Below are 60,948 nucleotides of genomic sequence, written 5' to 3'. Positions count from 1 at the left end.
CTCCTAATAATCGCATAATGGTAGCTGACGTAAACAAGCATGTCCTTTTGCCAGTTTACTTGAAATGCTATCAAAATTTGTGATACAGTTGGATGGAAACCCAGCGGTTGATGAAATACAGTGTTAAACTTCTGCTAACAGAATGGAAACTACTTTAAAAGCTGGCTTTGGCTCTGCGATGCAACACGTTCTCTGGAGTTGTCAAAAGCAATTCTGGGAAACGTAACAGTGACGAAGGCAGGTTGTCAGGAAAAGTGAGTGAAGTAAATATAAAACATATGACTGAATAAATTCTGAAACACCTTAAACATTACAAATTTAGGTATTCACGGTGGAATTTTCTTTTATGAGCAAGGGAAAACAAGAGAGAAAGCGGATGGCATTCTGCAGAGGTTATAAATAGGACGCACAATGTTGCAAGTATATATGTTACTTCATGTGCTCTTCACCCTCTGATCCACTTCAAAGCCCTTCATGAATCATATAATTTATGTTTCCCTGGACTGTGCGGGCTGTTCTCTGAGTCTTCAAAGCAGCATGTGAATCGTGTGTTTTTCTTTTCGATCTGTGTTTCTCACTCCCAGCAGATGATGAGCTGCTGTGAGTATAAGATCTCCGCGCTGCCCCTCTCTGTGGGTTTTCTCTGCATTAAATCCCATTAGCTTTACCCCTGGAGCCACCTTAACCAGGTAACAGACACTCATCCACAGCTCAACAATGAAACGAGGTTCATTAGTCCTAATTGTTTGTGTTTACTCTCTTAACAAGGCCAATCACTCACAGCCCCACACATAACACGCCTGTCACGACAAACACACTTCAAAATGGTGTTTCTGTGTCCCAGCGCTCTGCTGTAACTTTTCACACCCACGCACCCTCTACTCCCCAGATCCAGATTAAAATGCCATTGTTATCCAGCTGTGCTTTTCTCCCTCGAACTGGATTGCAGCTTTTAAGATGGAAAAGAGAGGCTGATTATTAGGAGATGAGCAAACGCTGGCTGCAGAGAGAGCAGCAACTCAACTGAGATGGGGGGGGGGGGGGGGGGGGGGCTATACTCTGAATGCTAATGCAAGGCTGGAGAAAGGGCAAACAGGCCTATTGAAATGCAGAGTTCACATGTTTTCTTAGGGTAATATTGGGGCAATGTTGAAACAGCACGCATTATGAGAGTGAAAGGTCAACCTGATGTTAGTCAGCAGGAACAGGGAGAATAGCTGACTATCAAGAATTGTTGCATTTTCTGCCCAAGTGATTGACTCCCTATGAATATGTATTTCTGCACTATTTCATGGTCACTCTAGGATACGTTGGCTTGGGTACCTTTATGAGCCAGAGGGGTCATCAAACAGTGCGTATGAATTAAAATAACAATATAATTCAGGTGCTTGAGTACGTATGGGCTCCCCAGTCCAGTCCAATTTTTACCAAGCTGGATGTCGGAATTCCTCTGCCAGAGAGAAAAGCCTGAGACATGTCACGTTGCTCAAAGCTCATTCATGTCTAATTACCATGGCACTGGACCATTTTCTTACCTTTTGTTGGCCTATTGAGAGGAGCACCGGGCCCACGCTCTCCCCTGCACACAGCTCCAGCATCCTCCTCCTGCTCCTCAGCAACCCCTGTCTTCCCCTGCAGCAGCCACAGTCACACAGAATGAATGGAGCCGCCTGAGGAATGCGGACACAAAAGGAGGAATGTCATTTTGCTGAGTGCTACCCCCCAAACCAATGGACGTGCGCACACACACACAACACACACACAGAAGCACCCCACAAGTCCAGGCATGTTTAAACGCAGGGGGGTAAAAAGTCTTATTACGACTTCTTTTTTAATGAAGGGATTTGCGTACATGAACGGCTGCAACACTTGAAAGAATTCTGTATCCCATGTTTGAGTCTTTGTTGGGAAAAAAATGTCTCAGTGTTTGTATTTTCTGATTTAGTTTGATATGTGTGTGACTGTGGTTGAGGGGAGGTGAGAGAGAGAGGTGAGTTTAAAGGCTGTCATTAACTCTTTACATTTCATTGATCTAACTGATTGTCTTATCTGTGGAAAATAAAGTTTAATAGTTTTTTTCCACTGTTACCAGACAAAACTAGTTGTGAGGAGGGCAAAGGTCAGAGGCAGAAAGCAGCATGACAGCAGATATAACAAACTGCTCCTGAGAATAGACAAAAGAAAACACTGGTGCAAGTAGAGGAAGGATGAAGATATGGTTTCATAATTTTAAATTTCTGGTGACCAGATGACATTTTGAAAAGTTCATATTAAGTATTACCAAATGGAGGAACAAAATACACCCATATTTCTGGACACACACACACACACACACACACACACACACACACACACACACACACACACACACACACACACACACACACACACACACACACACTCACTCGATCATTTCAGAAACTCTGAGGATGAAATTATTCAGCCTGAAAGTTAGCTTGTTCAGCAGAGGCTTTGAGTGATTTTTGTGTTATTCCAAATGCACATAACAGCTGCAAGATACTCACATCAAAATCAAATGTATTTCCCTTCATGTCCCAGTGATCTTCCTGTTCAGCGGGATTAACTGTGTTATTTTCAAACTACTATAAAACTGGCTTCACAAATCTCCTGGGAACTTTTGTCCTCTCCGTCCACTTGTTCAGCTCCATCATGCTTCCTGCAGACTGTTTACTGTAGTTTACTACACTGGCTGCACTATATGACAGGCAGCTGCATATTACAAACACAACTGCCCTGCTGCTAACAGCTCACAGCCTGACCTGTGTTTGTATAAGGAAAAGGCCTGCAATTTTGACTCCATGGTTACTGTAACACTACGCAGGTTTTAATCTGAGGGTTTTAAACAAACTAAGATATATTGGATTATAAAGACTGAGCTGTAAAAATATATTTGGAGAAAATATGTCTTGGATGTCATGTGCTTTCTTGTTATGTAAATGGATGCCATGCAGTACAAAAGCATTTGGAAAGCAAGGAATGTCGAATGACTCGTCATTTATTTATATATTTCTCATCATGGAAAACCTTCAATGAGTATTTTTAGCATCAAGATTTAGGGCCCCCAAAGGTCCTCGGGGTGTATTGAAAGGGTCCACAGGAAAACAAGAGAAACCACTTTCTCATTGCTAATTATTTCACTTATTTTACATTAGGACAGTGAGAGAAGCAGCAGAAGGTCTGTTTAGTTCAAAGGGTTTTTATCTGAGCCGTTATCCCCGCCCGGACAGTAAAAGCAGATAAGAGGGCCCTCTCAAACGCAGGTCAAACAGGGGTCTGCAATGAAAGAGATTTGTGATTTTGAGGACTTTTGGTTATCTTGTGGTTTTTTTCCCCTCTCTGTCATGTGGACCACTGATAAACCTTCATGTTATACCACAGTGCTGCTCCACCCTCAGCTCCAGTCCTGATTTTCAGGACTGGTTACCACCCGTCTAGACATCACAGACAGAGAGGGCCCAGGGTTTGAAGTCCCTGCTCCACGCTCCACCCCTGGTGTTCCTGTTTTCCAGGTCTTTGTCCCCGGAACTTGCGCTCACTCCTGGGTGTCCACTAGGGTTTTCTGGCCGCATCTGGATCCCAGTCCGACTAGCATACAGTCCAGTGTCCTGTCCCTCAGAAGCCACGGCCTCCTCAAGTTTGGAGAGAAAGCAAGAAAAGAAAGGAAGAAAGAAGAAAAACACCTTCCCGGCAACTTCCTACCGTCTCCTCACCTCCACTGGTTTATCCTGCCGTCGAAGCCGTGAAGCTGTAGTGTGATTCTGAGATTCTTGTCCGCAGTTAGGAAAAAAAAAGTTTTTACGTGTTTTAAAACTGTTTTTTTGTCGCTTCTTCGTGTTTTTTCGATTGAGTCTGGAACTCGGCACTTCTCACACACAGCCGAGCTCTTAAACGGAGGACGTTTGGCCCGTGTTTAAGGCTATTTTCGGCGTTTATTCCTCCCTCAGAGTCGGTGGAGAGGTGGCCTCAGAGCGGCTGTGAATGAAGTATCTGTCGAGCTGAAGAAATCAGCGCGTCTCCATGAGGAAACTCAGCGTGGGAGTCGATCAAACTTTGTCCTAGCTTACACACACCTGAGCGATTATAGATAGTCTTTGTTTGACTTTTTTGTGGCGGTACCGGTAGTTTTTTTTTGTTTTTCACTGACACAAAATGAAGACGCTGTTGGTGCTGGGTGTAGTTTGCACGCTGGTTGTGTTGTCTGTGTCTGGGACTGCGGAGCAAAAGTTGAAAAACTGCAACGAAGTTCGTGCTGCTTACAGCTCCAAAGGCTTCAACGTGAACGATGTCCCCAACAAAGGAGTCAACGGTGAGTGCTTATACTTCGGCTTTTATGCCTGTTTTGACCTCAAACACTGTAGTCCAGAATAGTGGTGACCAAAGTGGGGGACAGGGACCCCCTCCGTGGGTCCTGGAGGGGTGTCCCGGTGGTCCGAAGTAATGCTAATGAGAACTTTTTAAGCTAGCAACGTTAGCATTATGTGGCAGTGGGTAAAGGTCAGTGGGCTAAAATCTGCTCTCAGGTTTTTTTGCTGTCCCATTGTTAGCTTCTCCTATACAACTGAGACAGCCAGCTATTTTAAGTCATAACTCACTTTAAAGCCTTTTCCAGATGGTTTTCCTCAGGACAAAATCTCCTCAAATGCAGTAAAGTTTAGGAGCCGTTGACACGAAAAAGTATAGAGGGTCCTACAACAAACAGTAAAGCTGTCACGTTTGCAAATGGACATTTTGTGCCTCTGTCAAAGTCTATCTGGAAACATGCCTCATCATACAGACATTCTGCTTTTTCCATGTTAAAAGTTACAGGACATTTTTAAGTGTTGGGGAAAAAATCTGAAACTTTTGGGGATGAATGCTTCAGGCAAATATGTGGCTGCAAACCCTCCACTGCTGCAGTGGGTAAATATAGTCCTCATTTAGGAAATACTTGTAGGTAATTCATAACAATAAAGAGCTATAATCAACACACAAGCTCTGCTCCCCACTGAAAGAAGCCAGGCCTGTGTTTATTTCCAGGCTTCCTTAGTGGAGACTCCTATGGCTGTGAAGTGCAGGCAGCCTGCAGTGATTTAGTAAACACCCCTGTGCATTGTGAAGGAGACTTTTGGGTGCCCCCTCCCTCTTGGTTAGTCTGATTTTTGCGGTTTTAACATTTCTGTGCATGTTGTACCTCTACGTGTGCCTCTCGTCTAGTCAGCAGGGCAGGATGTCGTGCACCAGCGCAGACTGCTTGGCAATAAATGGGAGCTGCTGTGTTAATAGACAGAGGTGAAAAGGCAAATCAATTTAGCTAATCATGAGTTAAACCCAAGTGATGGAAACTTACGTGTGTTGGGGTGGGGGGCTTTTACAGTGAAGGCTTGGAGCGGGGGAAGGGGGTTGGGTTTTGAAATTCCACTGTGCCCTGCATAGTTTAAATCCCTCCCTTCTCTCATTTCCTTTTCATTTTATGGTGGTTAAAATGAATATGCACACGTATATTCAAACCCCTAAATTCAGCCGGGGTTGGTTGCCAGTTTTGCAGTGGCTCCAGCATGACGTTCTTGTTTAAAATTACAGAAGTGGGGCATCCACGCTTGGCCGCTGTCATGTTGGTGTCTTTTTTCCTCCCTTTGCAGTCATTTCAGTCGACTTAATGATTAGCTTCTCTGTTTCTGCAGGTATTATTTCACCTGAAACATTTCAGAGCCCGTTGGCTATGTGCTCACGGCATTATTTCATCTGACAAGGATGACTAATTTCTATGTGTCCTCTTTCTTGTTCTGATGTCATTTATGAGTTAACTTTACATTGTGAGAGGGTGTTCAGACTCCTGTTTTTTCCTGCTGAGGACACAGCGGCTCATTAGAATTTGAGTTGGACCTGACTGTCAAAGAGCCTGAGAACTTATTATTTTCCTGCGTTTCACACAAGACTATAGGTCCTTTTGTTTTCTGTCTGTATGTCTTTGTGATGCTAAATGTCATTGAGAGTACCCCAACATGTCTGCATTGGTTGGATTTAATTGTCTTGCATCTCTGGGTTTTGAAAGAGGAACCTGAATGGAGGCAGTTTTATTGTGCAGGTTTGTGTGCTATACACACGTGCCTTTTCCTTACAATAGATTGCTGGTGTATGTCTGGGCATTAGGCAGGGCCAACCTCAATGAGCACTTCTTTGTCATTGAAAGAGACTGAGATAATTGATCCATAGAAAGCAACAAGGTCTACTGTCATTAAAGAGAGTTGGGGGTCTCCAGAAAGCAAAAAGCAGATACAGAAGCCCTGCGCTCTTGAAATGCTTCACGTTGCTGGGGAGATATGGCTCCAGATGTTCAGTCTGAGCTTCAGTCATGTTTGTCAGAGCTTCACTTTTACAGTTTGTAATGGGTCAAGCTCAAAACATTAATTCTGTCCTGATCGTGACAGCCTGTGTTTAACTTCAGCTGGGCGTGAGGTTGCTGAAGGGTTAGACCATTAATTACCTGCATGTGTACATATATCATAAATATTGATTTTAGCATTAAATAATCAAATGAGCAGTTCATTGGAAAAGGTCTGTGCATGTACAGGGGTTGAGTCAGAAGCTTGAGTCAAATTATTTTGTTCCACACAAGACTCGTGGTTGTGATCAGAACATTTCTCCAAAAATAAGGGGCTTTTTTGACTTTAACCATAACTCCGCAGACTTATGTTGCAGAGAAAGACATACTTTGCAAATTACACAGTGTCTTTGCCAGTTGTCACAGAAGTAGTTTTTGAAATGTTTACCTCCTTTGATACATGCATCGTAAATCAGATTTGTGGAATATGAGTCTTATTGGAGACACAGGATTCAAAACTTGCCTTTTATAACCACAAACATCTTGTGTTGTTGTTGGCGGCGCTGAGATAAGAATGTTTGTTACCATTCAAATTACAGACAGGCTCAGCTGAAGCCAGACTTGAGATTCAATAAAGACGTTTAATGTAAAACTGAAATGGAAACCCTGATTGCTTCAGCATAGACAGAATTAAGCGATAGAGAGGAACAGAAACCTCAGTTGGTAAATTCCTTGTTGATCCCACAGTATAAGTCTTTTACTGCTCACGTGGAAGCTGTTCAAGACCTCGTTTCCAAGTTTGTCGGCTAGATAATGATTTATTTGGGGCCTGTGGTTGAAGTACCTGACTTAAATTGGGCAATAAATGATGCTCACAGAACTAATGATGACAGATAAATCATAAAGAAAGTAAATGGTGGTTTAACTGTCACAACCTATCTGATAATAGTAGGTAGTGTTTACTTTCCTTAACAGTTATATTTGATACTGTGATAAAAGTTAGGCTACTTGCTAAGTGCTGTTGCACAGCTGCAACATGGGCCGTCTCTTCAAGCTCCGCCTGAAGGCAGAGCAGTTAACACTGACCAGATTGGCATCTGCCATGTCAAAGGCTACTCATTGCTGGGCAGGACACTGTGCTTCCCCTTTTTGCTGCTCTTCAAGCAAAATCTGTTTTGGTTTACTCTGGCAGTCAGGCTTGATGTCATGCTTCAGGTATGGGACAATGGCAGAGATCAAAGGGAAGAGGGTCCTTTTCCCTCCCTTCAGCACGAAGAACATCCCTTGCTCATAATCAGTTCAGTGCATTATGACTGAAACTCAAAGCGTGCATGAGCTCAGCGCGTTGGCCTCTCGGTAAGCTCGAGACATTCTGCAGTCTCACATTGTGAGGGCTCTTTCCCCCTTAGCTGGTGGCTGCATGCCCTGCATCATTAAGGTTCGGGAAATAACAGGTCTTGTTATTGCTGTGACATTCTGCAGATAAGATAAGAGCAGGGAACTGGGACACAAACAGTCTGCAGCAGCTTTTAAAGCTCAAAGACTAATATTTGAGTGGCTGTGCTCTTCAGAACTGTGCCCTGGGACTTCAACACCTGTAATAATTAACTAATAAACTACCCGCCAAGTGTCTCACAAGGTCAATCCCATAAAACTCAAACGGCTGTTTCTGTTTTATGTGAAACACTTTTCATGTCTTATCACTAGGGATCGTTTGAGTGCGTTTCTTTGCGATGATGTCCCATTTCCTGTAATTTCTTGTTGTAAGTTGGTTGTTGAAAATCACACAATGACTGTCTCTGCAATAGCTGTTGCATTGCAAAATAGAAACTTCTCATACAAAGATCCGACTCAGATGGCAGAAACCAAACTGTTAGGTTTATAATTTTTTACACACACCTTGCTCCCTCATGTTCTTACAGTCTGGGAGGTCAAGAGTCCAAAAGCAACCGCTAACATACAGATAAAATGTAGTTTATGTTGTAGCTGATACTGAATCTCAGATTTACAGTCAATTTTAAAGTAATGAACTCACTGGAAAACCCACAGTGGCTTTTAAGATATTGCTCATGAGAGAAGAAATGCAATAAAACCATGAAAAAACACACATTTCTTTGACTTCCCAAAATCCCCAAATCGTAACTCTGGGCTACATCTTTCAAAAGAGGCAACCCTGTTAAATGCTTCTTTTGTTCGTTCCTGATTTGTACATGAAAGAAGAACACTTTTTTGAGCCCAAACTGGTTTTTCACCAGGTACAGAGGGATTAAACGGATTCAGGTGTGTCATTTAAGGAACTGTCGTAGTCCCACCCATAGGTGTGGTTTCACACAACTGTAAATTCACTCATGCGAGCCTGACTCATGATAGTAATAAGGAATTACTCGCAGTGCATCAAAACTACACTTAAGATTAGACATTCAATCCATGAAAAATCATTTAAAAACATTACAGTCATAGCGATGCATCAGCATCATGCATCAGTATTGAATCAGCTGTATAAAGATGAGCTATCCCAGTATTACGAAGCACTTTCACTAGCCGAAAATGCTGCCGCAGGTTAAACTCAGTAATAATGAAATCTTGACTTCAAGTTTCTGAAAAGAGATCAAGATTTGCTGCCTGGTTGCTTTGAGTCTAAATAAAAAAAGTTCTTCATCGTACAACATAATTTTGTCCCAAGAGGAATAAGTTGCACAAACATTAATATCAATGATTGATTTGAAGTGAAAATTGAGAAAATGTGTGTGGGTTGAGATTAAGTAAACACCCCGCATTAAAGCCAAAGCATGAACAGTAATCTCTGATAACATTCCTGAGCGATGGGATAGACTATTGCAGCTTCTTGGTTTCAAACTGCTCAAGCACTTCTTTTCTCTTGCCTTATTTGCCTTTTGTGGAAACAGGTGTTAAAATTAAAATGAACGTTTCTCTGTGTTTTGACATGCCAGTACTGTTAGCAGAATGGGAAAACACAATCATCTCAGCCTTCACTGTTGACCTCCGCTTTTGTTTCTCCAACATCAGGTTACATGAGGATGACAGGGTTCGCTCCTGGACAGTGATCCACTGAAGATTTAACAGTTTAAAGGCACTGTATTATGACTGAGGTTAAACTCAATATTGCCAAGTTCTCGACTCTCTGGTGGTATCCTTGGATCAGTCAGAATCGGTGAAAATGTGACAGTGCTGTTGCTCTCTGTCCTGTATATGTGACATTGCCTTCCTAACTGTTTTGCAAGCCTTCAGCATAATTGAGTTTAGGTATCATGAGGTTGAGGTCTTGTGAACCCAGGGGGAGCCTGACTGCAACTTGTAGCATCCAGATGGGGCCAGAGGAGGGAGGGGAGGGGCAGCTGCACGTGCCTGCCAGCTCTGCAGTATCTCACCGCTCTTATCAGCTTCCTGCGTTTGCAGCGTGGCATCTCTGAGATCAGGAGCTCTCGTGGTGTCCCGTTCTGCTCTGCCAGCAACAGCGGCCTTATCATCGCTCCAAAACAATTCATCTTATCACAGCGTACAAAAAAATGTGGGCTGCCCGTGGAAGAAGTTCAAGAACGACTGTCTGGTTTTCTTGTTGCACGGTCCAAGCTGGTGGATGAAATGATTTTGCCATTGTAGACCAGATTTGGTGTTCGGGTAGCTTTCAACATTTTGGACTGTGGAATCTGAAGTTTCCCTCTTACGCTTGTTTAGTATGCTCCAAGTGTAGCGTGAGTTCAATAGCAGTGTGTGCGTGTGTCGACTGAGTGTCCGTAATTCCATCTCTCTGCATCCTTTGCTTTGTCCCCCCCAAATGGCCAAGTGAGCGACAGAGCAGTGGGGGGTGGATGCTGTGTGTGTGGGAACAATTGAGCACCCCCTTTTAGGCCAGCCTGCCTCCCCCCTCCTCACCACATTCCACACCGGACCACCAAGACCTGCACATAGGGAGCCCCGGAGCTGGGAACACACGGCAACAAAGAGAGCGCTGGAGGAACTGACTGAGGCATAATCAACACACAAGCTCACACAAGCACAAGAGAGGGGGGATTTGACTGACAGGAAAGAGTTTTGTACTGGGGCGAGTCCAACTGAATATCCAGCAGAAACGGTGGGCCAGGCAGGAGCCAGTGAGAGAATGTGTGACTGTGTGTGTATGTGTGTGTGTGTGTGTGTGTGTGTGTGTGTGTGTGTGTGTGTGTGTGTGTGACACAGGCTTAGGGAAGGTGGAGAGGTAACTGGAAGCATGCCTTCCATGACTCATCGTTGCTCAGTCATACAGGCATGTACCTACGGCCTTCTCCTCCTGTAACCCCTGTGAGCAGCAAGCACGTCGCTCCAACACAAAACAAGGTTTAACAAAGGGGCCCCACAGAGTGTTTTTACCATGAGTGGACACAAACTTGACTATCATTCGGTGGATCTGTGAGGATGCTTGACTGATGCAACCTGTGAGAAACCCTGATCTGCTTTTGTGGTTTTCTGTATTTTGAGTTGAGCGGAGCGACCCCCTGAAACTCCTTGTTAACGCGTCCTGTTTGCACGCCGTTAAAGTCTCTTTTCCCCCTCCCTCTTTTCCGACTGACACATCGGTTCATTTTCTTCTCCCCTTGCTTGCTCTTTAGCAGCTCCTCTGGGAGGTTTTGTTTCAGTCCTAATCTTTCCTTTCTTCCTCATCCCTGGGTGATTTCCTCTTTTTTCACTGTCGACAGTGGTTTACTGGTATTTTACTACCCTGCTCCATTTAGCCCATCTGCCTCTCCTGTGTACTGTCTGCTTTTTGGGTAGTTGTTTTCTCTTTGCAAAAAAAAGCTTTTAAATGATGCTTATAAAGGAATTCTGATTCTGATTCTGCCAAAACTAGACCACATGTCTTATTAACACATGTCTCCTCACGGTTTTATCAGTTCTAAATGTGAAAGAGGAACCAATAACACTCTTTCACCCCTGATGGAGTGTTTGAGCAAAACAGTTTTGCAAGTTTGCATAAGATGAAATGATCCATACAACATGAAAATATGCTGTTTTTTAGACTTAACTTATTGCCCTGAATCAGATATGTAGTTGTTGTCTCAGTGTCTAGTGAAGCGTTTTAGACTAGACCAGGATGGGCCCAATATCAGATCAGTGCATCCATGTGCAGTATGTGAGTGAGTTGTTTTATCACAGCCACTCCTACACTTCCTGTGCCATGGATAACCATCACCGATATATTCACTATCTCCCACCATCACCCCTTCTCCATCTCTGGCTGCTGAAGTCCTTTTGTGCAGTTGCTGCTTGGTGGTGTAATTTTTTGTTCCTCTGATATTTGAGCCTCCGTGCGTCTCCTTTGTGTTGATCACCTCAGCGCTGGTGTCACTCAGCCAGCTGTGAGGAGTGTGGCAAAGGGCAGCGGGCTCTGATCCCAAACTACAGGGGTGGAGTGTGATCACCCTCTTCTCGCTCGCTGAAGTCATCGCATCCCTGCCGGTGGGGGAGTGTGGTTATGATGTAGGTGTAACTCAACCAAGGTTAATTGATTTCCTATGAAGCCGCAATGGGCTTGATGTCTCTGTTGATAGCCATGATCTTCATTAGGATTTGTGTGACTCGCCAGAGGGCCGTGTGGTTAGGGCGAGCGGTGAGGGAGTGAAGCCAGGGACTTGCCTGGGTGTTTGGGCTGAAACCCCATTGCTGGGTGCAGGCCAGATGAGCTGTAATCCCTGCTAATTACTCCCAAGGCCTACATCAAGACTCCCACTGACGAGGCAGTCACTCACACTTAGCTCACTTTTCCAAACTGCAGTTAACTTAAGAGGTTTCCTAATATTTACCTAATCCCTCTGTGTGCTGCTCACTCTCAGATTTATTTTCATATAAATTATATTGTTTGAGATCAAAACCCCTGGTTTTTCTTCTGCGCCTTTTCAAAAGTCCTTTCTTCTGTCAAAGAAAAAAGCATTCGGCAGGTCTTTGGCCGCCTCACATAGCTCTGTGAATTTGACTGACGAGTCGATGCCATGTGTTAAAAGCAGGTCATCAAAGCTCAAATTTAAAACATGAAGAAAACAACGGCAGACGTCCTGCTGGCCGAGGGCCGATAAGCGAGGGAGGAAAAAATTGCACACATGAAAGGATCAAATTCTTTGTTAAACGATGGCTCCAAAGCTGCAAATCATTTGGTCAGTGTGTTGTGAGGGTGGTTTTTGCTGGCAGAAAAATTAGCCGCTATGTGGGAATATGAGTCAACTTGCCAGGGGTTGAAATATTGTACATCATTGGAATGGCAAGAAGCTTTGAGTTATTGACACACTCGGTACATTTCAGGAACGGGCTGAACCATCCATGACTGAGGCCATTAAAGCATTGTACCGTTAGGTTTAGGCTTTCTCGTCCCTTTGACAGTCGCCGATGAGTGGTTCTCTTCCCACCGCCTCCGCTGGTGTCCAGTTTCGTAAGGCCCAACAGGTATATCAGAATCTTTGTTGCCCTTTTGTCGCTTTGAGCTTCCAGAAACCTGATCTTGTACCTGACCTCATTCTGCCTGGGGGGGCTTCGCAGGGCCCCGTCCTCCCTCAACATCTGGTGGACTTCAGCTGCTTTTGGATGTCTGTTATAAACATTGTCAAAGAGCTCCCTGTCCTTAGGAGGGGTGTGCTGGCTTTTACTGGCAACGATGAAATGTATTGTTTGTGTGTCAAGTCTTTTAAAGGCTCTCATATGTTTCAACAGAGTTGGATTTTTTGAATTCTTTTTATGTGGAGATGGAGGGAGGGATGTCGTGATTTCTTGTGTGAAACATGCAACGGCGAATGCATCTGACCAGGCGACAGAGTTTTTCTAAGTGTAAAGCCTCCTTCGATAGTCTAGTGCGTGGCTCTCGAGCAGCATGTGAAGTACATCTTAAAGAGGACCTATTTGTAAGCTCAACAGTAGTCCATTTCTCTGACAGCACAACAGTGTTTGCGCAGGGTCCCATGGTAAAGCACTTGGCCTTAAGTAAAGAGTGTTTTTCATCTTCTCCTTTAAAGTCTGTTTTCATTTGTGTGCCGTGAGTCAGTGGAAAGACGGAGGGCTAGTGTAGAGGGACAAGCCAGGAAGGTCTTTTGTGCCTCCTTTTTTTTTTCCTCCTCCTCTTCTATTCCCTTGTGATAATCACGCTGTGCTGTAACTTGTCCTCTCCGTTTGTCTGCAAAACCTCTGCCTGTCTCTGCAAATCTTAAACATAACACAGTCTCGCTCTCTTTCACTCACACACGGACCAGGCTAAAGCATCAAGGTGGAATCTGTAGTAAAAGCACCAGATCAAACGCTGCAACTGTGCGGCTCATCAAAAGGCTCATAACCTGAAAGAAAGATGTGGAAAAGGTGAAAGATTAGACCAGCTGTTAACGTGAATCATTGCCTTCAACTCCCTCTCAGGAAAGGATTCCCAGCAGTGATGGGAGGACGCGAAGTTCCTAATTTATGTGTCAGTGTTATGCGTTGTTTTTCCTCTTTTTGTGTAAGTCTGTAGAACATGCATGATTTGACGTAGGCAGTCATGTTAAAACCACCGAGCTGAATGGTGAGGCTTTCACATGCCTGAGTGGCAGTCAAGCCAATCACCAGTGGTTGCTCTATTTACCAGAAGGAAGTCAAACAAGTTGCAGAAAGTTTGTGTGGCGCACGCTATGAAAATGGCACAAATTCAACCTCGTCCCAAAACAAACCACGTCTGTTTGAAGTATGAATTCCCCATAACTGTGTTAACTTGAATCATAGCCTCCAGCTTTCTCACAGTAAGAGACAGAACTTACTCAAGTGTTGAGGTTTGACCGTTGCTTTTTATGATCTCATTTCACTTCACTGTTTGTGTATTTCTTGACCTCTTGCAGACCTCAGTGCTCGTTTGAGCCAAATGTTTATTGTCAGGTAAGACAATCATATCGTACCGTGGTTGATTGGCCCGTGCCCACTGTAGTGCGTGGCATTTTTGGACTAATTAACACAGACAGCACATCAGCTTGTTGAGATGAATGACCTACACATCCTTGTGACCTTTCTGCTTCACCCCCTTTGGTCCCATGTAATGTCCTGCTTTCACACACTCTGTAGCTCTGTTATGTTATCGTAGAATACTCTCTGCAGATAAGTGTTTTTTTCCCTTCATTTTTAGATAGCGAGATGTAGTTTTTCAGCTTTTTTGGCTAACAGCCTCTGTCACCCTCCCAAATTTCCACCCTACTATCATGAGAATTTATGGAAATAATTTCTTTCCACATGCACAATCTGTAATCAGAAGCTATATTTACCTGACACGGTTTTGCATGCAGAGGTCAAAGAGTCAAAAGTAGTCCTCCACTACTTTTTTTTTTTTTTTTAAAACCACCAGAGGTTTGATTTAAATTGTGCAGCAGGTTTTGAGAACAGCCCCAGTGCTTGGAATTTGGTTTCTGACTTGTTAAATGTACTCAGGGAAGTGAAAGAGCAAGCTGAAACCCTGAAAAAGCAGTGACCTGGGAAGTGGTGCAGGCAGGGAGCTTTTGTGCAGGGGGACAAAGCCGGAGATGCAGGGCCGGGACGGGAGAGGGAAACAGACAGAGCGAGAGGCCAGGGCAATGTTGTGGAATCTCCCCAGGGGCTTCTGGGTAAATGTTCATGGATGACAGCGTTTTGGAATGTTCACAAATGGAGAGTTTTAATTGGCCAGAGGCCCCGACTGGTTTAGTAATCAGAAATGGACTCTGGTGGCAGAGGGCTCAAATTTATGGACCCTGGTGTGTGCTTTATTCGTGAGATGGTGTGTCTCTTAGAAAATAATTCACGAAATGTGGACAATTTATCACAGACAAACATTTAATGTGACTGTTTCCCAGTCTGAATGAGAGCTGGCCTGAAGTTTAGAGTTTGTCTGTGGCAGTGAAGCATCTTCTGTGTAAAACGCAGTGATGGGACGTGCAGACTGTAATGAGCTCTGCTCTGCCTCGTGCTGTGCTGCAGCAGACATGCCTTTCTCTCTCATCATAGTCATGCCATGTGACAAGCAAATTTTGGCAGTTTGGTGTTTTGACAGCTGTGCTGTGGAAGAGTTTTTAATTCCTGATTTATTTAAGGAAACATCATTTTACACAGACATTTATCCAAAGCCTTGTGGCTGGCTGCGTAGCTGAAAATATTCACTCCGCTAAACCAAAACTTCCTGCCTCATAAATGGATGGTGAGCATTGTTCTAAGTGGAGTAAATCTCTCATGTCACACGCGGTGCAAGTGTTTCCTGAGTTTACCACTACTGAGAGGCTTCCTCCCAGTACAAGATCCTATTATTTATGGAAGTTACTGATGCGCTACGTGATTGTTCTTTCATATTAACCTCTAACAGCTCTGGCTTATGCTGAATTGTGGGTCAAATCAACATTAGTGTTGTGACTCATCATGTGAGGGATGGCTGCTTTCTGGTCAGCTGACTACATGCCAAGAGATAAACTACTGTATCAGAGTCACATGATAAATGCTACATGCTACGTTTGAGGCAAAGTCAGATGCATTCAAGTGTCACTTTCTTACTTTATATTTAGGTTAGATTAGTGTATATATTAAATCACACACCTATTTCACTGATCAGCTGTTGGCCTTTATTTTGTGCTGATACACGTGATTTATCCATTTAACTACAATACCATCACTTCCATTCACTCTTCTTGTCTTTAATGTAAATCTGCATTAGATGAATGTGGCGATCTCAATGGAAACTGTCGTTGCAGCCACAAAGAAAAAAAATACGGCCTGCAAAATGCAACAATTTCAAATACCGCACATATGAACGATGAATCCAAAGAGCAGCACCAGAACAAACTGGGACTCTTATTTTTTTATTGACGCAAACATGCAGATGTTCACGCTGCAATTTCAGACAGTTCCTGTAAAAGATTTTACTGCTTAATTTTGAACGTTTAAAGTTGTTGCCTACTTCAGTTACATCCTTTACAGGCTATAGGCTAGTTATGAGAGGAGTGTAATGTCTGAGTCATGGGTCAGCTGGAGCATCATGCTATAATCTGCTTTCCACCCCCAGCGAGGGGCTGTAGACACTGTAGACACAGCAAGCTAGTTATCTCTCTCAAAGATGCTGAAAAGTAATGTAATTTACCTCAGATATCTTCTGTAGGTGTCCGGGTTTTGAACATCCCCCACGACGTCCGTCGATAAAACCCCTTCATACGTTCATTACAACAGCCTCTGTGCTGTCTGTCCTTCAGCTTCTAAGTTCAGTTGTGTTTGGAGACGCTGAACAGCAGTCAAGTGAAACACAACAGAGCAAAGAAATGGACATGGTTTGGTATTGCTGCCCGCCATTTCATTAAAACACTTCAGTCAGATTCAGAAGTCCCCTGCCAGCACACTTCACTCTCCTTTTGACTTTCCTACTGAACTGAAAGCTGAAAAGCATTATTGGTTTGGCCAAAACTGCTTTAAACGTGTCATAACTCTATTTTTGTAAGAGGCAAAAGTGTAGAAGCGGAGTAGGTGGAAGTTTCACCCTGCCCTGATTATCTCCATATGAACAGGCGAGTCTTTAATAACGGTTTCCGCTTACAGCGTAATGTTGTTGAACATTTTCTCCCTTTGCGGTGATCCCACCATAGCTCAGGGTACACCCATGTATGCAAAGCATTAGTGTGCAAGATAAATGTGAGACATAGGCATGTGTTACATTTATCCTGGCTTTTATAATTCAGTTTGAATAGTTTCCTGTGTTTGAATATAACACTGCTTTCAGTCTCCTTAACACAGTTTGGAAATGTGAGAGCTCAACAGAGACGTAGCTCTTTCTCGCTTTCTGTTGTTACCAGCCAGTATCGCGTGTAATGCTTTTTTTGTCCCAGCATATGATTTTTATTTATTTTCTCCTGGAGAATTCTGAAAAATTCACCATTTCTGTGCACTGATGACAGTAAAGCAAGTGCCAGGTTGTCTCAGACGTCACAGGGTTGACTGCTGAAAAAAGAGCTTGGAAAATCTGGATGGGCACCTTGAACAAGATACGCTTTTCCTCCTTCAACTACCACTGGCATGATGCCCTCGAGCGAGAGTCTGCGGTTGTGCTGAGCAGCAGCCTGGTGTGAATGTGTGGATGTTTGTAACCTTCCCTCCCCCTGCAGCTTCTCCTCCAGGTTGTAAATAAGACTGAGCTCTTAGTCAGCTCGGCTAGTTAAAGGATTTCTTGTAATATGGGGGAAACATCGTATTAAACCAGAGCACTTTTCCTGACTGCACTGTGAAAACGTTGTGCTATAAAATGGGGCACTGGTGGCTCGGATACTGCATGTTCTCCTCCTCATAATTTCACTTTTACACATTTTGTGTGCATAGCACGAGACTGATCTCATATGGAAGATTCCCCTACTCGACCCTGCACTATTATGGAGCTTTGAAAACATTTACTCCATCAGTTTGAATAGATGTGTGGGTTTAATTTCAAGATGACACATCCTCCAACTTTTGAACAAAATGGTGCCTTTCCAAAGTTATTACTGAAAGCTGATAAATGCAAAGTAGTTTGAGACTTTTTCTTTCAAATTCCTGATTTATTTATTTCTTTACTGAGAACCAAATTATCAGAATTGTTGAAACATTGAATCACTGACTGAGAAACTAATTGGAAAGGCTTTTCCTAAATGGATAAATGACATTTTTGAACCAGTCAAGGAATTCATTTTTTAAAATCCAGATACAGACCACAACTGCAGAGCCCTTACAGATGAAAGAGAGAGACCAAAAGAAAGGGGTGATTTGACAGCGTGCTGTAACAGGAAAGAATTTAAGAAGGGAATGACTTAGAGAGCAATTGCTATCATTTTGGAAATGAAATATGCAGCTGTTTGCAGCCTTTTAATCCTTTCAATTGTGGCTTCACCTCGTGGCCTTTTACTTTGCCTCTTTGAAACTGTTGACAAATTATTAGAATTTTATTCAAAATGCATCCTTATGAATAAAACTTCACACCTTAGAAACTAACATCACACACTCCTCGAACGACTGCGGGTCCACAGTGCATGACGGGATGAGGCGCGAAACAGAAAGTTATCCGACAAATGGCACCAATCCCGTAATCCCCTCAGGATAATTACAGCCTAGACAAAGGTGAGGCGCAAGAGGAGAATGTTGTGGCTGCAGGGCGTGCAAATTTACAAGAGTCTGTGTGAGATATGCTCAGTAGACTGGCAGCACTCTCCTTTGCATGTTACAGCAGGGAGCATAATATGCCAATTAATAGTCAACCTTTGTATTCATAAGTGTTGTTTTGCATACTTCACACTCCTGCGTATGTTAGGGGCTCAGTTTTATGTGTGGGTCTTTTTGAAGATCAAGCGGGCCGACTTGGAGTCTGTTCACACATTTTCATGTTTTGAAATGAAGTTGCCCCAGTGTTCAACGTGTCGAGTTACCTGCGTTCCACTGGGATTGAATTAGTATGTACATAGACTATGAGCGGCATACAGTCTATCATTTAATTATTTACAAATGTTGATGTCTGCGTGAAAGCACCGAGGTTCGGTTCAGTTGCAGACCACCAGGCTCCAATTAGCGACAGACGTTGGTGAATGGTTTGTGACATGCGGTACCCCGTGGCCTTCTCAGCGGCTTGCTATGCAGTTTTGGTGAAGTCTTGAGTTCAGAAGGTACAAAAATAATCCTTCAGAAGACTTTTATGACTTCAGATTGCAGTATATGAGTTAAGATTTTCTATTTATATGTTTTGCATGTGTCTGCGACTTTTACAGCCCTTAATTGCTTACATGTATGGGGGGGGGGTCTGTGTGTGTGTTGGTGGTATTATTGGAGTGATTGGGGCTTGGGGAGGTGAGTTACTGTGTGTGGTGGATGTGGTGGCTGGCGGACAGGGGGTGGGGGGTCAGAGGACAGGACCTCTCTCAGAGGAGTGGCTGTTAACCCCTGACCTCACTGGTTAAGCCTGCAGGGTGGTGGTGGTCGAGGCGGAGGCTGGGAGGGGGGCACCCCGAGGTCCGTCTGGTTCAGGGGCACATGATGGCAGGCAGAGGGGGCGGTGAGGTGTCTAATCTGGTTTTTGTCTATGAGGCGTTTTCACCTCCCCCACCATCCTTCCTCTGAGAACAGCGTTTGAGAGGCAGGACAATGTCAAAGGGAAGTGACTTATTTTATGAGCCATTTAAAGGGGATGCTGGTCTCCCCACAAAGGAAAGGCAGAGAGGCAGTGGAGAGCTGATGAATGCCATGACACACAGTCACATGTTTGTTTACAAGATGCTGCGCTCTTGTTTTGACCACCATAAATGGCAGTTTTCCTCTTCTAAACTACGCTTGAACAATGTTCTGACTCTGTCTTATTACATCTTAAAGTACTCGGGCAGCTGGAGGAGTGAGAGGCCCCTTAAAGGAACTCCATAAGACAACTGAGAGCCAGTTCACCCATCACACAAAGACTATTCATGCCAGTGATGGTAGAGGAATGACTGACCGAGCTTATTGTGAAATAGCAAGGCTAAAACATGTCACGCAAAGTCCGGCACGATGTTGATTTTTATAGGATCTAACTGCTCTTGCTAACTGTTTGCTCTCTTGTGTTCCAGCAGTGCCATTTTTCTCCCAGCGGTTTGAGAAATTGGCTGCCAAAATGTTTTCACAAAGTATGCATTAGCTAAGAATCTTCAGTTTTCAGAGACTTAATCCTTTGAGCTAACAATGTGACATTTGTACAGACATTCCTGTGAAATATTGACCATCTCACTTTTATTTGTGTACTTTGGTAACTAGTGCTATTTTCCACGTGGATATAACCCTTTTGATTGTACGCCTCTGCTGTGGGGAAGCAGGGGGCCCTGCTGGAGGAGAGACTGGAGGGCTGTTTCACCTAAAAGTTCAGTGTGTGTGTGTGTGCTGCTCCCTGTACCTCCAATCATGCTGGTACAAAGAGCCATGTGTTGAGCAGTGATGTGATGTGTGAATACATTTAGGTAAGGGCTGCCAACTATGCCTGGGTATGTGTGAGTGTGTGTGTGTATGTACATGTGTGTATAGCAGGGGGTTGAGTGGAGTGGGTGAGGGCTGCAGGGAGAGAGAGATGAGTTTGGGGAGAGGACTGTAAGAGAAGGAGTGACTTGAGGCTTATTTGGACTTGATCCCAGACAGAGGGGTCTAGTTTATGGCGCCAGGGTGCATCCCTCCCTTTGGTGCCCTGTTTAGATGATTGTGATGCTATGAGTCACTTCTGACCCCGCACCTTAGTTTTTTAATGTTTTAGCTACTATTTCAGACGTGCAGGGAACTTCATCCAAACATGTTGTGCTCTTCAGTTTCATGTTCAGTGTGCTGAAGCAAAACCTCAGATTCTTTAAGTTACAGCAAACTTGATGTGGAAGCCTGTTTTCTCTTTTAAAGTATGCATTTGTAGAATAACAGAAGTCACCGAAGTTAAGTCCTGTTTTTCTAACAGAAGTCGATGGGCGTTTCTATTACATGCACAAAAGGAATGAAAACAAACTCAAGATGTCACAGAAAAACAAATCCAAATGGCTCTGGTTGTCATGACGACATATTAAATATGGCTACCAGCAGTGATGGTACCAGAAAAATCCCACAGCTGATGAGTGAGCCAGAGGGACTGTAACAGCCCGAGCCAAAAACACAGCAATGATCAACCAAATAAGTAACAGATTAGAACGTTTTTTTGTGTTTAACACTAACAAAGCAGGAGAAGTGAGAAGAGGCAGTAAATATATGGCATAACAGGTCATGTAGTTAAGATGCTTATATGCTTCAGACATTTTTGTTGTGCCTTGGAGGAAGTTAACCAAGTTAACACCTGTTTCGTTCACAATTTTGAGTTTCCTGTGGCTTTAAACGAAATGTCGATGCATTTCGAGGCACCATATAAAAGAAACACATGCCATGTAAAAGCTAGAGTCAGACATATCTCTTTAGGCTAAATTAATCTGGGATGTTTAATGAGTCTGTCAATTAATGCTGGAAAACTTACAGGTCGTTTTAAGACTCCAGTGCATGTATGACATGGAAGCCCTGCAACTAACCGTGACCTGTGCGTGCGCACAGACCTGGAGTCAGTGAGCACGAGCTGGTGGGGAAAACTAAACAGGCCGTTGGTGCCTGGATGCAGTGAAAGGATCCCTGTGTTCTCCCAAATTCTGACAGCCACGTTTAAAACAAAACATTATTGCAGCTGCAACTTTGCATTCATCCTCCCCTGACCCTCCTTTTAATTGGATGTTCAACTCACTTTTGACAAGGTTGGCAGTCGCTGTTTTATCAAAGACAGTATTCAGGTTTGAATAATGGTTTCGATATGGAAACAGAGGTAGCTCAGAGGAGGTTGTGTTGAGGTTTTTGGTGTCCACACTAATGCATATCTGTTAAATTAAATGTTGTCTGTCTGCGTAAGCGTTTTCAGAACATTTCTCCAACTGCACTTAAATTGCAAAACAGAAAAAAAACATGTTTGTTTATAGAGCAAACATTAACCATTCTGTCACCACCTTATGTGACAGTCAGATCCCTGAAGTCACATGGAAATCATGCATATGCATTTTTGAAAATGTGCCTCGTACAACGGACACAAGCTGCTTTCCTGCATTTCATGTGGATGCAAAGCCAAAATGAGTAAATCTAAAACAGGCATTTTGCCTGTTTTAGATTTATCTGCATTAATGTGCACATGGCTGGAGTCAAAGTGGTTGAAGAGCTAATCCTCACCTCTTAAGAGTCTGTGTTTTAGAAGGACACAGCACTCAGAGAAAGCTACAGCAGTGTACTATCAATCAGGACAGGGAAGTGCCAGGATAAGAGCAAGGCTCTGTAAAGTGGCCGGCTAAAGACTGCTCCGAGCTGAGTGTTGCAATTAATCCACTTAAGAGCTGTTAAGGGGGTTTTCACAGCCAAGGTGGATTTGATTTGGTGAGGGGTGAAGTTGTTACTCAATATTTGAAAGGTTTTAATCCCAGACAAATGCACAGAATTGTGTTAATGGCTGATAAACATGTGTGTAACCCCCACAGACACACTAACAAAGCAGCTGTGTAGGTGTACAGATGGGGTCTTAAAGTATATTAATTTAAATGTAATCACTTTTAGAGGCCTGCTGGTGTGTGCTGAGCTGGTCTTGTTTTATTTTCACTGTAACATGAAGTGTTCTGTATCGATGTGACTTGTGATGACATCACATGGTGTTAAACGACGTGTTCTCCACTCTTGCAGGAGCCCCCTTGAAAGTGTGTCCGCAGGGCTTCTCCTGCTGCACGGTGGAGATGGAGGAGAAGCTGAGCCAGCAGAGCCACACGGAGATCAAAGCTCCTGTCTCCAGGCTTAGCACCAACCTGCAGTCCACTTTCAAACAGAGGCACGACCACTTTGACAGTAAGCAAACACACTGACAGACAAAAACACACATGCACAACAGCCACTTTCAGGCTTCACTGTGCTGCTGGCTAATGTCCCGATAGCAGCACTTGCATGTGTTGCGGGATTTTTGATGGACGCTCCCACCTGCCAGTGCACTGCCTGGAGCGGAGACAGTCAGTCTGTGTCTGCCGGCCCGTCCACCTGTTTCTCAACGTCTCAGCTCCCTGCCTCATCGTCCCCCCTTGCAGCTTGGTCCGCTACTACCCGCTTCCTTTCCCTCCAGAGAGACGTGCACGCTTCCAGACGGACCACACACATCTTCAGATTTAGTCTTCTCTGTACTTCCTGTTCCTCTGTGTGTGAACACATGTGTGTATGCCTGTAAATATTGGGATCAGGTTTCCCTGGGAGCGCATGGGAACATGCAACAGTGCTGAGTCACCAAGGAAGTGGGGTAGCTTTGAATACCTTCAGCCAACCAACCATGCCACCACTGCAGCTCTGCTGGAAACATGCTTGATGAGAGGATAAAGACTTTTCTCAAACTGATTGGTGGAAAAAGAAAGAGAGCATCAGTTTTAAAGTTTCTAAAAGCGTTTTAATTGTGTGCGTGGTCTGATGCGGTTGCATGTACGTGTGCACGCCTGTGCATCGCCGGTCAGAGACCTTAAGATCTTATGTGTCTGCGAAAGGCAGTGAGGGATAGTCAGTAATGGAGAACGTGTGTATTGCAGCCAGATGTGAACAGGAATGTGACGTGTCGGAATGCAGTGGCTGCTCGAGCCGACCCGCCCCTCTTTTTCTCCTCTCTCACTGCCCTTTGTCCCCATCTCATGCCTCACTCTCCCAAAAACCCCTCTCTTCGCCCCTCAGACCCTTGTTTCTCTTTCCATCTCTCTCTGCTATGTTTCACTGTTGATCATGTTTCACTGCATGGATCTTCTCTTGTCTTTGCTGCTTTCTGACACAACTCAGCCGGTGCTTTCTGTGGCATTGTTTTAGAACAACAACACACAATTACTTTCATTATCATCATTTTACTGATTATTTTCCCATTTAATTGTTTGGGGTATAAAATGACAGCAAATAATGAAAAGTGCCCACCACAAGTTCCCAGAGCGATGATGTTGTCAGATGTCCTGTTTTGTCCAGCCAACAGCCCCAAACCCAAAGATATTCAGTGTACTGTCAGGGACAAACCAGTGAACATCAGCTTAAAAAATAGCTGAAGCGATTGATGATCAGAATTTTGCAGATTTTCTGTTACTTGATTAATTGAATCATCATTGGAGCTCTACATTAATTAAAAAATCAAAGTCAGATTATATGTTATGGTATCCCAGCCCAGTAATCTAATTGCTGTGTTTCTTGCTGAAATTGTTCTGTGCAGTTACATATAATCTAACAAAATCCAACCTTTCCTCACTTTGCTTTCTACATCAGCCTTTGTTGGTGCTTTCCTGCTGTTTTTTACTTTTGAGAACATTGCAGTTCTTGTCTCAATATGAAACGGAGGAACGCTTTCATGGTTGAAAAAACAGAAATTTCTGCTTTGCATTTTGTCTTTTGGGACTGCAGGTGGTGAAGTATTTATTAACTGCAGATTTAGTAATAAATGTTTTCCTGTACCATTGTTAAACGTCTGAGAAAAATGGCAAGACTAAAAAGGAGCCCTGGGTGTTTGATTTTGAGGAAGTGATACAAGAATCACAATGGTCAGGACAGTTTCCTCCAAAGCAAAAATTGACAGCTCGTGCACAGCTGTAGGGTCACCTATTTGACCAAGAGGGGGCAGCCCTCAGGCTAACAGTGAAACTAACTCTTCATTTACCTTCCGCCTCTTTTGAGCCCCCTCCTCATCACTGTAGGCAAGTTGCTGCTGTCTCTGAACTGTTAGATGTGGGATCTCTTTACAAAGGCCTGCTGTGCTCTCTTCCACCTGGTCCATTAGACCGTCTCTCTCACTGGGTACGGTAACAGGCTCAGGTTGCTGTCCCATTATTTCCTGTTGTCACATCGAGACACGCAGAAGGAGGCACTTCCCATCGGTGAAACTTGCACAGGAAGTGCTTATCCTTGTATTTAGTGTTACTGAAGAGGACGGCCTACGCTGATGACATCAGCTAACAAGATGTGGGGTGCATCAGTGCAAAAACACAGCTGCAAGTGTACACGAGAACAGACACAACACATACACTCACATACTAACAAACTCAGGAAGTGGTGTATGTGATTAGGCATGCTCTCATCATGCGCCTCAAGCTAGGAGTCATGGCCAATTAAGACCGGGGCCAGAAATAGTTCTCCCCTCTCTGTGTCTCCTCACTGTGTGTTTGTCCTGGCCTCAGCCCGTCTGTCCTCTTGCACTGACCTCGTCCAGCAGAGCAAGCCTATGTCTGGGATTTAAGCACTTGGATTAAGGCCCCTTTTCTCCATATACACACACACACACACACACACACACACACACACACATACAGAAAAGACATCCATCCAAAGCACTGAAATCCAACAGCAGGAGGGACAGAATCCCATCCCATCAGAAAAGGGAGAAGCGCAGGGACTAATTGGCACAAATAGGATGCAATTACTGCCTGGGCTGGGATTGGGAGGAGCAGACTTTATAGGGACACGGGTGGGGGTGCGGGGGAGAAGGGAAAGCTCCTTGGAGGAGGAAGTGGGAGGGAGGAGTGGGAGGAGATCGGTCAGCTCCTCTGTTCCCGTGATGGATCGGGCCTAAGATCATCGCTCACAATTTAGGGCCTTCACTTCAACATGTGGAAATGATGACAGGGCGAGGGGAGGGAGGGAGGAAGGAAAAGACAGACACTCACAGAGGCACAAGTTGTCCTTCCTCCTCACATTTTGCTACAGCTCACACTCTCTCCCATGTAACCTTTCACCCAGATTCTCTCAGACCATTGGCTGAGCGACAGCCACATTTTTTAATGGAAAAATCCTGAGGGAGTGCTCAGCTCCTCAGCCTGTTGGCAGACGGCTGCATGTCATAAACTGTTTTTAATGACAATGCAAGATGCCTGTGTAATGCTGCTCATACTTCAGACCCTTGGCTTGGGCCAAAGAGCCTCCATCTCCCCCCACCCCCCCCTTTGCTGCCACTGCTCACACACACCCTGCTCAAGCCGCTCTCTTTTTCACCAGTGAGTTTGTCCAAACTCATTACTGGACTTATCTGGTTTGTATATAAGCATTACCGCTTTAATAAACTGTATAAAGGAAAGAGAAGTTTCCTGCTTCGTGCCTCTTCCTCCTCCTCTTCACCTCCTCCATCCCCTTTTCACTGACTTTAAACTTGTGGCTACTATGACATTCCAGGGGTGGGGGTGGACCTTTTGTTTTAATCTCTGTCAATGGAGCGTGGAACTTGGTGCCCTGTCCCCTGGCTTTGTGTGTGTGTGTGTGTGTGTGTGTGTGTGTGTGTGTGTGTGTGTGTGTGTGTGTGTGTGTGTGTGTGTGTGTGTGTGTGTGTGTGTGTGTGTGTGTGTGTGTGTGTGTGTGTGTGTGTGTGTGTGTTTGGGTGGGGGGCTGCAATGATGGCAGGGAGGTAAATGGAGGGGCTGCAGTGTTTCCGGTATCCTTGGCGACACAGTGGGGATTTGGAGTTAAAAAAGCCCTCAACTTAACCCGCCCCAAGCCGCCCTCACCCCTCCCCTACCTCATTTTTTCTTTTTAGTATGTCAGTCTGGAGTGGAAGTGACAGCGCTACTTGGGGACTCTGTGTGTGTGTGTGTTGTGTGTGTGTGTGTGTGTGTGTGTGTGTGTGTTCGTTCTGGTGGCAGGGAGCATTTAGTGACTCCCTCTGTGAGAGCATGGGAACTTTACATTTCAAAGCCAAGCAGAGGGCATCCTGACAAAACTGCAGCAGGACAGAAGTTTTGTGAGCACGGGGCAGCGAGGGGGAGATGGAGAGCGAATTAAAAAAAAGGAGAAGAGAGATGAGTGAAAGGGGGCGAGTGTATGCTTGCATGCACGCTAGACTGAAGGTGAAGCATTTTTCAGAGACTCTGAGGAATTCTCATTTTGGTCAGATTAAGAAAGCTGGGGGGTAGGAGGAGGTGTCCGTGGGAGAGGGGGGGCTGGATTATTGGGGATGGGGGGGAAGTAGTGATGGGGGGTGATGGACATTCCTCAGGATGAAGTAGGTCATTGTTCCCTGTCTCTAGTGAAGAGAGCTCTCTGAAGGAACTGATGAAGTGAAAGCAGTGGAGGGAGGGAGATGCAGGGCTGGATGGAGGGGGGTTACAGGTCCATATACGGGAGGGGGGGGGGGGTCGCATTATTCAGTAATCCTATTGAAAATGCCTCTGAAGGACAGTCCAAGAGAGAGCTGGGAGAAAGGAAAGCGAATGGAATGTGACAACGAAAAAATGCCATTGATGGTGGTCAGTTTGAAACGGCTTGATGTGGAGAGACGTCTCCGCTGAATGGCAAGTCTCCAGAGCGAGGAGCTGCTCCACTCGTTCAGCCTGACAGAGATGCTCCGGCTCCACCTTTCACCCCTCCTGATTCACCCCTCATTTCCAACGTCCCGTTCCCACAAAACATTCCTTTGCCTTTCAGGCGAGATTTCATGCTTAAGCCGTTTCTGTCGAGATAGTCAGAGTGCACAGGACGAGGTGCACAGGTGAAGTGGAGTGACACTGGTCTGATTTCTAATGGTGGCAGCAGCACAGGAAGCAAAGGTGTAATGAGGTTTTTAGATGTCCTGTGATAGAGCCATGTGGCGAGAATATTTCACTTTTGAAATGTCCATTTTGTCTGTCAACAGCAATACTTCAGTTATTTACATACACTGTGGTCATGCTGTAATCTGTATATTTGAGGAACTTGATGAAAACCTCATGCTGTGCTTGTGTGTTGCCTAATGTTTTGTAATAGGATACCCACAAAGTGTGAATATGCTGTACCCAAACAAGTACGATAATAGAAAGTCTCTGTTGATGTCCCAAACAATGTTATCCAGCATATGATTTCCTTTGTAGCGTCTTTAAAAGAAATCCCTCCCTGTAAACGCATGTGAAATGTGAACAATGTAAGACTGTTTGTTCTGGGTCTTTGGCGGCCTCAACATTTAGTCATCACACGAATCTCCTTCTTTCTTTTCTCCGCAGAGTTTTTCCGTGAGCTTTTGAAAAATGCAGAGGTGTCGCTGCACAACATGTTCGTGCGAACATACGGGATGATGTACGTGCAGAACGCAGAACTGTTCAAGAACTTCTTCGAGGCCCTGACTCGGTACTACGTGTCTGGCAGCGCTGCCGTCAACCTGGACTCCATGCTGTCGGACTTCTGGGCAGACCTCCTGGAGAGGATGTTCCGGCTGGTCAACGTGCAGTACGAATTCAGCGACGCCTACATGGAGTGTGTCAGCCGGCACACGGAGCAGCTGCAGCCCTTCGGCGATGTGCCGCGCAAGCTTCGCATCCAACTGACGCGGGCGTTCGTTGCCGCGCGCACCTTTGTGCGCGGCCTGGCACTCATGCCGGATGTGGTCAACAAAGTTTCCACGGTACGGTAGAGGTGCTTGTGAAGCTTTTGTCTTTGCTAAAGAAAGTCAGTCTACTTCCAGCCACTGAAAAGTTTTTTTTCCTCTCCCAAAAGTCCTGTCCATCCCTCCCTTCTGTGTTTCTGACTCCGTATCTTTCTTGGAAAAACTTGCTGTGGTTCCATTACATTGTCTCTGATAACATAAACCACTTTGACTGTTCTGGTATGGCATGTTTTTCCACTGTAGCGAGTGATTCATTGGTGATTAGATTATCCTGCTTTGTGGACTTGGCTTATAAAATTAATGGTCATGCTTTTTCACAGTCGGAGTATGTCTCTACGGTGGTGCTAGATGAGTGTTTTTGCTGTGGTGCAATGATAACAGTCTGCTAACTGCCCCCTGCCTCCTCCAGGTCAGCGCCTCTCCCAGCTGTGTTCGAGCAGCCATGAAGATGTTGTATTGTCCCTACTGCTCGGGCCAAGTGGCCCTGAAACCCTGCCAGAATTACTGTCTGAATGTGCTGCGTGGGTGTTTGGCCAACCAGGCTGACTTGGACACAGAATGGAACAACTTCCTTGGTAAGCAGCCATCATGTGAACAAGGATACCCTCTGCAGCCATTATTAAATTAACCTGACCTGCTCTAACCATAATAGGTTAAAGTGTTTGATTTGGAAACAGGTTATATTTACACAGCTCCATGTTCTTTTACAAGCTGCCAATGCAGTGCTACAAAATTTCACCAATGAATCATTCAAGGTTGATCTAATCTAACCGAATCTACTCCAGCCTTTACCCCTCATGGGCACGAAACCAGTGTGACGCGATGGGATTTGGTGGCATGGTGTCACTGGACTCAGACTGACTTTTCCAGCGTATTCAACGGGTGTCTTGCACTTGTGTTTTGTAAGAACATGTTTAACAAAGGAAGACAGTGTTTATTGTAAAAAAAAAAAAAAAAAAAAAAAAGGTCATGTACAAACACATCCCTCATTCTTTAGCATGTTGTATAAGTAAAGGAAGAGAGGGAGAGGTTGTACATGTTATGACCCACTGGATGAATGCAGCTGAATGTTGTGTAAACACAGACCCAGATCAGTTTCATTACATTCAGGGTGGTGCACACATCCACTATTTTCTCTACTTGTTTTATACTCACACACATACATACACACACGCCAAAAGATGCTTCCTGACTTCTGTGCCACCATGACATGTCTCTGTCCCTGGCTGCTGACCCTGCTACTGTCTGTGGAGGTGTCTGGTTTCGGCTGCCTCCTCGCTGTGCAGCAGCTTTACTCTGGCATAATCTGAGGACTCTGCTGCACTGGTTAGCAATCCCCCGCTCTTGGGCAAGTGCTTCCCCCTAGTGGCAGCTGTGTCGAACATCATGCTTGGCTGGAGAAAACCTTATTTTGCACTGAACCAATTTCTTGTGCTGTTTTTGATTTCATGTTCCTATGTTCTGCTTTTCAGATGCTATGCTTAGTCTGGCTGAGAGGCTCGAGGGTCCCTTTAATTTTGAATCTGTCATGGATCCCATCGACGTGAAGATTTCGGAGGCCATCATGAACATGCAGGAGAACAGCATGCAAGTGTCGCAGAAGGTCAGTATCAGTTTACGGCATTTTTAAAAGAAAGACGAGATGAGGAGATTCAGTTCCATTAACTGCACTTTTCTGACAGGTTTTCCAAGGATGTGGTCAGCCTAAACCAAGCATGGCCTTCCGTTCCACACGTTCTGTCAAAGAAACAGGCTTTACCGGCCGCTTCCGCCCCTACAGTCCTGATGCAAGGCCCACCACCGCCGCAGGGACCAGTTTAGACCGATTGGTAAGGACTAAGGAAACCTCAACAGACCACTGTTACTTCGCTTTGATCAGTTGGGTCTGACATGTTTCTTTTTGTGTTCTCTATGCAGACCAGTGATGTGAAGAAGAAGTTGAAGCATGCAAAGAAGTTCTGGTCCACGTTACCAGAGACCGTGTGTGCAGGTGAGAGGATTGCACCTGGGGACGAGTGCTGGAACGGGACGGCAAAAAGCAGGTGAGATACACACACAGTCTAAATTTTACTGTATATAAGGTATCTTAAGATGAACACGTTGACTAATGATGACTCTCGCTCTTCATAGGTACGAGTCAGTTGTTATCGGCAACGGTCTGGCCAATCAGGTGTCAAACCCTGACGTGGACGTGGACATAACAAAGCCAGACATTATGATTCGCAGTCAGATTGCAGCTTTGAAAGAAATGACGAGCTGGCTCAAAGCTGCGCACAGCGGCAACGACATCTCTATTGATAATGGTGAGCACGGTTAACCTTCTGTGCAGTATGACGTCACGTCTGAGTGAAGCACATCTGACCCTGCTGTGCTTTTTTTTCCCAGATGAAGATGGCAGTGGAGGAGAGGAGAGTGGCAGCGGTTGCGACTCTCCATCGTGCAGCACAGACCGGGACATCTACTTCTCCACTCCACCGAACCCCAGCAATCCCCGGGTCAATCAAGTGGTGGTGGACAGAAATCGATCAGCTGCGGTTGCCTCACAGGGAAGCATGGCGCTGGCGCTCTGCGGGCTGGCCCTGGCCTTGCTTGCTCCCCACTTGAGATAAAACTGGCTGGGCAGGAAGAGGAAGAGAACGACCAGGAATGACGGAGCGAAGGGGAAAACTGTCAGAGAGACTTTAAAAAGACTGCCTTCAGGACCTTGGACTGTCCGCCATTGGGGGGGAGACTCTTCGTAATATTACAATAACTTCACTTTTAATTATTTGTTTGTATGTTTCTAAGGACATCAGTGTACAGCAATATGATTTTCTTCCCAAGAAATCCACCTTCTTTCCCCCTTTGCCCCAGATAAACCTTCACTCCTTTTGGCTCTTTTGGAGCTACACTATGGTTCTACTTGCAGCATTACAAACATTATAGAATTGTCTTATTTTTGGCAATTTAATCTCATAATTCATTTTTGTGCCTTCTTCAGCGATTGCCATCTGTTACATAAATAGTAAGCGCGATGTTTGGTTGAGCATTGAGTGCCTGTGTTGGGACATAACTTCATATTTCTGAGGATGGTCTTTCTTCACAATATTCAGAGATCAACAAATCGTTCAATGTTGTTATAAATATTAACGATTTGTAAGTTTAATATCATTTTTTTTTTTGCACATTATGGTTGTGCACACTGTGAATGTTTGTGTCTGTGCGTTTCGACATGGACACACAGCAGCCAGTCAGATTTTGTGAAGCTAACTGTTGATCTCAGCTAAGGAAGAGTTTGAACTTTTGTTCACTTTGCTTGGAGAGATATTTGCAGCCCTATCTCTCAGAAATACAGCAAGAGAAGTGACAGCACAGGTTTTTATGTTTGACCTGGAGATGGGATCATTCTTTAGAAGAGCTTTACGGGGCGCTCTCTGAGCCCAAACATGCATGTCGTATGTCTGCTAAGAGCATTATCACAACCTAACCTTTTAACTTCCTGATTAATCTTTAATTTAATTTCCTCAGCCTAAACCGTTCTGTAGTAAGGTCATACCTCATGCATGCTCTCATTGTCAATGCAATCTAGTGATGTTGAGTTGAAAGTGTCTGATAGAGTTGAGATATGTGGCTGGCATCCTGGTGAAAGGTAACTGGCGTGGAAGAGGAACGCCTCCCCTGGCATTACCCCGAAAGAAGGCAAAGCTGACAAGTCCTGAATGCCCTTTTTGGTACTGTAAGCTCAGTTCAGCAGAGAGGATCTGACTCTATACAGTCTTACCTGTTTGAGAAGAAAAGGTGGCAACACGTATGTTCGGAGCATTTCACATTGAACTAGAGAGGAAGAACAAAAGACAGTGCTTTGATCAAATGAAATCAAGGAAAGATTATTTTAATACAGGGTTTTATGTTGAAGAGGTGTTGTAATTTTTAGCTATTTTTGGTATGAAGATATATATTAGGTACTACAGTGGATTTTACTGCTAGTTTTAGGTGGTGGAAGAGGACAGTGTGCACAGTTATTGGGGGCACTTTTTGGTCAGTGTGCACAGTTTGGGGGGGGCTCTTTTCCCCCCTTCCCCCGTCCCAGAACACACCCTTTTACCTCTGAAATGGCCTATGTCAGTATAAACGGACTCATCCTGAACCATTTAATCTACCTATCCTCATCCTCATCCTCACGTTCTCGTCATGCCAACTTGAGGTGGAATGTTGAAGTATTCTCACAAGTGCTACCAAAATTGATGCAATGTATGGTGCCTGACCTTTTTCTTTAACCTTGGTACATTATTAGCAACTTCTTAAGGTAAAAAAGAATGTAGGTATTGATGATTTGTATCTGTTATCGGCTCAGATTCCCTGAAGGGTGTTTGACTGTATTATTACCAGCTGACAAGCACAACATAATTTTCTATATTTTCTAATTTGCTAATCGAGTCTATAAGTTACATTTCCTGACCATTTCATCTCTAAAATGATGCTGCCTCATGTAGCTTTTGTACAGTAACTTATGCATGTATTCTAATGTCATTGCAAACATGCTTTTAGAACTGACATCCAAAATACAGTATTCAGAATGTTTTGATATGCAAAACTTGAGGTGAATATAATACATTTGTCAAAATAATTGATCGATCAGATTTGGTGGAGATAAATATGCATTTTGTAAAAACTGAAAAATGGATTTGCATGTTTCACGCTAGTGTGCAGGTCTGAAACGACTAGCTGCAGTGAAGATGGTAAATACCAGACAACCTTTTTGCCTCTTGTTTGGCTTTGAAATTGACGGGTTGACTGTAAGCTTCTGTGAAATTTTCATCCCCAAAAGGCAATGTTCCCAATTAGCAGACGTGGAACTAATCAATATTTAGAATCTGCCTTTGAGGGATTTGATGAAAGATCTGAACGACCCACATAAAATACTGAAGCCTTAATTTAAAATAACGAAGCTGTGCTTCAGCAGCTTGATTTGGCAGTACTGCATGTGCCCGTTTCAATTCTCCTGATTTTTGTGTTCCACCAACATTTCTGCAAGGGCTTGTGCATGTGTTTGTGTCATGTGGAAGAGTTGTGTCGAGTGTGAAGAAACCCGACTTTCTAAGAGTCAGAAGAAATGTTTTGGGTTGTGATGGTAAATGTCTGTGCTTGCGGGCCAGGGCAGCAACATTTTCCGGCTGGCGGGGGTTGGTCCAGCAGCCGGATGTTGTTCATTTGGTCCACAGAGCAACTTCAGTCCAGTGACTTGAACGTTGAGTTGGACAGGTGTTGAAATCCCTCCATCAGCCTTTGGCCCACAAGAACAGAAAGGACTCATTTTCTGAGGAGAGACTGAGTGACTGACTGAAAAGAATAAAAAGTGTGTAAATAAAGAGCAGCCGTTTTAGATGTCTCTAAAAGAGGCCATAACAGTACACCGGATTTTTACTTGTCAGAGTATCTCCTAAATGTTATGGAAAAACAAGATGAGATAGATGTTAAATTGTAAGAGAAAATGTATATTAAACAACATTTCTTAGTCTTGTTGAAATAAAGACTGCCAATATTTAAATGGTTGTGAATGGTCTGATTTTGTCACCGCCCTTGATTGACTGGTCTGCCTTTATTTGGAGTCTGCAGCCTCAGGTAAGACTCACGGGAGTGTGGGAAGTGGACAACAGATGCTGAATTTTGTTAACACTAGTGCACCTTTTTTTGAACTCATAAGTCCAGTGTATTTGTAACAAAAGATTATTATCATTACTAATCTTAAGATTTGTTTTAGGAGGCTTTGGCTTTGTAACAGCAATTAATTGACTCGAAGCAACAATATGGTACAGGTTGACTGTAACTACTCTTACAAAACATCACTGAATCTTCTTACATATGGTCACACGTGCTGAAGGTCTTGGCCATGACCCATCAGTCTGTTATATGGCAGGTAGACAAATGGCTTTCTTGTTTACAATTAAGTGCAGTACACAGCTCTGGCAGAAAATACATTGTCTCAACGTCACCTGTTTACACAGATATAGTGGATGTCACACATGTGAAACACAGAGCCATTAAATTCTACAGAGCAGATTGTGATGAAATGTCAGCCAAAGCATGAAAACACATCTCTCACTTGGCTCAGTGCATCCTTACACAGTGACATGACCATGATGGCCGGGGTGTCACTGGCCCAGTTCCAATGCCCACATTTACAGGGACACACACTTCTATACACATTCCTGCTGGATCCATCAGGGCTCAGCGCTGTCGCACCAGGAAATCAGCAATTACTTCAGGGCTCTCTGGTTGGCTTTTGGAGCCCTTTGTGTTAGAGGTCAGAAAACAACTTATACACCACACTCCCCCTCAAAGTCCAAAAAACATCTTCACATGAGCTTGAAAATCTCGTTTCAGAATCAGAATGCCTATATTGATCCCCGAGGGGAAATTGTTTTTGTTGCAGGTGCTCCTTACAAGAATAAAATTAGAATAAAACTGTGAGACATTGTCTGTAGCTTAGTCAGCATCCTCCTCTCTGATGCCACCGTTAGAGTCACACTCCATTCCCACAACATCACTGGTCTTGCGGATCAGTTTGTTGTCTGTTGGCGTTCGCCATCCTCAGCTTGCTGCCCCAGCACGCAACAGCATAGAGAATAGCACTAGCCACCACAGACTCACAGAAAATCCTGAGCATAGTCCGGCAGATGTTGAAGGAAGAAAAAATAAAGAAAATAGAGACGACTCTGGCACTTCCTGTAGAGAGTGGCAGTGTTCTTTGCCCAGTCCAGTTTATTGTCAGTATGTACCCCCGGGTACTTATAATCTTCTACAATGTCGACACTGACCCCCTGGATGGAAACAGGGGTCACCGATGCCTTGGTTCTCCTCAGGTCCACTACCAGTTCCTTAGTCTTTGCCACGTTTAGTTGTGTGTGGTAAGTTACTGTTTACATGACAGTTAGATACCAGATTTACTTGCCTTGTTGCTTGTTGATCATATTGAATTTGAAAGGTTTTAGTACAGTATGGAGAGGGCTCTGAAACAACTTTTTTTAGACCATAGTGATAAAATGTACAGGAAAATAATTTGGTCAGTTAAACGAATAAAGAAAATGTAAGGGAAAATGATATCTGAAAACTGTGTGTGTGTGTGTGTGTGTGTGTGTGTGTGTGTGTGTGTGTGTGTGTGTGTGTGTGTGTGTGTGTGTGCCCTGTTTGTTCACAACACTGATACACAATGTTCACTTTGTTTGGCAGGGCACAATAAACAGGTCCTTGTGACACTTTCAGTTTACTTGTGGTTGGTGTTTTCACTCCTATACACCATCACAACATACACTCAATGGGTTATTAGAGGGCTCAAACGTCCAGTCATCTTATTACCTTTAATACCTGACGGAGCTTATGATAAGAAAACATGTCTGCTTTTCTAAAATAAAACTAAGGACTTTTTAGATATCCAGTTAACGCTATAATGACTGCAGTAGTAGTCTGTCACGCGTATTTTTCATCAACTACTGTTTTCCTTTTCGCTTAGTTCCAGTTCACCGTTACATCTGTGTGTACCACTGAAACCTGTCCGGCGGAAGTCGCGTTCACGGGCTTGTCACAAAAGAAATGGCGAGCGGTATCGGCAGTGAGTAACATTTCCCTGCTTTTTCTCCATTTTTTTCGTGCTTTAATGGCAAAAACAACCAGCGAACAAACTCCAAACATTGCAGTTCATTCAATTGGAGCCAGTTGCGTGATAAAACGCTAACGTTGCAGAGTGTAGCCGTGTGTGTCTCATGAATGTGTCCCCCGTAATCATCATGACTAAGCTAACGCTAATATTTTGATATTAGATAACGCTAAGTGTATATTATTGTCTGTAGAACCATGGGCTGTAACTATGTTTCATTATCGTTCTCCTGCGCTTGTAAGAAAAACAAGGAATGCTATAATAAATCCTAAAGCCATCCTATAAACACCATACAAGCTAGTCAGTTAGTGTCAACAATGTAGCTAACTGCAGCTAGCTAGCTAACTTTGATAAACAAAAACGTTAGCCAGCCAGCCATCGCGGCTGCGGTCGGCTTTTATATTTTGATGTTAACATCATTAATGCATTACAGACCGCATGGATTATTTGGGTCATATGAGACTGTCATATACAGTGTTACTATAAAGAAGTTGCCCCGGGAAAAAAAAAAAAAAAAACAAAACAAAACAGCTCCTCAACCTGGGACGGCAGTGAGTTAACGTAGACTCTGGAATTTAAGACGAACTGATTTACCAGCTCTGGCAGAGGCAGACTGTAACTCACTGTCTTGTCATTTTAACCTTGCTGTGTGTTTTGTGCTGTTTGCACATTTGGCCAAGTACGTGTAACATTATTTCATGACAGAATGAAACTGAACTAAGCAGTTGAAGGGCTCTGCCGAAAATGCAGTGACTTCTCAGTGTTTAAGCTAAATGGTCCAAACTTATTTGTTCTGCGATTGAGGTTTGTCACTATCATGAGTGGACTTTTGTTTCTCATTGTTTGCGCCCTGAAGTCTATCATTTTATTAAGCTAATGACAAGCCAGGAGCTGCCAAGAAGACCAGGACATGAAGTCATTTCTCTGTGTGTTTGAACTTTTTCCACAGAACACAAGATACTGAATGTGGGGCCAACGGAGCCCTGGTCAGTCAGGGAGAAACTGTGCCTGGCCTCCTCTGTCATGAGGAGCGGCGACCAAAACTGGTAAAAAGAAAACCATCTCAACAATTCAGTCAATGGGACAGGAAAGCTACAGTCAGCTGAGCATCTAACTGACTGTCTCTATTACCTGTCTGTTTTAGTTATTCTTTGAACATAAGTGGTTGTACAACACAATGGCTTACACCATATTATTAGCTGTTTCTTTTCAGTGTTAGCCACTAGTTCTCTCACACCTTTTTTTGACTAAAGGGATGAATAGTACTGTCCAGAAAATATTTAACTTACCCGAATTGATAAGTACAGGTGTATCTCGCCCTAATGTCTGATATTTAATATCAGTAACCACTAAAACATCTTAAAAAGATTAAGTATCTTTTACATTAAAGTGTATAAAAAGATGCCGTATACACAAACTTTGTACTGCAAATAAATCAGCCCAAGTATCTTGGAACACCTTACACTTGAATAAAAGTAATCTTTCCACATTAACAAGGAAGAGTGTCAAACCATCAGTGCATACCTGAACTTACTTCATGTCAGAGGCAGGCTGAATGTTTTTCTCTTTAAAACTGAGCATATTAGCTCACATACCTTAGCTGTCCATTCTTTAGGACTTTTAAGTGCTTTAAAAAGGCAACTGGACTTGCTTGAGGCCCTAGAAAACATTTTGCCTCTCACCCAAGAGGCTTCTTCAGTTCTTTAGCCTTTTTAAAAGCACTTAGATGACCTGGATGAATCTTCACAGACAGTCTTGAGGACACAGTGCAAATCTCAGTTCTTAGTCACCACTAGATGTCAGACTTGGGCAAATTAATGTGTCTCAATGGTGACAGGTAGGATCATCTGCTTCTTGATTGTCACAGTCATGTACAGCATGACAGCATGTGACAGTCATTAAGCATCTTGTAGGAGAGGACCAATACCAACAGGACTATTTTTTAACACAATGTACCACTTGTTCTAATACTTTATACACTTTATTGATGCTGCTGTATATTGGAATTTCCCCTCGTGGGACTAATAAAGGAATATTGAATTGAATTGAATTGAATTGAATTGAACCCTTTCAAAAGTTAATTGAAATAAGAATGTAGGAGCAGACAGAAATTGATCATTGCTGCATCCCTTTGGCAGCTGTTGTGCCATACTTCTTCTACCTGTCTCCATTTGGCCCTAACTTGAATGAAATGTCTTGAGTTACCACATGCATTTATTTTCAGATTGTATACTCAGTATATCTGTTTATTCTGAGGAATTTCTCTCTGTCTTCCAGGGTGTCTGTAAGTAGAGCCATCAAGCCTTTCTCAGAGCCTGGCCGTCCACCTGACTGGTTCTCACAGAAGGTGAGAAAGCTGCAAACCTACACAGCATTTTCTCCATTTGTTTTTTTGAGCAGATCATTATCCTGAGCCCTTCTCAGGCCGTGCCTCAGGATAACAAATGTTCTCTTTGTTTCTCAGCACTGTGCCTCACAGTACTCCGAGCTGCTCGAGGCCACAGAAGCCCCGAAGTCAGTATTATACAGAGAGTGACACACACCTATTACATGCAGAATTACAATTATGTGTTGTTGCTTTTTTGTGATTTGACTTCAAGTGTTTGTGTCCTCTGTTGCAGGCGCAAGCGTGGCGAGAAGGGTGAGGTCGTTGAAACCATTGAAGATGTGATTGTTCGTAGGCTAACCACTGAGAGGATAGAGGAACTGAAAAAACTAATCCGAGACACACAAGAACAGTACAGGTACATACCCACTTATAAGAGGGCCACTTCAAAGTCAATTTAGGATTGTGAGACATGAGTCTTAACCCTCCTGTGCTTTCTATCCTGACAGGAAGTTGAAGAAGGAGGTGGATCTCATACAGACAGGTCACATGGACTCGCACCTGAAGGAGCTGTGGACAGAGATCACAATGTAAGACTCTTCTTCTGTTTAATACTAATTCTTCTGTATTATGTCTTACTAAATAAATAGTAAGTGACCAATAAATACATCCAATCGACCAATCCTAGCGTCTGCTGTATATATATTATATTGTACTACAGTCTCACAATGCAAAGCATAGAGTTATATACAGTAGATGCAAAAATTACTGAATGTGACTCAATGCATGTCAGCGATGAGACAAAGAGACAATGACTCATAAGTGACAGCTGTTTTTCCAAAGCAGGAGAAGAGGGTTCAGCCAGTTGGTTCTGCAGTTCATACCTGCAGCCTTTCTGCCATCCTGTATAGCAAGTTAATTGTTAAACTGTGTGATTTTCCCACCTCAGAAAGAAGAAGCAGGATGAAGAGGAAGCAGAACAGAAGAGGAAAGCCACAGAGACAGCATACCAAGGTAGGTTCAGTCTGCACACTGTTTGCGTACGTCATTGTTCTTAAGGAACATCATGTGGTCTTTTATTGTGAACGTCATACTTGGTATGAATGGCATATTGAAAATGGGTGCATGTAGACATAACACCGCAACCAACAAAGAAGATGTGGTATAACAAGGTTTTTACCTTTTGTGGGGGATATCCAAGTCTAAATCCAACAAATGTGCAACTACTAGCATACTTTCTTTGAGGTTTTGTTTTTATTTGCTTAATTGCTAAGACACAGGATTGTTTCTCTGACATGCTTGTCTTGGAATGACAATTCTATCACATGGTGCCCTGCTCATGGCTTCTGTGCTGCAGTTTTTTCTTATTCCTTAAACATAGTTCACTGAGAAAGCAAACTGATTCTCTCTCTCTCTCTCTCTCTCTCTCTCTCTCTCTCTCTCTCTCTCTCTCTCTCTCTCTCTCTCTCTCTCTCTCTCTCTCTCTCTCACCCCCTCTGACCTTCTCTCTCCATCACAGCTCGTCAGGCGGTGAAAAACACACCTAAGCGTCTGCCCAGTGTAACTGTACGCTCCCCCCTGGGTGCCAGCCCCCCCACCATGGACTCTCAGGCAGACTCCTCAGTTTCCACACCACCCATGGACACAGGAGGTGTTGCCACTGATGACACCACCACCCACTCAGTTGTAAGAACATGATCATATAGAACTGTGTTTGTCTAATATAGTCAGCACTGATAAGGTACCACGAGAACACTACCAATACTGAGAGAAAAATATCTTAAAGAAGGTTTTCTTGGTTGAAATCAGGTCTGTGGACTCCACAATAGTGTTTTTCTGTACCTACAACTTGTTTTTTGTCTCATCATGAATCAGTTGAGAAGATTCTGTCACATTATGGTGTTTTTGGCAAGCCCTGCTCCATCTGGAAGGAAATAGTTGAGATATTGCAACTCACTGTGCCAACCACCCTCACTGACTCTCTGCTGCCTCTGCCAGGCCCAGGGGGTCGGAGTGTTTCTACCAGCGACAGATGCTCCAGGCCCAGGGCCCAAAGATGGAGGCCTGGCTGCTCTAGTAGATGATTCACCACAGAAGAGGCTCCTAGCCCAGAAGGCCACGCCACCACCCTCACCTCTCCTGTCAGAACTTCTGAAGAAAGGCAATCTTATCTCGGCCAGCCCCCGCCTGGTGAGAGCCAGTTGAGCTTGGATCCAATATAAGAATGCCAGGACTTTAAAATGATTTAAGAAGTCAATCAAACAGCCCAAACTAATTACAGTTTTCTAATTTAATGTCAGTTGATCTTTTGTTGGTCTAAAAGTCACATCCATAATGGATTAAAACCTAATTTTTGATTCTTCTCTCATTTATTAATGTCAGGTTGGAGAGGGAGACTCTACTGGAAGCCTCACCAATGGAGTACAGACAGCCACTGCAGTCACTGCCTTACCACCTGGTCATGAGGTCATCACAGGTAAATATTCTTTGTGGAACTGTTAGTTCATGCACACAAATGCACACCTTTGCTGTTTCTTACTACATGTGATGGTGCATGTTTTTATTGTGTTCTTATTCACTCCTCTGTGTGTTTGCAGAGGGTGAAGCAGAAGCTGCAGTGAAGGCAGAGCTCGCTGAGGAGACGGGATTGGTAGAAGAAGATCTTGTAGCCGTCTCTTACATGGGAGACGAGTTGGATCTGGAGACAGTAGGAGACATCATTGCCATCATAGAGGAGAAGGTACACACTTCACATCATGTATTAATGAGTAAAACACATTGAAGCACCAGACTTGTGTATTCTTATTTTGTTTGTTTAACAAGAACTCCTTATTTGGTGACCTTCGGAGTGTTTTGTTTTCCTTTTTACACCTGTAGAGATGTATGAAATTCACTCAATCAGTCTTTCAGGTGCCTGCCAGTTTTCAGCACATAATAATCAGTCTTTTTTCACTCCTCTTGTCTTGGTCGTTCTCTCCCTCTCACCCAGGTCGATGACTCTGTGGAGGCTTTGGACGCAGCAGCAGTGGAAGCAGCTCTATCTCTGTGTGAGGAGGCCGTCTCAGAAGGACACACCCTCCCTGGCCCCTGGGAGACCCAGGAGCTGAAGGCTTCAGACCCAGCTCCCACAGCCCAAGACTCTGATCCTGCACAGGAGCCTCAGGATGTGGCCGCAATGTCCACCCTGATCCCTGCAGGCATAGAGACCCAAAGTCAACCAGAAACTAAAAGAGAAGAACAGCTCAAGGGAAACTGTGAGGGACCTGAGGTGACAGGAAGCGATGTCACGTCTTCTGTCACCTCTGATGACGGTGCAACAGGAAGTGAGGTTACGGAGGAGGGGGCGGCAGGGAAGGAGGCCACTGAAGCAACGGTCAAAAGTGAAGGAGAGGAATGGAGCCAGCCAGAGCCCAACCTGCCTTGCCTCGGTGGGTGATGTAGTTCTGTAGGCACACACACAGAAATCAGGACTTCACATTCACCCTTCTCATTTTTGTTCCACAGACTCTGAGGACAGCTCTGTGTCTGGGAAAGAGTCCAAGGTAACACTTGTGCACACTTACGCACATGCACAACCTTTGTCAAACACAGTCAGTTTATAATGTGTGTGTTCTTCATTCTAGGAGGTGAAGGAGGAGGAGGCGGGGAGTGAGGGCGACCCAGAGGAAGGGATGGAGCTGAAGGAGGAATGCGGTGAGGGGGAGGGTCCCTATCTGTCGGAAGTGGAGCGAGCAGCCAGTGAGAGTGAAGATGGTTATGGCCCGCCCTCTCAGCGCTACACAGCTGATTCCCTGGCCAGCAGCCCGGCCTCGTCTTCTCAGCTGTAGGTGTCCACATGTGTTGATGCTTCCAGAAAAGATGATTGTGTCATGATAACTATTTTTATCGATTTGGTTCGATGGAATGGTTAAGTGGCTTGTGTGCGTCAGGGGCCATGTCCGGGAGTAACCCCTGCCCTTACCTCAACAAAACATTTCACCAGAAACGCTGTTTTAAAAGTAGATGAAGCTGAGCTGGCTGAGTATTCCTGTCATGGCCTCTGAATCAGATTAAGAGTCAGTTTCTCTGAGCTAAGCAGTGTTTGCCTGCTGACAAAGAATTCTAACAATATGTGCTTTTGTCACTCTGCCACTTGTGATTTCTCTTCTCCTTCCTGTTTCCATTCACCGCTGACTTCACAATCCTCTCTTTGTTCCCGCTGTGTCTTCACTTCTCTTTCTCCTCCTCCTCCTGCTCTGCATCAGATCTACATGTGGTGAGGACCAGGAGGCAGTCCAGGCCCAGAAAATCTGGAAGAAAGCCATCATGCTGGTGTGGAGAGCCGCTGCCAACCACAGGTGGAGCATCTTGGAATGCCTCAACTCAAAAGTCTTTGTTTGTTGACCAAAATGCTTGTGCAGTGCCTCTCAGTCAGTCTCAGAAAGTTTTTTAGTCCCTCAGTTTTTAATAGCTTTATTTGAAAGATTCTTGGCCTGAACAAGAGCATCTCCCTCCAACAGTTAAAGGGTTACTGAATTGATGTTTCTCTCAGGTATGCCAGTGTCTTCCTACAGCCCGTGTCAGACGACATTGCGCCTGGCTACCACAGCATCGTACACAGGTAAGAATACACAAACACATGCTCTCACTTGCTTCTTTAGTCATTTTCATGTGCATACACACATTCTGTGAGCAATGTATTCTGACACACGCTTCATAGAATCTGAAACTCCTAAATTCTCCATTGCAGCAAATCGAAATGAGCAGTGTTAAATAATGTTGTTTGTGTTAAACACTCAAAAATAAATGCATCTCCCTCTCCACTGCTGCTCCAGACCCATGGACTTGTCGGCGATAAAGAAGAACATCGAGTCCGGTGTGATCCGTACAACGGCGGAGTTCCAGCGCGACATCATGCTGATGTTTCAGAACGCCGTCATGTACAACTCTTCGGACCACGACGTGTACCACATGGCGCTGGAGATGCAGCGTGATGTCCTGGAGCACGTCCAGCAGTTCCTGGCCACCCAGCTCATCATGCAGACCTCAGAGAGTGCCATCTCCGCCAAGAGCCTCCGCGGCAGGGAGGGAAATCGTAAGCCAGGAGAGCCAGCTGAGAAGGTGGGTTGGGCGACTTGTTGGGGGTCATAGTGTCAAACAAATCCGATTATGATAAACCTCCACATCCCAAAAAAATCACTGATGTTTGAAACTCAACTGGAAATTGTGTCGAGTTTCAAAATATCAACAGCGAGCAGGGAAATAATTTTGGGATGTGCAAGTTGTGTAACAAAATCTTGGAGTCTCACTTTGAAGCCCGGACCAGCCGTGATGCACCCTCTCAGAGTTATCATACAACAAATGCATGAAAATACATAAATATGCAATATGAAAAGAAAAACCCCACCCAGTGACAAAGTTGTTACATCGCAGATTCTTACTGAAAATGTTGTGGACAGGTTAGTGATGGTTTGCGAAAAGAAACAAATTTTGTGTAAAGTCATGAATGGATATGTTACGGAGTGACTCTTGTCACTTGTTGCCATAGTTGTCGACTCAAGTCACAAATTTGTTGAATTGCCCGTACAGTCATTATGGTTCTCATATTTTTTTTTTAAGTATGTCTTGTGGATCAAGAGCACCAGCATATTATAAATTCAGGGCCTTTGCATTGACTTGGCTATGGTTAAAGACTACTTTTTGCTTTATCACTTAGTTTGTATATGTGATATATGTAAGTGTGTTTGTTTCCTTTCATCAGTTTGCTAACGTAAATAAATCTAAATTGAATGGCCTCAAATTATAGTAAGAGTAACTATTTCACTCTCTGCTCTGCAAAACATTTGCCGTCAAAGAAATCTCTCAACTTTTGGCATTTTACTTGGCATGACATCACACTTAACAATATAGTTTACCACAACTCAGCTGAACCTTTACTGGTTTTGTATGTATGAATTTAAAGAACCTCAATCCAACTTTTTGGAGCTTAACACTTATCATTTGGCTAATTGTGTGAGCTTAATACAGCCAAATCATTCTACAATAATTCCTCCTGTGTAGCCTCCTGTCACTGTAATATATTCTAAAATGTGAAGAAGCAGAGCCAGTGATGCCGAGGACACTATGAATGATTTCGTTATCAGCAAGCTAACAAGTGTGCCAGTTATATGTAATATATGTGCATTCACATCAGCGTCATACAAGTCAGACATGCATACATTGTTGTATCCATGAGACACTTGGGGCCCATTTACACCTGGTATTAAAATGTGATCTGTATCTGGACACGTTGTCCAGAAAAGGAAAAACGCATGCTAGTGCAAGGTGTAAATGTGTTGTGATTGGACTGTAAGTGGATCTGCTGGACCACATCTGGAGGCAGTCTGGCTCACAATGTGTTCATATCTTAGGGAGAGGATGAATGCAGTCCATCAAACTTGCTGGCATTCATACACAACAGAACATTGACACAGATATTTGTTGTTAGCTAACATAAAATGTAGGTTGTTCAAGTCTAGAAAGCAAGCGAGGCGGCCAAAATGCCTGTAATAAGTCTACTGATGATACTGTTCCATGGAAGTGCCAGAGGAGGCATTATTCAACAGAATAGCTTGAAAAGTCAAAGCAGTGTGGGTGGGAAATAAATGACATACAGTAAGAAATAAGTGTGTGTGACAGTGTATGTTGCACTCATCTGTGCAGCTGTGGCCGACACGCTGGCACTGCAACACACCAGAACAAACTGACAATACGAGGAGAGGAGTGACTTCATGTATTCACGTATTTGTAGTCTGGAGCTGCTGCCAACTCAAATCACTCACACAGGTTTTGCTCTGGAGGACAGAGACTTGACATTAATGAGAATAAGGGGAATGCACTAAAGTACCAGGTGTAAGTGCAAAGGCAAGATCAGCTATCAGTTATCCAGACAACATATTTGGAGAAACAGATCCCATGTTAATACCAGGTGTAAATGGGGTGATGGAGACATCTGGTCCACTCTGTGCAGTTGTCTGTCACGAAGTCATTCCTATTTTCCCAGGGTCCTCTGTGGGTCCTATGTTCCCCAGATTCATCTGGCATATGATGGGAAGAGGACAGAGAGTCCTGTGTTCCCCAGTTCTACGTATGTGCACTCCCACGGTCGCGTGTTCCCAGGTTTAGGGTTTGGATTTTGACCCAAACACAATCAGAGGTGTGTGTTAACAGAATATTGAACTGGAGGACATAGGACCCCGGGGACAAACAGTAGATCCACTCCTGTCTCCCACCAGGTCCACCCTCCTCTGCGCTCGCTGCAGTATGTTTCCGTAGAATAACTCCTGGTCTTGACTTCCCAGCTGATTCATGTCCTGCATGTTGGCTGCACCTTTCCTCACTAACTTCTGTCTGTCTGTGTCTGCCTGTCACTGACTTAACTGTTCGTCTGCTGTCATCTACAACGACTATTTGCCATTGTGTGTGTGTTACTTTGTCTTAACTGTGTGGATGTGGGAATAGTGACTGTGTGTCTGACAAGGGTTCCTGTTGTTCATGGCATTTTTGAAGTATCATGGAACTTAGAAATGTCAGTTCCAGGTGGGGAATTTGCAGATTTTCCCTGCAAAGTCCAAACGTATGGGTGAATTTTGCAAATGGTTTACTTTACAAAATATATGAGACAAAATGCTCCAGAAATGACTGATGTGTTTTAATCTTTGTTCAGCTGTTCTCTGCAGCTCAGACAAGCGGAGATGAGATGAGGCTGTCGCACGCTTTTTAGAACTTAGCTGAACTATATCAAAAAACAACACTTGTATTTCATGAAAGTGCTACGACTGGATAAAAGTCATGCTGTTTTTCACAGGGGCCAAGATGGGACGTGTGTGTCTGTGTGCGTGTGTGAGCTACATGTTCGAGTGTATGAGAGTGAGCTTGCTTGCTTGTGTATGCGCCCGATCGTCTCTTGTGTGTTTATCTACGTCGGTGTATCTGTCTGTTTATATTAATGTCACTATTTTCTGTCTGCGTATGTGTGTGTCTGTGGGAGTCTGTCTTTGCGAGGTGTGCGTATGTGTCAGTGTCCGTGCCGTGCAGCGGTCGAATGGATGCTCGTTCCTCGGCGCGCTTCTGTGTTTGACGCAGACTTGTATGAAACTTGCTTTCTCACGCACATGTGTGTGTTTTCTCTCTCTTTCTCACTCCAATGTTTGTCCTCCTACAGGACAGTGTCCCAATGGCCTCTCCTGCTTTCCTTCTCTCTCTCTTTGTAAGTATTCAGGTTCTCCCTCAGATTTCACCAGAACCAGGCCTCGCTCCGCACATGCTTGCCTCAACGCACGTGCACACACACACGCGCACACACACACACACACACACACACACACACACACACACACACACACACACACACACACACACCTGTCTTTACCTCTCATTGCTTTTCTTTCTCTCAGTTCAGTTCAGGTTAAGTGTTATTAAAGGAAGCAGAACAGTTCTGCAAAGTAACTGCAAATAGTTCTGTCATTTCATTGTGCTTCCTGACATGGTATCACTTGAACGTTTTTGGTAATTCCAACATGAAAGCAGCTGTTTTCAAAACTTACAATTAAAAATGATTGCCTTAAAATTAACAAAAGTCAACTTGCCAGCTTTACACTTTACACGCTTTGCATTTTTTTCTTTTGCAAGAGCATGAAACAAAGCTAGACCGAGCTAACTGAGAAAGCTAGACTGATTAATCAGCCAAATCGATATGATGGCCCGTATCAGCTAATTGCAGATATATTGGTATCAGTGAATTATACCCAATAAGTAACCATAAATTGCTGGACAGATATGCCAAACTAGGTCTGAGGTCATGTATAAACGGTGTCACGGCTTCATAGTTTCTCCACCAGAAAGCACTGACAGTTTAATTAAAAAAATACAAAACAAATCTAAAGGAACCAGATCAAGATTGTCTAGGTTTTCCATGTAAAAAAAGGAAAAGCAAATAAATAAAAAAAAAATACTCCCAACGATCGATAATCCAGTATCAGTCTTGCTCTACGTATGAGCGCAATGCAGTTGCATACACCACAACTGTTAAAATGATCAAACTGCAAATCTTCAACATGATGTCTAAAATACTTTCTTTTCAAGTCAAAGTTAATAAGATTTAAAGTGTCAGCAAACAATGTAACAGAGTATTATTTCTGAAGAGTTTTAACACTCTTTGATACATTGGTTTACAGGAGCAATATAATACCCTCACAACTGCCTTCAGACTCAGATTCAGATGTTACTACTTCCTGATTGGTCCTCACGAGTATTTGACATCACTGAGCCAGGGCACCTCAAACCAGTGAGAAGAAGTTAGACAAAACTTTGGACTGTTTGTGTAACACGTGTTTCTTTTTCCCGTCCATGGAAACGAGCTATCTCGTCAGTTATGTTTTACAACACTTGATGATAATGGCCTCCAACCATTAAGGCATAAACGTTGGTATCAAGTACTCAGTAGCAATGAAGAAAAAAACAAAAAAATAAAAATACACCCTCAGTTCCCAGCAGCACTCAGCTCTATAGATGTGTGATATGGACAATAATTAAAGTGCCTCTGAGTCTTTCTCTCTGACACACAGACACACACATCTCTGAACACACTGTCTTTGTCACCCTCATAAACTTTAAGTTCTGTATTCTGTAACACAATATTCTCCCCGTACAAACACACACACACACACACACACACACACACACACACACACACACAGAGGCTCCAGTATAACCTTTCATCACCCAAGCTTCCGTCGACCTTCGGTTAATGACCCCATGCCGGTTTCCTGTGTTTTTCTGTTTTCGTGCAGTTGTCTGTGTCTCTTCATGTTCTAATTTTCTTTTCTCCTTCTTTTCTTTTGAAATCGTCCTATTTTTGATCATCTTTTTTTATGTTCTTCATTTGGGGAGGAAGCCTTCCGAGGTGGACTGTGCTGTGTTTTTTTTGTGCGGAGCTCAGTCGCGTGAGGTGGCCTGCCACAGGGCCTCCCCTCACTCTGTCCAGCTAACCTTTGACCTTTACGCCTTTTGTTAATTGTTGTCTCCCGCTCTCTCTCGTCCTTTCCCCCCCTTTCTCTTTCATCTGTCTCTCTGCTGCAGGATGGAGGCACCAGGGGTCGCCGTAGTGCCATGGAGGCCGACCTCAAAATGAAGAAATAGAGGTTTCAGAGTAGGAGACACTTCGAGAGACAAAGAGCCGCTCCTAGAATCGGAGAAGGTGGAGCTGAATACTTACTGGTCACCTTGGTTGTTTTCTAAAGAGGACCGCGCAGTCTCTGTGTGCCTGGCGTATGTATGTGTATACATATACACACTTATTCATCTGTGCTTTGGTGTAGACGAGAGTATATGTGAAAGGGCGTGCCCGTCAGAGTGTGTGTGTGTGTGTGTGTGTGTGTGTGTGTGTGTGTGTGTGTGTGTGTGTGTGTGTGTGCGTGCGTGCGTGCGTGCGTGCGTGCGTGCGTGCGTGCGTGCGTGCGTGCGTGCGTGCGTGCGTGCGTGTGTGCGTGTGTGTGTGAGAGAGAGAGCTGCATCGAGGTTCCTCTTGTCCAGTTCATATGATTGGTTAATGTGCAGCGCCGTGGGGATGTTACTCCAGGCCAAACAAGTCAGAGCACCTCTTTGCCCAAGAATCATTTCACCAGCGCAGGTAGTTGTTCATCATTTCCCTCTGCAGGGGAGGAACAGCAAAGAGAAAGAAAACATTGTCACCAGCAACAGTTTGTTTGGAATCAAATCACAGAGGGCAGGAGGAGTCCTACTTGTCAGATTTGCTCATGTTAAGTCATGGATGCATTGATACTGGTCCTGCATGTGCAAGTCAATCAAGATCAGTCTGTACGTTTGATTACTGCTAAAATATTCTCAGACTCATATAAAGGCTGTTAGAGATCAAAACAACTGGATTTTCTGCCTTTTTTGATAAATGTAAGAAAAGATGGCTGTCTTCCTGAAGAAGAACTGATGGAGTCACCAAACTGGCGGCTTTTTTCAGTTGTGCTTTGTAATGGATGAGAATGCCCCTCTGTGTCGTCCGTGTTTCAGCCCATTAATTGCAAATTGCATTTACATTTCTGCTGACCGTTTTCCAAAGCACAAGTTTTTTTTTAGGTTAATCGCCTGCTTTCAAACAGTCCCTAAGCTTCCATTACAGTCAAGAAACTGTAAAATTCAACTTGTGAAATCGACCTGGTAACTAGCTGAGATGTGAACGTTGCTGCAGTGTCAACAGTGTGATGCCTTTTGTTGCAGTTGTATCAACAGTGTGGTACGGCCGTTATAAGCAGGACCCATTTTCTAATTTGGTGTTGCATTCAAGTGTCAGACAACTAATCAAGTATGTTTTCCAAGTCCAGATAGATAGATAGTCTAAGCTAGATATCATGGAAGTGCTTTTTTGTGCATTTGTAAGGTTTCTGTTCAGGACCAAACTTCTACATTTCAGATTTCAGAGTGTCCTTGAACGCAGAATTTACAAAACAGTTCTTGCAGATAGTTGGCTGTTCTTGATGAATTACCTTAAAGGTCCCTGTCAGTGTTTTGCAACCACAGCTGTACTGGGGGCGTTGCTGAGGCAGTGATTCTGTCTTTATGACATCACAACCTTACAGAAGTCCTGACGGCTTGTTTAAAGGGACAGTTTCTGAATACGGGCTGAGTGCATTTTACAGTGGATTGAGCATTTTGATACTTTCACAGTATTTATATGATGCCCAGACCTGCTTTCTAATCAAAAAAGATACAGAAATCTCACTTTCTATAATATGGAAGCTTTGACCTTAAAATCCACAGCTCTTTTTATTGTTGTACAGAAACCAGTTACTGCCTTTTGAAGGTAGAGCATCCAAAAAAATAATCTAAAATCAACAGTATATTCTTCATAAAATAGTTGGCAGAAATGTAAAATACAGGTGTTTTATTTAGTTTGTTGATGGGCTAAAACATAGTATGTGCAGGTTGTAGGGGTGGGCGGTATACTGGTTTTGTCATGGTCACTCGTGTCACGTTCAGCCAAGACATTGACTTTGCAATACCGTCATTACTGTGATAAATGTTTTAGCATATAGAAAATAGTGTGCTTTACTGTGGCTCCAACAGCATGCAGGTAGAGGGCTACACATATACTCACAGAACTGTAGTTACATCCAGTAACTACTATTCTCACTATAATGCCACTCCAGTAACACAAAGATGTGAAGGTAACATCATGAGCAACAGTCGCAAATTTGTCAGTTGTTGACAACACAAAAGTCTTCATCTACTCCAGCGTCCGAGGAAGTGAAGAGCCAGAGGATTAACTTAAGCCTCATTTGAGGTCAATTAAAAAACCAGAGTATTAGGTTGGATCTGGGGGAAACCGTTTTTTCACATTGCTTTTTGTGTCGTTTCACACTGTCAGATCTAATGTTAGCTCAACACTTCATAATGCAACACAAGCTCAGCTGCCACCTCCGCTGCGTGCCACATCGAGATGTAAATGTACTTGATAGACATGCCCCCTAGTACACTGACTGTTGTACTATACTTGTATTATGTAGTGTGTTATACTATACTTTCGATTTTGTGCAAAATAAACGCTGGTGAGATGTCTAATCCCACCCCTTGTCCAACTGAGAATGAATCACGTTTACTAATTAATTACATTATGGGGCATTTCCAAAACACAGGTGGGCTTACACGTCATATTCAGTCCTATTTGGAGCCAATAGACACATCCATTTTTTCCATAATAGTTTTGTAACGCCATGATATAATACTGTCACCGTTAAAAAAGGAATACCGTGATATAAATTTTAAGTCATATCACCCACCCCTAGAAGATCGTTGTTGCTGAAATAGTACTGATGCATCCCTCTTGCTCACTTCGGGCTGTGCTATGTAAGCAGCATAAGAAACATCTTTGTGTAATGTGTGTTAGATGGGAGTACAACGTTTTGTACTTGTGAGATGGATCATGTAGAGTTTTGTGTTCGAGTAGTACATGTATATGTTCTGTTGTACATTTGTTAAATAAAAAAAATTATTTGATCTAAAGCAAAAATCATTTCAGATTGGTTCATTTGCGGTGGAACTTCAGTTTGTCTGTCGCTTCACAGCATTCACCTCGTCATTTAAAAACACTTCACATGGTAGAAGGATTTCTTTTGCTAAATGACTTCCGGCTTTAGCTTTCTTGGAAATCTTGTGTCACCAGGCTCAGCGCTCTAAATGGGCTCATTGAACTGAACTGTTGTGTAATCATTTACCCTTACTCATAAACAACTCAAGAAGTTGCAAGTCATTAAGCATCTGGTCCCATAAGTGTGTGTGTGTGTGTGTGTGTGTGTGTGTGTGTGTGTGTGTGTAAAAATATTATCAAACCCAAGCACAAGACAAGTAGTTTACATTTTTTTATTTTACAACTGCATAAATAGTAACAAAAGTTCAGCACTCTTCAGGAATGAGACCTGCCCATTCCTGGAAGGAAGTTTTAACGTTTACAGTGTACACTTTTAACATTCAACCGTTCTGTGCAAAATACTGTGGTCACGTTGGCGACAGAGTGGAGGAAAACAAGCAGTTTGACCTCCTGCTCCAAGTTGGACATTCATACATGAAAGAAAGGACAAGCCACTTCCTCAGAGCTCAAATATAACACAGGGAAACTCCAGCGTTTTCCAGTGCAGTCCAGGCCAAACCTTGTGCATGTAGACTAAGATAAAGTTGGAAGCAACGTTCCCACAATAAGAGGTAAACAGTGAAACAGGGCTTTTCATTTTCAACTTCAACCCTAGTTGAAATCATGAATAACAGGGCTGGCAGAGGAGTACAGCTTCCTCTTTACCAGCCGGTACTCTGGTCTCAACTTCAACACTTTGTTGGTATCAAAGAAGTGCATGAGCGGCGGCCAGCCATCCCTCTTGTCAGCCTTGAGGATCACAGACAGTTCAAATGTCGGGGTGACGCTTGGGTCTGGGAAGATGCTCCCCACAGACTTCAGGCCATCTTTGCGCTCCACGTAGACCTTGATGGAGGCACCCCGGAGCCCACAGGGCTCATCAGCGGAGGAGCGCACCACGTCCTGGCCCACCCTGGTGGTCATGTGACAAGGCAGCAGCAGCACCTGGCAGTGAAGGGTGGAAGCTTTGGCCTCGGTCAGACAGCGCTCTATCTGCCGGGTCACATCCTGCTGGAGGAGTCGCTCTTCGTGCTCCAAACCAGCTTCCCAGTCGGACACTGTAGAAACATCAAGATGTAGTGAGTCACAGTCCACATCCCAGTTGACAAGTATCACTGCTGGTATATAATTTGCTTTTTGATAGCCACTGACACCAAAATGTAATTCCAGTGTGTCATCAATAAAGCAAGAGCTTGACCCTTGCTATATTTCAGTTTGTTTCATCATGTGAGAAACGTCTTGCAATACTGCACTAAAGTCCCAGAGTCATCAGAGTAAAAGCTGTGTTTCAGCACGTGAGAGGAGAAGCAGTGAGAGGAGCTCAGCTGATCTCAGACCTGGATCAGTTACATCAGAAACATACTCACCAGGAAGATCAGCTAGTTCATGTGTTCTTCCGTAAAGTGAGAGCTGTCTACAGTCTACTCTGTGTACAAGCGCACTATATTTTAGCGCATTAATATTAAAAACACTGATCGGTCAGTTACGGCTGATAGCGTACATTGACTGTTTAAATGAACAACTTTCTCGCGTTTCTTATTGCCTCTCACTAAAAAAAACTTCATTCAACATTTTTAAAACAACTTACTAGGCGAGTTGTTGTCTCCCTCATCGCAGCTTTCGACGCTCCCCCGCCGGGCTGAAGTCGCCTTCGGGCCCGGGGATGTGAGCTGGGAGAAGTACTTTCCGATCATCTCCACGACACTTTCTTCCTCCGGCATGACGGGCACTCTGTGTCCAAAGAGCAGAGCCGTGGTATACACCATCCTGATTCCCGTTTGTGAAGCTCCGGTGTCTCCTCCGAACGTTTGGTCTGTGTTTTCTCCATGTATTGAGTTAGTCGAGCCGGGCAGTTGTGAGCGAGGACTGCGGAGCTTTTATACCGGAGGGGGCGGCTGGTTGCATCAGCTGAGCGCGCGCACTGTGGGCGGGACCGAGCTGCGCAGTCTAGAACGTTCCTCACGCAACATGTTCGGACATTGCACTGAGGTAGAAGCGGAACTGACACCTGTCACGTAGGGACAGCACACCAGTAGTTCATGTAGTAGAAGAATATTGGAACATAATTAAACTCTAATAACTTTTAAACTTGTACTTTAACTTTTACTGTTTTTCATTTTCCATCATTTGACAAACATTAGCCACCTAGCTTGACTGACGACTAGCAAACGTCCCCAGGAGCGTCAAAACGTCTTGTTAGTAACAAACTGTATCAGAATCAGAAAAAGCTTCATTGCCATGTACGATTTTACATACACGAGGAAGTTGCTTTTGTGAGCTTGGTGCATGACACATCTATTAAAAAGAAGCTATTAAAAAAGTAAAAAAAAAAAATAATAACAGTAAGTAAAAAAATATAACAATAATAGAAAATATAACAATAAGTAGAAAAATCTAACAATATAAATATATATACACAAGTCTGTTTTTTTGTTTTGTTTTTTTAACAGAAGCAGTCTGTTTTTTCAAAAGGAAGTCCAAGCAGAGTGTTAATGTAATGCATAGGGTTATGGTTATGGCCATGTCAATGTGACAAGTACAGTCAGAGGTGGAGTGTGAAGAGTGTCAGGGGGGTTCCGGGCCTTGTTAATAAGGCTGACAGCAGACGGGAAAAAACTGTTCTTGTGGCATGAGGTTTTGGTCCTGATGGACCGCAGCCTCCTGCCAGAGGGGAGTGCAGGAGGAGTCTCAGGGTCCTGGAGGAGTACAGGTCCTGGAGAGACGGGAGATTGCAGCCGATCACCTTCTCTGCAGTCTGCCCTTCTCCTTGGTGGTGGCAGGAGTGTACCAGATGGTGATGGAGGAGCTGATGATGGACTCAATGATGGCTGTGTAGAAGTGCACCATCATCGTCTTTGGCAGATTGAATTTCTTCAGCTGCCATAGGAAATACATGCTCTGCTGTGCTTTCTTGATGAGGGAGCTGATGTTCGGCTCCCACTTGAGGTCCTGAGAGATGATAGTTCCCAGGAAGCGGAAAGACTCCACAGTGTCAATAGTAGAGTCACAGAGGGTGATGGGGGCAGGTGAGGGTGAGTCCACAACCATCTCCACTGTCTTTAGAGCGTTGAGCTCTAGGGTTGTTCTGGTTGCACCAGGTCACCAGATGGTCAACCTCCCACCTGTAGGCGGACTCGTCGCCATCAGAGATGAGTCCGATGAGGGTGGCATCGTCCGCAAACTTCAGGAGCTTGACAGACTGGTGACTGGAGGTGCAGCTGTTGGTGTAAAGGGAGAAGAGCAGAGGAGAAAGAACGCAGCCCTGAGGGGATCTGGTGCTGATGGTCTTTGCATCAGAGATGTGTTTCCCCAGCTTCACGCACTGTTTCCTGTCAGACAGGAAGTCTGTAATCCACCTGCAGGTGGAGTCAGGCATGCTCGGCTGGGAGAGCTTCTCCTGAAACAGGGCTGGGATGATGGTGCTAAAGGCAAAGCTGAAATCCACAAACAGGTTAGGTTCCTGCAGAGTCCAGGTGCTGGAGGATGAAGTATTTGATAAGTAGCATTTAGCATTTACATAGAGGGTTAGCGAGGGTACAGCAGGTCACCTGAAAATGTAAAAATGCAAAATTTGTCTACAAGAAACGTTTATTTCAACATATATGGAAAATAAAGTTTACAGTGACATATGAATAATTAATTGTAATTTCCTTGGGTTAAACTAGAGCTTTTCTTTCAAGGAAATTCATATTTCTCCCATTATTGGCACCAAATTACAGAGTTCTTTCCGAGGAACTTTCACTAAAATTGTTAACTTACCCACAAAATAAAGTGCTTTTTAATTCATATTCATTTCAACCAATAGCATCAAAATGCTGCTGACGCATTGAATGCACTTGTATTAATGAGCCAATAATATAAAACGATGCAATATTTCTGCATAACTACTTTTAGTAGCTTTACTTTAAGTTCATTTTGCTGCTGATTTGTCTGTATTTTTATTTTCATACATTTTTAAATGCATGTAATAATGATTCTAATAGAGTCTTTTTACATTTTTGTGTTAGTGCTTTTTCTTAAGTAAAGGATCCAAGTACATTTTCCACCACTGTTTATCACTGACGTTCAGTAAAAACTACTGATGACCTGATTGGGCATGTAGCTGCAATGGAAAGCTACATGCCTCTGACTAATAAATAGGTCATTCATGATATTGTCTGCTTAAAAATAAGTATACGCACTGCACACTTGTGAATTTCCCTCGGGGATGAATAAAGTATCTATCTATCTATCTATCTATCTATCTATCTATCTATCTATCTATCTATCTATCTATCTATCTATCTATCTATCTATCTATCTATCTATCTATCTATCTATTCAGTGCTGTAAGAGAATATTCACGACAACCTTTCAGAGGGGAACTTATGCTGCAAACTAGAGGCTACTGTCATGGCTAATAAAATAGTAATAAAAATGTAACAATGTAAGACTGCATACTGTTTATATATGCTTTAGAAAAAAAACTTCAGTGCACCAGCAGGTAATAAGATTCAGAAAGGGGGAACTATGGGCACACAAACAGAATAAAAGGTGAGTTAAAATTGAAAAAATAATATTAAAAAAGAAGCTACCTGAGTCTATCAAAAAAAATAAAGTAAGTTGAGTAAGGCATGAGCAAATCGACATACAGTTACTTAGACACTCACACAGAGTCTTACAGTCAGTACTAAATTCCCCCGAGGTGATTGTTTTGAGTCCCTCTGAGAGGGCGTTGTTCAGTCTACGGCATTCATGGAAGAAAGTCTCTTTAACACTCGGTGCCAGACAGCAGGAGCCCCACCTGATTTCTTTCACAAAAGCCTGATGGCAACAGGAAGGAGAGGCTCTCTTCACAAAGTCTGTTTTTATACACAGTAATGATGTTGGCATTTAATAAACAGACTTAACAGACTGAATTGATCAGTGAATGGACCCTTGACGTTTTTTCCTTGGATCCTGGACTCATAGTATTCACAGGGATTTCACTGAGAATATCTACTTTCAGTCTATGCACATAAGATCTCTGTGAGGCTGTTTGTATGTGTGTGTGCTTGCGTCTGTGTGAGCACATCAGGTCTAGACACGGTGGCATGAGCCCTGTCTTACTCACAGGTGAGTAACATGGTCTGACACACAGCGTCCAGACACACGCTCACCTGGTGGAGCATCAGAAACATATCCTCTAAACACAACTTTTCTTCTCCATCTATTGCGTAAGATTTATGTGGCTCCCACTGCCATGTTCACCCAAATTAGATCCACAGTTGATTAACAACCATGAATGAGAAATACTGTACTTCTCAAAGTAATGTGTATAGATCAAGGAACTGTAAATGCTTCAGGTAGTTTTAGCTGCCTTTCAGTGACTCCTAATTAGTTTTAAAGTTGATATGAAGATTTTACTGTTAACTTTAAGGAGCTTTGTAGTCCTGACCCTGCTTATCATTGAACTTCTGATGCTAAATGTGCCCTTTATTCATCTTTTTTCATCTTTTGTTTTAGTATATCTTACAGTGAAGCACTTTTGTTAGAATGTGCCATTTAAATAAAATGGATTATATGCATTAGGCCACATAGTTTAATTCAGAAAATGTTGTTCTAGTGACTAACCAGGGGCATCTGAGAACGTTTTTGGTGTTGGTTAATACATAGAAACATAACTGTCAGTATTGTGTGCTTTATTAAAGTCCTTCTTACTGGGCTGCTGACCTGAGAGCAAGCACTGAGGAGGAGGGTTTATGTTTTGCAGGTTAACCTATCTCATGTGACTCACCTTCTTGGGAAATCTCCCTGCTGTGACATCACATCTGCTAGCCAATCACATTCAGATTAGATGCCATTATCAGAAAGACGTACCACCAAGGAGGAAGTGTCTTTCAGTGGAACTGCAGGGGAACTACAGTGTGTGGTGAGAGTACACTGCCTTTCTTTCTCTGTGACAGTGTCTGAAACACAATTTAGGTGCTGTTTATATTTAACCATGAAATGAAACTGTCCTCTCCATGGTTATCAGTCCCAAATGAAAGTCCTAAAAGAGCATTTTCAGCAGTCAGATGGTGGTCACCAATTCATGGCTCAGTAAGGGAACAATGAATCACACTGACAATGCTGTATGGACACGCATCCATTTGCAAGACTGCAAGTCGATTCTGTAGAGTTTTGTGTTTGTGTTGTAGGATTCTTAAGATCTTATTGCTAATCAGAAATCTTTGTAATCAACCCCTAATTGCTCTGGTGTTGACTCACTAATCCGATAAACTGAAACAGATTCATCACTAGCTCAGATGAGCTCAGGTCACTGATATTCAGTATCCCAGCGTCACGTTGCTGTCAGTGTTATCCGTCAACATCTGCGTGTCAGCTGTTGTCACCTGCTGAAGACGTAATGTTTTTAGTGGAGAACAGGTCAGACCTGTTTGTGCTAGTCATCCATCACTGTGACAATGACTAAAACCGTGTGCAGCCAGAGAGTGACTGTTGTTTTTTAAATTCCTCCAACAAACCATGAACATGGTCAAAACACACACATTAATATTGGTACCCTGATGGAATATAATATCAGGTTATTGACATACAGACTCATGCTGCTTACTATAACAAAAACTTTGCTATGTTTACGCAATAGTCTATTTGTTGGAAGCTTTTTTCTTTTAATGGATCAGTTGTTTGTAGAATATCAGATAGAATTATTTTGTGGTACTTATTACAAGTTAAGATAACTCAAAATTATGTCTTCAAATTAGGTTTTCTAGTAAATAATCAATTGATTGAGACAAAGTTCAATTAGCAGATGACATGCAAAAAAAAAATCACTGTTCTGTTTGAGAAACAGCAACAGTTTGTGTTTTCATTAGCTGACAAGTTACTCGACATGTGTCAAATGATGTTTATGGACTAACTTATTAGTTGATAAATCATGTTGACATAGATTTTCTGTAGGCTAACGTTATCCCATTTTTTAGATTTCTTCATTAGAAACATGTGGCGGGCCAAATCTGGCCACACTTTGGACAGACCTCATGTAGAGGAAAAGTCAGAGATCACTAAAGTATTTGGGTTCATTTCCTCCTCTGGGCATCATGGATATGCGTGCTGTATTTTATGGTAATCCATCAGGTAGTTCTTGAGACAACTCGTTGTGCAGAGGAAAAGCCAGGGGATCACCAAAGACAGTAGAATCTGGAAGTCCAATAGTTGTTGAGATATTTCAGTTTGGACAAAAGTGGTGGACAAACCACCCCCAGAACCACATCACACAGTGTGTACTGTGGAGTACTGTGGTTTTATGAATCGATCCAAATGAAACTAGATTGTCCTCTATGTAGCTTCTCCTAAGTGACTGACTTTACACAAAGGCCTCACAGCTGCTGTAAAGCAGCTGTTTCTGAGATCAAAAGCACATTTTGTTTACTACATTTGTTCAGATTGTACTATCAGATGTTAAACTGCTGACCTGTTTTACTAGACTGTATAAAGTCCATAAATGGACTGGAGCAAGACGAGTGAACTCTTAATCTATTGAAATCCCTCATAGTCCAGCACCTTTTTGACTTGACCTCTTGCCTGTGTGGATGTGAGTTATCAGCAGTTCTACAAAAGGGTGATACTCCCCCTCCTCAGATTATCTTCAGCTGTCTGGAAAGGTAAAGGTATCTAATATTTCATTAAGGAAGGAAACAATTGAGATCAGTATGGAACCACGAGCTTAGAAAGCGTCATATTGACCTGACAGGCCTACCTCACATGCAGTGGATCTGAGGTTACAGCGTCTCTATTGTTTGATTTTTAATTTATTTATCTTTTGTCTAATTGTACACTCTACATTTGCACAGTGTAAATCATCTAATATTATGCAGTCATCATAGACTGTTGAAAATTCAGTGTGGTTTGCATCAGATCCCTCTAGCCTTCCTCTCACCTCTCAAGAAGACAGAGGGGTTGTAAACACATCTGATGCAACCTCACCGAGCAGTTTCAGGTGCTGCTCTGCGGGTCATGAGGTGTGTGTGTGCATGTGCATGTGAGAAGCAGATAATGAGGCGTGGTGTCAAGTGTCTTGTGACTTCCTTTGTTTATACAGTCATAAAACACACGTGTATGTCTGAGCTCTCCTGCCTTCAGCCTCCCTGTGTTTTTCCTGTTTTCTCCTGCTCTACCAACGACCTTATTTCAACCATAATGAATTTGCAGTGTTAGCAAATTTTGCATGAATGAATGAAAACATTTACTGAGATAAAACTTTTGTGTTCTAATTATTTTTCTGTCCCTAAGTATTTGGAAGAATATGAGGATTTGATTAAACCAAAAGCAGTCATATGAGGCTGAGGCTATTGAACGAACCAACCGGTCGCCACAACAGGACTAACACTCCAGACTAATTTAACTCATGTAAATATTAAGTGGATGCTGGCAGAAGATCTTGTTCTGTTCTGTAAACAACACCTTCAAGTTGCAACGCTTCTTAAGCATGAAAGCAAGCTGTCTGCACAAGCTGTCCAGGGTGTTTCCACTTCACACATACTGTTTGAATGACAGTGCTGGGGATTGCATCAGTCTGATTAAAGCCATACATATTCATTTTTCTTTTGATGATTACAGTGACAATGATATATGTTTAGTATCTCAATGTGCCAAAGTCTCTAATAACTCACTCACCAAACCATTTGAAGAAAAGGTCAAACAAAACACAACTCTTCTTCTAAACATGATTGCATTTATTGAAGGTGGTGCACTACATTTTTTAATTGCTAATCTGACAGGTTGACATAAAATGTTTGTGTGTGTGTGTGTGTGTGTGTATTTATATTGGTCATTGATAATGGTCGCTGTTCTCAACAGGGCCCTTCAGAGGCTGAGGACTGTCCAGGCTTAACATGAGCGTGGGCTCCCTGCTCATTGGGTCAGAGTAGTGTATGGGGTGGACCTTTGGAGGAGTACATGGAGTGCATGCAAATGGGTGTGCCATCTCCTGCTGAGGAGGTGGGGTGAGGCAGAACTCCTCTTTCTCCTGCTGCCGCAGGTGTCTGAGGATGGTCTTGGACAGGAAGTGAGGGTCATCCCCGAGCTCATCTAGAAGAAGAAGAATTCATGTTCTGTGGTTTGTTTGATCACCCTGCTTCCAATCAGTTTTCATCGTTTTTTGCTCTCCTTTTCAAAAGTGTTTCCTTGTTAAAACAGCAACAATCTGACTCTGTTTGTGCTATAAAACTGGTTTCTTACTGCCAGTACAAAGATGAAAAGTTCATGAGGCCAGAGATAAATAGATAAAAGCTAGAAAAGTTCCCAACACTGATACTCTGACCTTCATCCTTCATTTCAGTCACACACTGTGCATCATAAGGCCGCAGAGTATCAACAAAACCTTTCTGTTAAAAAAAACACATAAATTGCAAAAGAATCCATAAATACACAAATCCTATTGTCAATCCTTGTGGGGAAGCGGATAAGCTAAAAGCTGAAATCCTCCTAAAAGCAGTCTGTGTCTCTCATGCTGCGAGATGTGTATAAAGTTCACACACACTCGTCTGCCTTCCTACCGTTGAGCAGGATGAGTTTGTAGCGGTTGCGACACTCCAGCGAGTGCTCCAGGATGTCCCGCAGCGTCCTGTAGAAGAGCAGAACCTGCTGTCTGCGCTCAGGCTCCCCAAAACCTGCGCTGCTCTCCTGGGACATGTTGTAA

The 60,948-nt window shown here is 43.6% G+C and overlaps 4 protein-coding genes across 5 annotated transcripts in view; 2 read left to right on the top strand and 2 right to left on the bottom strand.

The window, feature by feature from the left end:
• Nucleotides 1-3,588: 3,588 nt before the first annotated feature.
• On the top strand, nt 3,589-33,702 carry gpc4 (glypican 4). The gene is made up of 9 exons (XM_070962931.1): nt 3,589-4,327; nt 22,517-22,675; nt 27,793-28,190; nt 28,582-28,747; nt 29,645-29,775; nt 29,855-30,001; nt 30,090-30,214; nt 30,303-30,475; nt 30,558-33,702. The coding sequence occupies exons 1-9, from the start codon at nt 4,171-4,173 to the stop codon at nt 30,779-30,781; spliced, it is 1,680 nt and encodes a 559-aa protein (XP_070819032.1). The 5' UTR covers nt 3,589-4,170; the 3' UTR covers nt 30,782-33,702.
• Nucleotides 33,703-35,686: 1,984 nt separating this feature from the next.
• On the top strand, nt 35,687-51,165 carry brd8b (bromodomain containing 8b). Of its 2 annotated transcripts, XM_070962670.1 has the most exons (19): nt 35,699-35,760; nt 36,755-36,851; nt 38,083-38,152; nt 38,270-38,319; nt 38,427-38,549; nt 38,641-38,721; nt 39,081-39,145; nt 39,651-39,817; nt 40,130-40,321; nt 40,514-40,607; nt 40,729-40,871; nt 41,121-41,559; nt 41,636-41,673; nt 41,755-41,954; nt 42,376-42,468; nt 42,663-42,731; nt 42,946-43,231; nt 46,314-46,358; nt 48,230-51,165. In XM_070962670.1, the coding sequence occupies exons 1-19, from the start codon at nt 35,742-35,744 to the stop codon at nt 48,287-48,289; spliced, it is 2,331 nt and encodes a 776-aa protein (XP_070818771.1). In that variant the 5' UTR covers nt 35,699-35,741; the 3' UTR covers nt 48,290-51,165. The 2 variants fall into 2 exon arrangements, with proteins under 2 accessions (XP_070818772.1, XP_070818771.1); XM_070962671.1 differs by lacking the exon at nt 46,314-46,358 and having other exon boundaries at nt 35,687-35,760; nt 48,230-51,159.
• Nucleotides 51,166-51,527: 362 nt separating this feature from the next.
• On the bottom strand, nt 51,528-53,155 carry LOC139331404 (DNA damage-inducible transcript 4-like protein). The gene is made up of 2 exons (XM_070962865.1): nt 52,876-53,155; nt 51,528-52,345 (listed from the first exon to the last, which is right to left on the bottom strand). The coding sequence occupies exons 1-2, from the start codon at nt 53,051-53,053 to the stop codon at nt 51,900-51,902; spliced, it is 624 nt and encodes a 207-aa protein (XP_070818966.1). The 5' UTR covers nt 53,054-53,155; the 3' UTR covers nt 51,528-51,899.
• A 6,910-nt stretch (nt 53,156-60,065) lies between these two features.
• sting1 (stimulator of interferon response cGAMP interactor 1) overlaps nt 60,066-60,948 on the bottom strand; it is an 8,752-nt gene continuing 7,869 nt past the window's right edge. Inside the window, exons 5-6 of the mRNA XM_070962715.1 lie at nt 60,806-60,948; nt 60,066-60,338 (exon numbers count right to left, since the gene is read on the bottom strand). The exon at nt 60,806-60,948 is cut by the window's right edge and continues 44 nt beyond it. Coding sequence (XP_070818816.1) covers nt 60,079-60,338; nt 60,806-60,948 — 403 coding nt within the window. The 3' untranslated portion in view covers nt 60,066-60,078. The remainder of the gene's footprint in view (nt 60,339-60,805) is intronic.

Source organism: Chaetodon trifascialis, chromosome 5, assembly GCF_039877785.1.
Source record: "Chaetodon trifascialis isolate fChaTrf1 chromosome 5, fChaTrf1.hap1, whole genome shotgun sequence".
In the NCBI taxonomy this organism is placed as follows: domain Eukaryota; kingdom Metazoa; phylum Chordata; class Actinopteri; order Chaetodontiformes; family Chaetodontidae; genus Chaetodon; species Chaetodon trifascialis.
Note: the sequence above shows the minus strand (reverse complement) of the source record. Positions and strands in the feature narration are given on the sequence as shown.

Excerpts from the sequence above, each read along its gene's own strand:
- brd8b (XM_070962670.1), top strand. Across the intron at positions 39,818-40,129 it reads ACACCACCACCCACTCAGTT|GCCCAGGGGGTCGGAGTGTT; the intron begins GTAAGAACATGA and ends TGCCTCTGCCAG. Across the intron at positions 40,872-41,120 it reads TTGCCATCATAGAGGAGAAG|GTCGATGACTCTGTGGAGGC; the intron begins GTACACACTTCA and ends CCTCTCACCCAG.
- gpc4 (XM_070962931.1), top strand. The coding sequence starts at position 4,171 with ATGAAGACGCTGTTGGTGCTGGGTGTAGTTTGCACGCTGGTTGTGTTG. Across the intron at positions 22,676-27,792 it reads GAGGCACGACCACTTTGACA|AGTTTTTCCGTGAGCTTTTG; the intron begins GTAAGCAAACAC and ends TTTTCTCCGCAG. Across the intron at positions 28,191-28,581 it reads TGGTCAACAAAGTTTCCACG|GTCAGCGCCTCTCCCAGCTG; the intron begins GTACGGTAGAGG and ends TGCCTCCTCCAG.
- LOC139331404 (XM_070962865.1), bottom strand. The coding sequence starts at position 53,053 with ATGGTGTATACCACGGCTCTGCTCTTTGGACACAGAGTGCCCGTCATG. Across the intron at positions 52,346-52,875 it reads GGGAGACAACAACTCGCCTA|TGTCCGACTGGGAAGCTGGT; the intron begins GTAAGTTGTTTT and ends ATGTTTCTACAG.